This window comes from Poromitra crassiceps, assembly GCF_964638095.1.
Source record: "Poromitra crassiceps genome assembly, chromosome: 12".
Taxonomy (NCBI): Eukaryota; Metazoa; Chordata; class Actinopteri; order Beryciformes; family Melamphaidae; genus Poromitra; species Poromitra crassiceps.
The window spans coordinates 23,800,419-23,872,507 of NC_139632.1; the positions used below are offsets into that span (position 1 = coordinate 23,800,419).

A 72,089-nucleotide genomic window follows, 5' to 3' on the forward strand; every position below is an offset into this window, starting at 1 on the left:
ATACTTAGGCCTATAGATTCAAATGTTATTTTATAATGTGAGGAGGAGTGTGAATTGGTCAAGATTAGGAGGGGGGGACATTTATACTGCATGCAAAAAATTGCATGTTTTTTGCAAAACTGCATGGGATTAGCATAAAGTGGGCATGTCTTTAAAGGTGAGACTCGTGACCCCGAGACCCCTACAACTCATTCTCATTCAAATTTCTTCAGGTGAGAGGTCAAGGGACCCCTTTGAAATGGCCATGCCAGTTTTTCCCAGCCCAAAATCTAGCCTAAATTTAGAGCATTGTTTAGCCCCCTTCCTGACAAGGTACCATGACATGGTTGGCACCAATGGATGCCTTAGGTCTTCTAGTTTCATATGATATCAGGACTCTTCTTTAAAAATGAGCCCGCTACATACAGCCTTTGAAAGACTGTCGGCCATTTAGGAGCTTTTAAAGTCTCGTGATTGGATGGGCCCGCAGGCAAGAAGTGACCTAGGCCCAGCCAGGCCCACCCATAGCTACGCCCCTGCCTCAAGGACATCTCCAGACTGCAGTGCATCATCTGCTGTGTTGAAAAGGTGATCAGATGCAGAAGAAGAAATATATATAGGAAGAAATTATAAAGTTTGATGAGTGGTTAGCACGTTCGATCACAGGTTGCAGGATCACAATACTTCTTAATTTACTTATTTTCTACTACTTTCCTACTTACAAAATCAGCAGGTAAAGCATTCACCTGTATTATAGCCTATATGCCTATATAGTTTGTGGGTTAAAATCTGGACTTTTGTTTTATTTTTCTGTGGAGCTCCTTAGAGGACAAGAGGAATCTGGCAGTCCTTAACACTCAGGAGTCAATTTGCAATCGAATGAGCGCTGCGAAAGAGCAAGTACGGCCAGCAAATCCTCCAATAATATACATAACGTTTAAAGAATACAATTTGAATTCTTGACATCTCAAATAAATTAGTTTACAACCTGAAATCTCTTATCACAAAAATAACCTCAGTTTGTTCCCACCCTTCAACACATGCTTGTTCTGTTATGGTCTTAGAAAGGAAAAACGTATAAATTACCTTCTGCACCACTGCATATTGTCAGCCAAGCTAGATTTATTTTTTATTTTTTTATAGGACCCTACCAGCGGGAGTAGGATTTATACAATGCTAAAGCGTGAAGAAAAGAAAATCCACATACTGTGGCTGCACCGTGCACTCAAGGCCCAGGACTAAAGGATTCAATATAGAACAGGATTTTTTTCTATTGAAGACTGTCATTAGCTAAGGGTCTCGCATACAGCTGGCTTTAGCTTTGATGGCCTCCTTGCAGTCTCCAACACCTTGACCACAATGACCACAAAGCCAATGTCTGGTTTATGTGATCCATCCACTTTAAATCAACATCAGTGAAGGCATGCCATTGCCATAGTGCCTCACAAGTGCACAATGCTGCTTTCATTTTCATAACCTGCAAGGATGCAAGCATCCATGTTCATTATAGCCGTCAGCCGCATTCTTCATCTATTCCCTCAATTATGTTTCTGCTGTATTATATTTCAACAAACGTTAATCATTTTAATCAAATTTGTGTCACTATGCCTGTTTGTGCCCTATTCTCTTGCTCGTGTTAATGTTGTGATGATGTGTAGTGTGGGAAAGAATGGATTTAAAATTCAGCTGTGTGATGTTCCAGAGCTGGCATAATCCAATTCACAAATTACAGCTGATTTATAATACAGTTCAGATAAATGATTTTGTGCTTCATGCCGTACATCATCATCATGTGAGTAGGGCCGTCATCAGCTTTCGCGGGGCCTGGGACAAGATGATCTTCACAAGCCCCTTGGTATGAAGACTGAAGTTGTTTAAAAGATCTAGCAAAAAGATTTGGATGGGGGGGGGATATGTACACTTTATTATGGGAGAAAAATGTCCAAAAAGCTAAATGTGTATGATGAATTAAAAAGAAATCCCACCCTTTCTCCAACGTTAACTGAATCGATCATGAGCTGGCTATGAGCACGATACCTGCCGTTCACTCTTGGCCATATGCCAAACTCAATTAAACAATGTTAATGTTGTCTTGTTATCTGCAAGCGGTTCTCTTCGCAGTTGGGTTTGGGTTTGGTCATGGTTAGGTGTAGCGGTGCCTGGCGGACTCGAGATCTGCACTCTGAGTGCACCTCTCTAGTTTGACTTGTATGAGTAAATCTCTTTCTCTCTGTGATTGGCTTATGACTCTTGAAGTAGGTGTCCTGCCAAATTCAAACTGTGATGTGGACTCAGCTGTTTAACTCCTGCTTTGAAAAGCAATAGAACCAGTGATGGACTGGCAAATAGGCCTGCACAGCACTGCATGATGAAGAGGAAGAGGAACATAAGCAGACACAGATGCCCAGCCTAACCACAGGGAGCTGAAATAAACTAGCTGTTTCAGTCAGTAAACATGAGTGAATTGGAGGTCACATTTTTATTAATTATAGTTAATTTAGCTGAAAATCCCTCACATCAAATTGTAAACTGGATCAATTCTAACATGAAGCAGTTTTTTGTGCCTAATTTAGTCCTATATAGTTTTTTGCCTTTTATTTTATTTTATTAATTTCAGGTGAGTAAAAGATCTTTAATAGATAAGTAACAGACTATTATTTTAACAAAAATGCTGTGTTCACATGGCCTATTTAGACCACTTCACTCTTGATTTTGTTTCAAATACTGCACCAAAGAGTGTTGCATCACTCACTTTATTTGGTCAGCCAGAGATCGAAACTGATTCATCTCACTTCCTCACTGCAGTGAGGATGTACTTTTTTGTGATACATGGACTTCTACACAGGAACTGTTAACCTGCAACATGTATTTTTCTCTCCGTATCAGCATGTTGTGGGGGAAAAACAGCAAAAAATGTGTAAAGAAAAGAAAAGAAAAGAAAAGACTATTATCCTGAAAACCTAAAGTAAGTGAAATGGTGTGGAATAAAACGTTAATGTGCAATGCAGCAAAGTGTTTTTGCGGAGTTGGTGTTTGTGAGCACTCAGAGTACAAAAAATATCAGTGGTTTTCACGTTCCCATCAACTGCAACTTGCAGTGTGCAAACATGGAGTTGAGAAAGGCTGGGTAAGCAGTTAGCACGCTCCAGAAAGCTTACCATTAGTTCAAGGTCAATGACTAACATAGGAGTTGCACTATGTTGGTACTCATTTTATATTTTATGAATTAGGCATGCAATTAAGATGTAGCGATGATGAAACGGAAGATAATCATTCATGATATAATTTAAATTGCCTCACACTAGCTTAGAGGAAAGACCATTTCTGTTAACAGTTGCATGTATTTGTTACAGTGCACAGTGTAATACAGTACATGTAATCAGTTTCATGTCCTTGCACGTAGGACAGGACAGTGATCGTTTATACAAAACAATCCATCTGTGTTCATGTTGTCAAATGATCTCATTGTTTTCAAGGTGAACACATTTTTGTTCTTGTTGCAGAAGAAGAGTTCGTCATGCGAGTCCTGAGTGATAATTTCACAAGCAATCTCTATAGGAGACTTGACACCAGCCAACACTCCTCCACCCCTCTGCTAGTGTGATTGTGTTTCGCCCACTTTTCTTTATAATTGATTAGATCGCCTTTAGTAGAAGCTTTCGGGACTTTATTATGCATTTCTCAGCTTTTCACTGCATCCTTTACATCCCGGCCCAAACTCTCTCTCCCACTTTTAACGATACAATCATTATTGCAATCAGCAATAATGCCTTGGTCTCCCGGACTGAGGGACTTTTCTTGGCTATAGACACAGTGTGCATGTGTGTGTGTGTGTGTGTGTGTGTGTGTGTGTGTGTGTGTGTGTGTGTGTGTGTGTGTGTGTGTGTGTGTGGTGTGTGTGTGTGTGTGTGTGTGTGTGTGTGTGTGTGTGTGTGTGTGTGTGTGTGTGTGCATGCACACTTCGTGCACGCCTGTGGCAGGAGGTAAAGTGAATGTGATTAGTCAGGTGTTTCTAAATACCCAACTTTGCAGCAAGAAATGCACACCCACATATCACACTGAGTTCAATTAATCACAGTGTATCCATGTCCAGTCAGTATGAAGAAATGTCCAGTCAGTATGAAGAAATGAATAGCGGTGTTTTCTAACAGATGTGCAGGATATCCTGCAGCACATCATTTGTCGGCTCGGCTGATTGACATGAAGACACACAATGCTTGACAGACATATCTTATTTTACAGACTGAGGAGCTTTTCACTCCAAGCCTGCACTGTGGCTCCTGCATTACATCGCTGGCTTGCTTGGGGAAACTATAAGCAGAGCTGACTCTGGTTAGTCCTTGGATGGGAGACCATGGTGCTGGAAGTGGTGATGGAGGACCAGTAGAAGGTGCTCTTCCCTCTGGTCTCATGAATAATCTCCCCAATGCCCCAGGGCAGAGACAGGAGGGACTCTGCCTTGTGAGTGAGCACCGTCCTTCATCCTTCTGTGGTCATTAAAGAAGAGTATAGGGTTGTAACCCCGGTGCCCTGGCTAAATTACCAAACAGGCCTTCCTTCCTTCATGGCCACCTAATCATCCTTTGTTGGCACATTCAGGCCTTGTCCGCACATACACATACATCGCTTTTTCGATGTATTTTGGCCTTCCGTCCACACGCAAACGCAGTTTTTTTTTTACTGAAAACAGAGCTTTTGAAAAACTCTGCCCATGGTGGAGATTTCTCAAAACTCCTGTATTGGTGTGGACAGGTGAAAGAGCTTTCTGAAAACTCTGACATCAAAAACCTGGGTACGTGTGGACTAAAGGCCTCAGTCTGCAACTCTCCACTGTGATATCTGCTGTGTGGTGAGCACTCTGGCACAAATTGGCTCACCCCAGGTGGATGCTACACATCGGTGGTGGATGATTTGAGCCCCCCTCCCCCCGATAAGTGCTTTGAGTAATTAGAAAAGCGCTGTATAAATGCAACCAATCATAGGTGAGGATGCTGATGCAGGTGTGATGTTGCTCACCAAGGTGTGTTAGATGGTTTCACGTGGTTCAACATAAACATTCTAAATTTCCCCTTACTTCCCGTTACAACACAATTGCATGAAAATGTCTATACACTGTAAACGTCCATCTTGACAAGTCATTTAGTCTCATAGTCAACCTTCAAAACTTATTTTTCTCAAACCAAGTAAAAAAGTTATTCTCTCATGGGAATTAATCAAACGGCCAGTAAAATAAACCAATTGCTGTGGAAACAGCCACCCAACTAGGCAAAGTCATCCCTCTACAGCACTAACCCTTAACCCTGCATGTAATGAAGCATAGATCATTGTAATATCTCTAAATAATGTTAGCTCTATGATGCTCCAATACCTTGGCATACTCTCTGCTAGCTGGCACAATGCCCAGAAACCCTTTAAATTAATGAGGTAGGTGTGCACACCAGGTACTCACCTGCTCTCTCTGTGCCTACACTGATATAACACACTCTTCTCATGACTGGGCCACAGGGAGAGCTTTGCAGAAAAACATCTGCAGTTCTTCACTGTGGGATGAGAAAAGCTTGACACCGAGAACAATCCTACACTCCACAAATTCACAACTGTGAAACAGAGATTTTACAAATGTTGGTAATCACATAGAGGCTTGCCTGTATAGCCCGAGGGTTGAGAAAGTAGTGCTTCAGAAGCATCATGATTTCTTTTTTTTTTACCATTTATTCATAAATGTTTATTTAAATTCACTTTTGCCCAATTTAGGTAATCATATTGATGAAAAAATATTTTTCAAATGACCTTGGACTTGATAATAAGCAGTCCCTACAAAAGAGACACTATACTGTATGAACAACATGGAGCTAAACATAAATCAGAAAGATTATTAAAGTGATAATCTGTTATTTTTTCAGATGAATGAACCCGTTGTGCTACTCTCTCTCTATCTCCAAATTTGACCTGGCTTTCTTAATGAAGAATGGCTGGGCGTATCTCAGGCTGATCGTCGTCTCTGGAGCTGTGTTTCGCCCGACCCACCTCCCCAGTCCACCACCAACATCTTGACTCCCGAAGAATTCCCTACTGGGGAGGAGGAAGGGAGGGGGGGGGGGGGGATTCTCTATTCTAGTCTGAGCAGATGCCCTCCTCTGTCAGCACAAGAAGAGGGTCATCTTACGGAGTCATTACGCCAAAATTAGTAGCCATGCTATTTTGCGAATAAAGCTTGCTTGTCAAATTTTACCCACTGGTCTCTCATGATTGAAATACACTTAAATTTGATGAGAAAATTCAGTGTGGTGAATGAAATCTGCAAATGCACTTTAGATTAGCAATGAATAATGAATTACAGAGAGACCACACAGACAAAACTGATATGAACAGAGGTCAGTCCTGTAAAATCTGGTAGAATATAGCCTACAGCACCATGAACAAAGCTAATCCTCTTTACCTTAATAGTCCCTCGCTGTGACTCGTCTCCTACCAGGAAACAACTTGATGGAAATGAGGAGATGGAGGAATGGGGGAGAGGAGGGGAAATAGCGTGAGGGATATGAGGCCCTTTGGCTCATAGATGAGACCTCAATTAATGACTTTATGCCAATAAACGTCCCATAAAAGGAGCTTTATTACAAGCCGTGACAGCTTGTGGCTGGTATTGTTTTCACCTTGTGAGTCTGTGTGTGTGTGTGTGTGTGTGTGTGTGTGTGTGTGTGTGTGTGTGTGTGTGTGTGTGTGTGTGTGTGTGTGTGTGTGTGTGTGTGTGTGTGTGTGTGTGTGTGTGTGTGTGTGTGTGTGTGTGTGTGTGTGTGTGTGTGTGTGTGTGTATGTGTTGCGCGCACGTGTGCATGTCAAGGCAAAATGTGGTCCTGTGGACATTGGACATTGGACATTGTAGCAGGAAATACTACAGAAGCGGTTTTGAATAGCCTACTTATTTTGGTGTATAATGTCTGTTTGTCTGTGTATATCTGTCAACACAATGTGCAGGATGCAGTCACAAATCGACGAGATGGGCAGTAATGGATCCATGTTGGTCAGATCGTACTGTTAGGCGGGAAACTAGTGGATCCGCGCAGACACTTTGGCGGAAACCGGAATTCTCCTTTCACTCAATGTAGAGTACTAACACATGTTCATAGCATAGAGGCAGACGTGTGTTTTTTACAGAATGTAGGGAAACAGTGGATGGATAAATCCAGAAGGAGGCAGACAGTAATGCAACATAAAGGATGCCAACTGCCATAAAACACCCCAGAAGAAGAAGAAGAAGAAGACGACATGTCAATAGCATTCAATCCTAAAATCCAGTTCTGTAGAAACATAAAAGATATAGAAAATAAATTGAATGGGTTTTCTGTGTGGTCGAATACCTCCACTATCGCAAGGCCAAATGCATGTTGTCTATCAATTTATTGCAGTGTGATGAGATCAAATACCTAGGATGTGTTCATTCTTCACCTGTAAGTGAAAATATTTCCATCACACATTCCAATGCATTCTGACATGTGCCATTTATTTACCTTTATTTATACTCAGAAAACCCATTGAGGACGAATTCTCATTTACAATGGTGCAGAGAGAGTTTCAGTTCTGCTATTGACAATCACGACAGGTTGGGGGAAAAAACTCATTCACAATGAGATTCTTTAACTTGATACTTGGGAATTAATCAGCACTGTATAGGATCTCTTATGAATGTAGAAAATAAGGGCACGTGCTTGCAAAGTCAATAATGCATTACCTACAACATACAGCTAGAGGGTGAAATTCACAAACCTCATTAAGAGATCAATTGTGGAGTGATATATTTTACCGGACATTCCAGATCACAATTAGTCACTTAGGTGTTGGAGGGAGAACAGTGGCTCTCAAAGTTTTGTCCGGGAATCCCTTGAGGTCCTTGAAGGGGTTCCAGAGGGTCCCCAGCAAAAAGGCTAATATTTCCCCCCTCAACTAAGTAACACAATGCCAGAATGTATGACTATTTTGGGCATGGGTTTCATACACTTTCTATAATAAAGCATCTAAAAGTGTGATGATCCTCCCACTCTCCTGGCTCTGTCTTGCAGCAGCCTGGTGTTGGGCTCGTTAGGCTGATTGGGTGCCCCTGGGCCCCGGCCTGGTGCATTTATTGGGCTTAAGAAGAATTTCAGACCATTCAGTCTATCTCCCTCCTCACCATGCATCTTTTGTTGTTCTTTTGTTTATAGTTATTTTCCCTTAGTTTTAGTTAATAAATTATTGTTTTAAGTTTTACTTTTGTGTCCCTCAACCCGACTCAAGGAAGTAACAATTGAGGGGAGTCATACACCAAAGTAAAAGTTAAAACAATTAAAACCTAATGAAAAATATCTAGACAACACAAACTACAGTTAAACAATGAACAGAGCAAGGTGCATCGTGAGGAGGGAGTCTTCTTAAGCCCAATGAGTGCACCGGGCCCATGTGCACCCAATCAGCGACCCCAACACCAGGCTCCTGCAAGGCAGAGCCAGGCGAGTGGGAGGGTCATCACAAAAGCTAAAATCTTATCTGATGGGGAGGGACCCTGGGACAAAATCTTATCAAATGGGGCAGTCTGTGGTCATTTGGCAAAGTTCTCAGCGTATACCTCCAGGGTAACGTTGCTACTCTCACTGATGTGGATAAAATGTCTCCCTCACTGTCTTACCTCAGCCTGGGAAGAGAAACCCACTGCACCGTCTACTTCCCACTGGTGCCGCGGTTCAACAGAGTTTCATGTGAAAACAGAAATGAACATGAACCTTTCAATGCATCATAGCCTACCTGCTGGCGGAGTAGTTAATTCACTCTATGTAGCATTTGGTTCTCAATTATCAATTATTCTCTGTGTATTTTTTCCATTCTGTTGAAGCTCTTAGGTGATTGGTGGATTTTTCCCCCCTTTCTTTTTTAAGTAGGGTCATAATAATAATATGCAGAGAGAACAATTTGTGAACATGCAAAGGTCAGTAGCTGTATAGCTGTGATCGCTCCCTCCCTCCCCCTTTCTATCTCTCCTCTCTCTCTCTGTACCTAGCTCTCTCTATCTTTCTCTCTCATCTAAACTCCCCTTAGTTAGATTGCTGATAAATGTAGATTGTAGATCTGCAGTGGAAATAAGCAGAGATAATCTTTGAACAAATCAGTTTTGAGAATCATTATCTGCATGAAAAGAGGCATCTCCCTGTTTCTGTCTTGATTTTCACATCTGACTGGCATATATCCACTGAATCGTTGATTAAAGGGTCATATTTTGGCTCTAGATTCCTGTGTGGTGTAATTAAAAGTGACTTACCCTATGGCAGAATGTGCCAATTGTTTATGCAAAATCTTTCTACGCGTGATTTCCCCAAGCCCCTCCAGCTGTGCACTTCTGCAGATTTAGCAAAAATGTCTCCATTTTGTGGGAAAATTTATCAAATCAATTATTGAGTTAATTACTTTGATTTATTTGGGCTTCTGCACAGATAACTTACAAATGCCTTATACAACATTCAGGAGGCAGTCAACTAAATCTTTTGACCAGATCTCACAGACTGGTGTTTTTCAAATGCTATGGATCAACAGTAATACCAAAACAGAAGCACTGAATAATAATTAACAAGTATATAGATTTGATGGGGGAAAATATGCTCAAACCTTACCAAGTGATCACATTAGAATTTTTCTGAGTTCTGTATTTTCTCATTTTCTTAAACAAATGTCATTGATAATAATCATAATCATCTATATTCCTTGTAACTATAAACACTGAAACAGTCAGGTCTTGTTTATTTCCTCAGTCCAGACTTTCTGTCTCTTAAGCTGCAGGTATCAAAGTAATTTTTATCTGACAAAAATGTCTCTAAACAAATGGCTAGTGTTTAATACTGCGCAGTTCATCTCCGCTGTTTGTATCACATCACTCCTTGTTCTTTGAGGCGCAGAATTTTAAATGATTGGAAACAGAAGGTGCTCATTCATAGCTAAGGGAGATACTAATTTTAAACTCATCTACATCCAAATGGCAAGATGGTCCTTTAATTAAGCAAACCAGTATCCACTTCATAAACTCTCAGGAGAAATGTCCAGTCAATGTGCTTTCTCATTATGCCCAATCAGACTCCAAATCCTTTGTGCTGACTTCTGGCAGCGTAGTTTCCAAAAAGAATGACATCTTCATCTAAAGGGTGTCTATATTGGAACGGGAGCCATAGATTGTCTTTCAGGGTCAGTGTGATGAACATCAGCTATAAATCAGAAACGAATCAATCTATATTACTTTGACATCAGGTTGGATGTACTCAATGCCTATGGAAGATTCACATTTTGCATGCTTATCTCCTTATAATGAAGGTCACCATATTGTGATTTTATAATATGTTGTATCTTAGCGAGATCTGGGTAAAGGAAATTGTGTTGGGAGGTAATATAGTGTAAAAAAAGCCACTATCAGATCAGAGAGTTGGTACGCTGAATGTTTCACTTCCCGGTTTAAAATGAATTCAGCTGTATTGATTTTCTCCTTTTGGCCACTAGTATTTCTCTTCCATAGCCTTGATTTAATATGGCTTTTAATGGATGTGGCTGACACTGCCTCCGCCTTTTAGGCTTTGATCGGCTGACTGATCACAAGCTGTAAAATCATTCATACTTAAATTATTTACCATTTTTAGCTTTTATTTAATTAACTATATAGTGTTATTGCTCTGTGTGAAATGCATGATGGGCAGCAATCTGACTCGTTTAAAAAAAATCCTTTTCTAATTTTCTGATTATGTCTTGGGGTTTGTACTCTCATACACCAGTATTGTCAGAAAGTGATAAAAAGTCACTTTATATATATATATATATATATATATATATACAATTTTATTTTTCCAATATGCAAATTAGACATACAAGAAAACCAATAAAGGAAAAAGAAACAACAGCTACAACAAAGACCCTAAACCCAACCAGAGAAAGGCCAGAATACATGTAGTAGGCCTATATTTGTTCATAATGTTACTGTACCAGCATACCAAAAATAAAAAGTCATTCTTAACCGCAGATGATATATCTCCCCCATCATTCTCTTAGGCCCACACTGACACCATCAAGCAAAGCACAATAACAACAATCTAATTTAGTCGTGGTTTGGGGGAAGGACTCTATTGTGTTTGTGATACTGTCTCCGCTACTGGAGGGAGTTCAAAACAGCGTCCATGACCTAGATCTGCCTCTCAATTAACACCCACTGGTATTGCTCACACTGTCTTCTAATCAATGTCTCCCTCGTTTTAGAAACTGATGTGTGTGCTGTGCTTATAATTATAGGTACACCCCCAAAATGAGAGATAGAAGAACATCCTCATTTGTGCTTTTTACATGCACATGAACACATTTAAAATTGGCATTATACAATATGACCCTTCATTTATTCCATAACATTATGGCATAGTGTTGCCCTGAGGCAACAAACCACAACAAAATATATAAATAAATATCACCAGACATGTCTGTGACCAATACAATGTGGTGCTGAAGCTGGTGTGGCCTTCTGTCTGGGGTGAAGCATCCTTTTCAGGAGGCAAAGCCACATGAGAAATTATACTAGTAAGTTGTAACGCGACTCAGGTTTCAGTAATCATGATAAAATTGTTAGTAAAACAGATGTTTTTAATCAGATCCTGAAAGATAAACAGTTTGTTTGATATTGACCCTACATTCAAAAGGCCACACTTATTTAAGGTGACAGATTGAGGAACAGCAAAACAGATTATGAAGAACTAGGTTGTCAAGAGTTGGCCTGATTTTTACAGTCAAGGACCTAAACATAGGGGAGAGACTCTGCACACATCTTAAAGTAACATGAACATGAATTTTAAAAGGGCCAAGAAACAGAGGCTGACAGTCCGTGTCCATGGATAGATGGGAGGATCAGCAGTGACCAAGGTTAGGGCCATGGTAACTCCGGGATACTATTACTATATTTATGAATGAAGAGTAAAGCCTTTTGACTATAGGATTTCAGATTTATTGCTGAGAGGAAGAAATTCCCTTAATATAGTAAGGTCGTGGACTGTCCCAATCGTCCATATAATATGTGCCTGGTGATGTTGTGATGGCACCCCTTTTGTAGAAATATTTGTGGTTCCAGAGAGAGAGAGAGAGAGAGAGAGAGAGAGAGAGAGAGAGAGAGAGAGAGAGAGAGAGAGAGAGAGAGAGAGAGAGAGAGACAGAGCGAGAGAGAGAGAGAGAGAGAGAGAGAGAGAGAGAGAGAGAGAGAGAGAGAGAGGGGAATGTGAAGGAATTTAAAATTGATCTTGGTACATTTGGCATTCATCCAGCTGTGAATGTCAAGTTGGTTAATTTGTTAAAACAGCCACAGCCTCAGCCAAGTGTAGGATAATAGATAGGCTACTCACTTCAAAGTTGCATTCAACTCAGGTAGCAGTTGTGTGACATGACATCTGACTGGAGGACTTCTAACTGTTTGTCTCATTGGAGCCCATGTCAGATCATCTTGGAGGACTCTGGCTGTTGTCTTTCATAATCAATGTGCAGAGGACTGGGTGAGGGAGGAGGCAGTAGTGCAGCCTGTGGGGTCAGGTGGGTGGCCAGTCCAATCAGGCAGCAGTTGCTTTGTGTGGTGGTTACTGGGGTCCATCAGTTCTCCTAACAGCCAGTCAGTCAGTGGAGGGCAGCTGGCTGCAGTACTCTTTGTCTGATGGTTTTCTCTGAGCAATTGAATAGATTGCATTTTAAGGGGCAAATGGTTTGTCTCATGGGTCGGTGGTGGAGGTGTGACCTGACATGCTCCTCCTACAGCTAAATATCCTCTTTCCTCAAATACCTGTTCCCATGAGGAAGAGTGAATGCGTGTGGAGCTGGAGGCCTGAGCTGAGCACCAGCCGGTGTGAGTACCGGATCGGCTCGCCCTACCGGATGTGCTCGGCTCGGGGTCAGATGAAGTTAAACTCTCACAACATTTATTTTCAAAAAGTAAGGCTCATGTTTATGAGAAATGGTCCTGTACACTTGAATCATGATCATTGAATGTTTGTATGATTCATATTTTTAATGTCTATCATGTCTGATAACATCAGTAGCACTAGCTTAGCTTGCTGGCTAATGTAAAGCTGTCTGACATTTTGCCCACGTTAATCCCACGTGCCCGACGACGTACAGCCAATCACAATGCGTGCCCGAGCCAATCTGGTAAGCGAGCAGATCTTACACTCACACCTGCATGTATTCATTGGTATGGAAGGAGCAACTACTGTATCCCAGAGAGATGGTAGTAGTCCCTGTGTCTCTGCCAGACAGTCTTTTCTTCAGGCGCTGCTACTATAGCAGACAGACAGACAGTGAGCTGACCTACAGTTGGCAGTAGCCTACTATCCCAGATTAGTATGAGAACATAAAGTTTCCTCCCATTGAGCTTCTGGTAGTAGAAAGGAATCCATCTCGCATGTTTTAGCAGCATACAGAAACATACAAACATTCGCCAAAATCCAATAAGCAGAGGTTCAAAATTTCCAAATGGCATGTGACACTGTGACATGACTGTAGAATGGACACAGTGGTGATTGAAAAAACACAGAAGAGCAGCCTATAGAGAAGAGAAGAGAAGAAATGTGCAGGAAACGAAGACAGATTCAAAGTGTTCTGCAATATGACATGAACATGCACTTTATGGCATTTTGAGTCAAGACAGAGCCAAAACGGTCACAACTCAAGTCTTATTTGATAGTAATAGGAAAATATATGCAAAGATATGTGTTTCTCTCTCTCCAAATAATACGAGAAATAACAATTGAAAGAGTGTATCTCATGGTTTTCAAATAATTGTTATTGATTTTTTTATTTTTTATTTTACAAAGTACAAGATCTAATGTATACGATAAATATGTCCTATACAAAACAAAGAATGAGAACAACATAAATTAGGTGTGGGGCAGTCTGAGGCAGAGTCTCGAGACCAAGACCTGCCTGAGGCCAAGGCCACACTCAAACACTGCAGCATTGTAAATTACATAATTTATTGATACATGACATAGTGCCTCTCTGGTGGCAATTATTCAAGGTGCCTGAGAAGCAGGCACCTTGCTGCAAGCATGTGTTTCCACATACACTCTTGTTGTTGACATGAACCTGGTTCGAGCAGAATCACCACATAAGGCTGTACATGTATAAGGTTGTTAAATACGCAAGGGATCTTTATTATCGCTCTGCTGTTCCTGTTTCTGCAGCAGAAGAGTGTTTTGCCTGGCTTATGGATGCCATCTGCAGTAACTGATTACCTTTGTTACAATGGTCCAGAGCTGCTGTACATCATTCCAGCAGATTGATCTGCAACTTCAACAGAATCAGCAGGTTTACCCCTGGCTCGCCTGGAAATCTGTGGGCTAGGCAGTCATTGCTTATCCATGTGACAAAGATAATATCCATCCCATAGATACATTATGAGTAGTTGGGGCAGGCGGGGAGAAGGGGGGGTGGTGAGCTGCAGTCAGTGAGAAGGATGCTAATTCAGACCCTTCCACCTGTATTTCTGTCCTCAACAATCTAACTTGTTCTATTTTGTTTAGCTGGTAATTAAAATGGACTGTAATATTTTTAGATTCTTATGAATTAAAAACAAAAATGACAGATCCAAAATTATTTGTAACCACTGGGCACAAGTCTTGAGCAATTGTGAAGACTGTGTATTTCATATTCAATTTCTAAATAAGCTGTGTCATATTTCGAGGTCAAGGTCTAACAAGGATGTTAGACGTACTTTGTCCAACACCTTCAGTTAAGGAGGTCAAAATGTTTTACACCCCCTGATGCAGGATAAGAGATTAGCTATGACAGAAATTTATTTCACTCAAAGCACCCCAGCTGTAGGCATTTGGCTCCTCCTTCCTCCCAAATAAGTTGGCACATTTTGTCATCAGATGGGGGGGAGTGGCCTAAGATCTGTCTTGACGTTCACAGGTTTCTAAGCACTTGCAGATCACATCAGACTCACCGAGGTACACCAAGGTGCCAAACATCTCACTGTCTCTAGGCAACAGGAGCATGCTGCAGACGTCAGAACCAGAAGAATCAGAATTCTTTATTTCGCCAAGGTATGTTTTCACATACAAGGAAATAGTCTTGGTGTGATTGGTGCTAAACATGTGATAAATTAGAACAAATATATGAGATATAAACAAATAAGGTATAAATAATATAACAATTAGTGAAAAACTGAATTGTGCATGTTCAGATATAGCTTCTGTGATGAGGCTTTATGGTGGGGGGGGGGGGTGCCAATGCATTAATACTTTGTTGTGACCTGAATATTCGGCAAGTACTCTTCAGTTCATATTCACATTGTGACAGTGTGGTCCATCTGGAAGTCTTCTTGAGTCTATTGAGCTCCACATAATGCAATCTGGGACTGAAAAACAAAATGAAAGAAAGAGTGAAAAGACTGTGAAACACAAGCACTCACACAGTACACTTATTACATTCCCTTCTCTACACCCATTCAGAAATACACACACACACGCACAGACACACACACACACACACACACACACACGCACGCACGCACGCACGCACGCACGCACGCACGCACACACACACACACACACACACACACACACACACACACACACACACACACACACACACACACACACACACACACACACACACACACACACACACACACACACACACACACACGTACGCATGTGTGTCTGTCTGCACCGTGACACATAGCCTATAGGTTTGACAATGCAAGGGGAGAGGTGTAGCACCATGTACTGTATGCACTGATTGGAGTATCATGCCCTCTTCTGGCAGGTTGCTTTCTATCTGAACAGGGATGAGCTGCAGCTAGATCTATTAACCTCAGCTCTGCTCACTGTAGTTTGTCTACATGTCATGTCTTATACACGCCTCCTCATTGGGGCTTCAGTCCCACTGTGATATCTTAACTCCTGAGGGAGGTTCCTCTGCCAATATTTATCCAAATGGTGGATGGAAATGTAAACACCAAATCATACTTTTCCCTTTAATAGCAAACAGATTCTTTTTGGTGGGCTTTATCAGTGCCTGATTAGAGGTGCATCCATTGAGCAAGACTGCAATACCAGTATTCAAGCACACTGCTATACATTTATTTTATAGCCTAAATGTCTATATTATTATTATTAGGAAACATGATAGTAGGATGTAAAGTTTTACACATAAGAATTCTACACAAGACAGACATCATCTACAGTATGTGTGTGTCTTCTGCTTCAAAACTGATCAAAACTCTATGTTCAAAATTTGTTATGCAGAAATTACTTTACTCCATCTCAATAGAGAACAATAGTTTCCAATACTCTCGAGAATGGCAAGTTATTCAAATGTTGTTTGTAAAAAAAAAAAAAAGTCTCCTAAAAATGAGATAAACCTCAAACCATCAGTCAAATACCAGGGAAAAAATGACCACGTTAAATTAATGCTACTGTATAGGAGACATCGTTGCACACATTCCAGTACTGGATGTTGCATGTGTCATCTTTTCTCTGGTCACATTTCTCAGCTCAATTTGGTCTTAATGTTATGTGCATTTTTAATTAAGCTTTATTCTCTAACCTTATGGAAAGTGGAAGCAATTTATCAAATTAATCAAGAATCACATGGGTCATATAAGGACTGACACTGTACAGGACACAGATCTTGCAAGTAATGCGATGTGAGTATGTTTTCCCACTCAGTCCTGCCTCAGCATATCAACAGTATGGAGAGTTAAATCATATAAACACACATCCATGATGCAAATTCCCAGAGCAGGTGAAGATATAGTGATTGGGCTGTCCCATGATTTTGTCATCAACTGAGGGACTGGGGGCGAGGCTAGAATGGCCTGCTCATCTTCACAGAGGAGATGAAGATGGATAATGACATTAATGTTCACAAGAGGCCAAGAAGGAAGTTCTTCCTTTGATATCTGGGAAGATAGCCACCAGCTATTGACATTGATATGATTATATGCAATTACAGTCAAAAGGGGAATCAAAGGGGAACCAAGCCATTTTCACTGTATCAATTGCATTATGATGCAAAATGTGCCAATTTTCTATGATGCCATGCAATATTTATGTATTATATCTATAATGCATAATAATTTACCATGTTTGTTATCTTTCATCGTTAGGGAAAATATAACTATGACAAGAGGCTACAAATAACTTTTGACAAGATTTGCCATAATTCGTTGTTGCAATATTAAGAGAGATATGAGGTGCAGGCAGGAGTATTAACACAGGCAGGAGGTGGGGTCAGGTGAAGCAAATGCACATGAAAACATGACAGATATTTCCAAAGTGACCGGTAATCATCTGAATCAAAATCCACGAGGGTCAAAGGGCAATCATCAGTTTGAAGGGCAAGCCTTCTGTCATTTTGCCACAGTTAGGCTATAGCCTATATATGGCAACAACTTTATATTCAAAATGTAAACTTCAATCTGTTATCAGCAATAGAAAAGCATTATTTTCCCATTTAAATTAATGTTGTTGGGCAAAAATGACCAGCAATTACAAAAAGCACCATTTACCCATGAGCCCTGTGATATCTACAAAGGCATTTACACGTTCTGAAATATTAGCACTTTCAGAGACAGACTGGCCACTTAGCAAACAGTAGCCCCAGAGGAGATAAATCAAAGGCCTATCGCAGAGCCGTCCACAGCAATTTGTGCCAGGACCATCCAGCTGTTGGGCTAAAAAAACTAATGGTTGATTGTACTCTGTGGCATCTTGGCATGGAGAACAATTCAATTTCCCCATGATGAATGACCAGAGTGAGGTGGATCCAAGACAACAGGCTGAATCTGGCCTCAAAAAGCCACATACTGCATTGAGTAAACAATAAGGCAAAAACCTAAATCAGGTTGTGCCTCTGCTGAAAAAAGAAATTGCCATCCCTTACTTTTTAAGCACTGTTGTTTTCCTCCTTTAGAAACTAACAGGGCAAATTAGGCAATGTTGTTTTGTGAGTTCAATCAATCCGTGTTTTTTAAGGGTCAAAAGTCAAAATGAAGCAATGTGATTTGTATTTCTTCTCTCATATGGATCTATGCTGATAAGATTTGCAATAGTGGGCTAGACATGAGTGCAACATCTTTCTTTGTACTTTGCCCTGTCCACGTGTCCAAATTGGCTCTTATGTTTTCAGTGACAATTTCTGTAAAGTTTCAGTGTAGCCACTTTGCTGCAAGCATGAATTAAAGTCAAAAAGTATCAATCAGGGGAGCAGCAATTGATGGAATAAAAAAAACCATATGGGTCACAGAACAGATCAAATTAAAGATCTTTGAGTTTCAATATTTTAAATACTGTACCACTATTAATAATAATAATTGAACTGGTCTCCATATTCTCCTTCCAATCCCAACACAGATTTTTTTTAACTGATCTGAATGATTGGTTGATTGATTCATTTGAACAGGGACAATGATTAATTTGCTTGAAATGTAAATATGCCATATTTAGCCAAAGGGTCCTAGCAGGTTAACCAAAACATTATAAACACACTCACAAATGTATACAAAATATACACAACAGTAAAGTAAGCAGTACACAGTAATTAATTGAGATGATGTGGAAACATTGAATTTTGATATTTGACTTCCTGTAGAACAGTGTGAACTCAACTACCGCGTGGCACTTTGGAGACCACACAAAAAAGCCCAGGTTGGATGAGGAGGGGAGGGGCCTGCGTGTCAGATTTCGTGAAAAAGTGCGACCCATCACCCGCTCACGAACGTCCTGTTTGCGCTGTACCTGCGCGCCTCCGCCGCTCCACGTACACACAGGCCATAGAGACTACAACTAGGAAGTCCATCCACATGCTTTAGAAATCGTCCGCCAAGCTGTTGAAAGTCGAAGTTGTGCTGCTCACTATTTCAGCATCCTTTTCCCAGCAATAGGAAAAAAGGAGAAGCCCTCCAAACAAGCAAAAGTTTTCCTCTGACTAGTAGCGAAAAGAGGAGTCGACATGGATGAAAAGGACATGTTTGTTTGATTGGGGAGGAACAAGAAGAATGACGAACTCATTCTTCACATGGTAAAAGAATGATAACATAGCACTTTCTTGTTTCAGAAAAGGACACGGGGGGAAACGCCACAAAAACTCTGTGAAAGTTTGAGGCAGAACCGAACGGGCTATGGCGCGGGAGAGTGAAGAAGCCGGGATGGTCAAAGAGGGTTCAAAAGTGAAAAAACAAAGAAAGAAGAAAAACAAGGAGAACAAAACGAGGACCGTGCACGCCAACACACTGTATGACCACGCCAAGGGAGAGGACAGTCCAAACCGACACTATGCAAACAATAAGATTAAGACCACCAAATATACTCTTCTGTCTTTCCTGCCCAAGAACCTTTTCGAGCAGTTCCATAGGTTCGCCAATGTTTACTTTGTTTTCATCGCATTGCTGAATTTTGTTCCAGTTGTCAACGCATTTCAACCAGAACTTGCCCTGGCTCCAGTGGTTTTCATTTTGTCTGTCACTGCCATCAAAGACCTATGGGAGGACTACAGAAGACACAGATCGGATAAAGAAATCAATCATATGGACTGTCTGGTCTACAGCAGGTAGGCCCAAGTACACCCACCAGTAACATTTCAACAGGTTGCAGACATTGTTAGCGGTTGCTATTCTTTCTGGGGTATTCATACTAGTCATTCCTTACATCTTCTCACATCACAACTGCGTCTGGACACAGCTCATGTCATGAGGTCAGATTGCTTCAGATGAAAACATTTTACGACGTTCTTGCATGACTGTGCACTGTCCCATTAAGCAGGAACCCTAACCAGCCTCTCGTATTCATCCTTTGTGGGTCCAATGGTCCATCATGGCAAGAAAGGTACATGACAGGCCTCAAGAGTAAAGATGAGGAAGCCCTCAGATCAACAAGCACATTTTTATTCTACACCATGTCAAGCAAACCCTCTGGTTAAATTGACACCTATCACCCTATCCACACATTTCTCGGAATACTAGGGGAAAGGCTTTTTGTGCACAAACAATGCAGATTTTACCTGGAATTTAGATGCAGTCATACTGTACAGTACATGCAAGTCAACACTGCCTTGCAACCTGTTTGTCTTGAAAGGTTTCTCTACTCGTCGGCTCACTAAAATAGTGTGCCTAGCCTACCTATTTTCCCAGAGTCTGTGTCGTGTGTGTGTGGAGAGTGTATTTGGCTAATGAAAAGCAGCACTGTCGTCCACGTACAGAGCATAATTCATGGTAATCAAAAGGCTCAGTGTGTAGTGGCTCCACACTTTTAGCTAAGTCTTGACCCAAGTTGTTCTCAAGGTTGGACATAATTGAATTTTCTCCTGCTGATGTGGTCAATATTGTGCAAAACATTTCCTTTCTGAAGCATGTAACACCTCAGTGTAAACCAACATACAGTACAGCCTTAACCCCCCCCCAGGACCCCCACACCCCTTATTTCTTTCTCTTAGGTTAAACAAGTGGCCAGTGACTTTATGGATCATTAAGTCTTTTTCTAGAAGATATTTACCGTAGCTAGCTGTACTGTGTGTGGAAATTACCAGATGAACCCTTGTCTGATAAATTACATTCTTCACATGGGCAGTTTTCACATAGCAAAGTTGAAGGTACCTTATATTTATGATGGAGGTAATTCCAGTTTTATCAAAAATGCTAATATTTACAAAATATGTATTATAGGAATGCAGCCTCTTGTGCTGCTAGGTGCTTCTTCTGTCCCTTTTACGGTAATTTGTTATGACTGATTTACTTTACTGGATTCCTCCTTAGCCTACAGTAGATATTGCGGCCCCCTAGAAAGATGTAGCTAGACATAGTTGGGTGAATCGGTCCTCCTGGACTCATAAATCACACTGGCATGGCATGTGCTTAACATGCTAACATCTGTTGGCGCTGTCGAGAAACAGTCCTGGTCACTGAACAGCACAATAATTTATGCTGCTGGTGTTTATCTAAGCTGGTTGGTTTATACTTCCACAATTACAAAATCAATAGGTGACCGTGCACTGTAGTAGCCTTGCTGTGCTTTGTGTTCACGCACAAGGAGGTATTGCAGTTTTAATATGACACACAACTAATACTACAGGACCTACAGCAAGTGGTGAAAACAATAGATTTTCCTCAAACTTTGAAGTGTGCCCTCACTTGACTTTTCCTGTGTTTGTTTCAGTGGATGTTAATCTGTTCCCGTTCTACAGATCTGTTTGGCTTCTGTTTCCATTCAAATAAACAATTAGATAATGAAGCAATTTATGTTTTATACCTCGCCCAATTTTCCTTGGCAAGGGTTTAGAGATTCCACATAAAAAAGTATCAAGAAAGCTGGGATTTACTGGGTTAGAAGTAGGGATGCAACGGTATGAGTTTTTGACGGTATGATAACCTTGGACAAAAATACCACGGTTTCACGGTATCGCGGTATTGCGGACCATTTGTGTTTTTACAATAGCCGAAATATTCCCATACAGCCGACGTCGTCTTTTTAGATGGGGGAAAGTTCAGGGGGGTCCTTGCAGCGAGGGGGAGGGGCCACGTAAGCTGCACTCTGCAAGAAACCTGGGCACTTTGTTTTGGGGAAACAGCTGATACCGTGGGGAAGGTATGACGGCAAATTTTAGTGGTTTTGATACCGTGACGTTTTCAAACCGCGGTATACCTTCAAACGGTATACCGCTGCATCCCTAGTTAGAAGTCGAAACCTAGGCTGATATTTGCAGCAACCAGCTATAATATTCATAGATAGATTGGTATGTTTATCTTATGGTTTAAGTGGGCTGTGTGAATTCCAGGTGTGAAGCCAAAGATACCAAAACCACATAGACATCACATTAACAGTATAGTAGATTCATGCACATTAACATGTATATTCACCTGCCAGGATGTCTGCATATTTGCTAACAACAATAACTTCAACCATTTTATTGTGGTTTGGGTGTTTTTTTTGTTTTTGTTTTTTGATGTATTATATGTTTTACCGTAGTTCCCAATGATTGTTCTCAGTAACTAGATTTTTCTTTTTGCCACCCAATGTGCTCATGCTGTCCTCAAAGGTACCGTACATTCTTATACGGTACATAGAAATCAGTCAAGGCTAAGATTATGTTCTCTATTGCGTGATCATCTCAGATGCTGTCACTGAAAATCAGCATACTGTATGTTTGATTCGGCCTGAAAGTAGAAATTGAAGAAAATGTACAAGGGACGTTAATGCTGCTTATTTGTTTAAACTCGGCTACGCTAACATTGCTTGCCAGCTTCAAGCAAACCCAGGCCCAAAAATAACTGTCTTTTTAACATCGGCTCATTTATCTCATGGACCTCAACACTCCGGGGTCTTTGATGACAGATCAGTTAGTGTCCCTGACTAGAGATGTGTTTTTCTTGTCATAATATTTGGCCTCTTTCAGTTATGGGCTTGTGTATTGACAGTGACACCCTTAGGCACTGAAGCTGCCTCTCTGTGTCATTTTGTAGGTTATTATACAATAGAAAGCTGTGCACATATTTAAGATTTGTCTGCTCTAATCTTTGAGCGTTTCTTCCTTGTTCTCAGGGCCATGAATCTGATGTTTTGAAGCAGGGGAGATGGGAAATATTTTCGACAATTACGATGACCAATAGTTTGTATTGTTATTATTGCCCAGGCAGTGTTATCTGTCCTCAATTGATTTTCTTCCATTTCCCATCCCTGTCTGACTCTGTTTATCATAACCTGTTTGGGCTTAAATGGGACAAGAAAAAAAGTCTTCACCGACATATTTAATGTCTGCCTGTCTGTCTGAGTCTGTTTCAGAAAATATTTACTACTAGAATGAGTCATTAGCCCCTATCAGACACTAGGCATCTTGGGCGCTATGCACGCTCGATTCCTAGGCTCGCCCGCTGCGCAGGCTCACGGCCTCGCCCGCCCTGCAGCTCGCATATGCAGCTCGGCCGCTGCGCGGACTCGCCCGCAGCTCGGCTGTTGCGTGGCCTCGCCTGCCCCTAGTCTCCCTCTCTCTCTTCCTCGGTCTCTCTCCCCCTCTCTCTCTCCCTCAGTCTCTCTCTCCCTCTCCCTCAGTCGCTCTCCTTCTCCCTCAGTCTATGTCCCTCTCTCTCTCCCTCAGTCGCTCTCCTGTGTGTGTCACTGATGACATCAGTGATGTCACAATGCCTATGTATGACATCACTGATGACATCATCAGCGAAGTCATCAGTGACATCATCATTGAACTATAGTCTTGTGTGTGTGTGTGAGTGAATTTATGAAGAAGGTCCTTGTTGACCGAAACGTTAAAAATAAATCAACTGGGAGCAAGTCGAGCAGTGTGCGGACTCTATTTCTTTTTATATGTGAGTGAATTTATGACATCACTGATTATGTCATCAGTGGGACAGGAGAAACAGACAGAGCCCGAGCTCCCTTTTTATATACTGACTGATGATGCAGTGAAGATATCCAGACGTTACTCGGATGAGGTGTATCGTATGAACACAATTGTCCGTTGTTGTGAGACCTGATTCAACGGACATAGTCCAGAGTTCTAGGGTTTCCTATAAGCGCCAGCTGCCAGCTAAATGGCCATACATGAAAACATTTCCAGTCAGCTACATTTTTTTTTCTTTTTTTTTTTTCAATGATTTTTATTGAAGGACAGATGAACAATCAACATTAATTATCTCCTTCAGATTTTCTTTTTTTTGACAGCAGATGCCCCTTCCCCCCCCCCCCCCCCCATTCCCTCCCACCCCTACCTTGAAAGACCCTGATTCATACTGGTTCAGCGAGTGTATACTCAATTCTGATTCCGAACAACAAAGTAAAGCACATCAATAATTCACAACAGCAAAATGTATGCACACACACCATAGCAAAGGATAAAAATAAAAAATAAAAAATGAATAAAAATAAATACAGTTATACAAGTAATACAAATAATTTTCTCATTCCGGGGGGAGTGTTTGAAGGTCCATAAAGTAGTCTATCATGCCTTGCCATTTCTTATGGAAATGGTCTACAGAGCCCCTGAGAGTGAATTTAATTTTTTCAAGCTTAAGAAAAAAGACACGGTCTCTAAGCCAAACAGTGGATGATGGTGGCTTAGGGGACTTCCAGTCTAACAGTATTCTGCGACGAGCTAATAATGATGCGTAGGCCACAATATCAGCTTGTTTAGTCAGCTACATTCTTACTGTCACAAATAACGGCAATATTGCAGTAGACCTTATTCGATTGACGTCACTCACGTACTGGCATGCCCACCGCCGCCATATTGTCGACATAGCGCTGCAGCTCTCAAGTGACAGCCTATGTGGAGCAGCGTTTATAGGAAGCTAGCCGCTGTTAGCGTTACCTGTATCGTTCCAATTGTGTTCGGATGGTGACCTGCGTTATGCATGGCTGTAGTAATGACAGCAATAAAGTCCCCGTGGTTTGTTTCTATCTCTACCGTCCTCAGACGTGAAGGGAGCGAGACTGGGGATACGTCAGCAGCACAGGAGATGTGTGGATAGTTACTTAGGAGAGACAAGTGAAACTTTCTGACAGCTCCTCACAGCAAAGTCTGTTCACCCCGTTCTTTTGTTTATTTATTACAGGCATTAACGGCAGCATACAAACAACAACTGTGGGTTTTTTATTGCTGTCATCACTATCGCTATTTTGTAATAATTATAATAATAATACCTTTATTTATATAGCGCTTTTCAAAACAAGTTACAAAACACTTTACATACAGAATAAAAAAGGCAAAAGGCAGACAATACATAAAATTGCATACAATTAAAAGACACTAGGTAGACATAAAATATACATGTAAAAGTGTAATAATGAAAAACGGAGAATAAAACAATAAAATCACAATGAGATCAATAAAAAGCAAGTCTAAAATAGTGAGTTTTTAGACGTGACTTAAAAGAAGACAGTGTGGTCGCTTCCCTGATCTCCTCTGGGAGGTCATTGCATAACCAGGGAGCCTGAACAGAGAAGGCCCGGTCACCTTTAGTTATAAGTCTGGATGGAGGAATGGCCAGGAGTGACCTCCCAGAGGATCTCAGGTTGCGGTTTGGCTGGTAGGGGTTCAGGAGGTCAGCTATATATTCTGGAGCCACTCCTCTACAAGCCTTAAAAGTGATCATTAAAATTTTAAAATCAATTCTAAAACGAACTGGGAGCCAATGAAGTGATTTTAAGACCGGTGAGATATGTTCTCTCCTGTTGGACCTGGATATGAGTCTAGCTTTATTGATGTTTTGTTGTGTGAGACAGGAGAAAAGTGAATTGCAGTAATCTAACCGGGATGAGATAAATGCATGAATGACTGTTTCCAGATTTCTAGTGGATAAGAATGACCTAATTTTTCCATGTAATGGAACAGAAACGACAATAAGGCTGTTACTAGTTGTCAGCTGCAGCGCTGTGTGCGCGCAGGATGGTATGTCAACAATATGGTGCCGTCCAGGGTTGGCGAATAAGGTCTATACCGTGTTATAATAGACAAGCCAGGTGCGGTGGATGGCAAGGAACCGCCACAACCGTGCTGTGTTGTGTGTAATTCAGAGGTGTCACTTCGTGAGATGGCCTCGTGTTGAATCACATCACTTCTTCCCACACACAGCGCAGCCCCTCCTCCTTTGGCTGCGAGCGGAGACAGTAGTTATTGGTATGCAAATTGGCATTGTGACATCAGTTATCCCAACCCCTTGCTACGATTTTAACCCAGCTGGACATTGTATAATGCGCTAGCGGCAGTAGCAGGAAACCCTGGAGTTATGGAGGGGTTTGCTATAAATAAATAACTGAGTCAGTTCTAGACTGTTGTTTTAGCTGCAGAGATATGCATTATTTAGCAAATTTGCTAGCAGGTCAAATTTGTTCAGAAATATACCCTGGTTACCATAAGCAGAACATCAGAAGGTGTTTTTCCCACATCCCTGATGAAGAGTGCAGCAATGTTTTCTCTTAAAGCTCTGCTGAGAGTTTTGACATTATGTAGTGTTCAGTACAGTCTGTGACTGTAGCACCATCAATTCATCAGAAGAACCATCAGACACCCTAAATATAGAAAGCCCTGGTGAGACTTTCTACTACAATGTTGTGGTGAGAAAGACAATGCAGTGTCATCATCTCTGTTTAACCCCGTCTAAAGGTCTGAGTCTGTCTTCCCACTCGTCTGTATGTAATTATTTGTGGAGATTCAGTTCCTGACTGTCAGTGAGTTAGTATTATATTCCTGTTGAGATAAATATTTTGGAAGTTCCTCACTGTTAGAGCTGGGAGAGAGAAACGGGACAGAGGAGCTGGATTCAAAACACACGACATAAGTTATACATAAGGTATCAAGCTCATTACATGTACTCTCCTGATCTTCTTGGGTGGAAAGCAGAACAGACGTTGTCCCACAGCCCGCCATATTGTGCCTTAGATATTTCCCCAGGATGGATTCTTCTCTTCTCTAACCAAGACTAGATGTGTGCCTGCTCATCTCCTGGAGAATCTTGCGTTTGATGTATAATGCCAGGACTGTGTTTGTGTAGTCTTTCAACTTTTGGATAATACGAATCTCCTCTTTGATCTCATTCTGGGAGTGACTGAAGTTTACTATCAATTATTGAAAACAATGGCTCCGCATTTTGCAAACCGCAACCAGCAGCTGTGTGTCTGTTGTTCCTCTGGCAGAGCGGACCGGCGCTATGTGGAGAAGTTCTGGAAGGAGGTGCGGGTGGGCGACTTCATCCGGCTACGCTGTAACGAGATCCTCCCCGCCGACGTGCTCCTGCTGAGCACCAGTGACCCGGACCGCCTGTGTCACATCGAGACGGCCACGCTGGACGGAGAGACCAACCTCAAGCAGAGGCAGGTCGTCCGCAGCTTCTTTGACCTGGTGAGGAAACTGCTGCTCGCTGCCTTTCTTTCTTTCTGCCTTGTCTTCATTGGGCTGCATCACCTGACTTTTTGGTTTGGATAAGCTACTTAATATGTAAGGACTTCATTTTGCCTTGAACCTTTTGGCATGTTGTAGAATGACAAAACCTGCTACAATGTAGTGTACATAATCACTCTAAATTAATTGGGACAGTAAAGTCAGATTGAAATAGTTAGGCTGATATTTAACTAGTTGTACTCATCAAACTTGATTGACTCTTTAACAACAAATTAAGCTGATTGGGATGCAGCATTTGTCCTTGTGCTGGTGTGTTCAGCTGGCCTGCTCTTTGCTCATCTGAACAGACAGATTACTAACAAACACTAAAGTGTGAAAAAAGCCACAACCGTTTCAATTTAACTCTTCAGGATATGCTGTCTGTATTTTGAAACTTTATGGTTGAACGGTTGAAGTGTTGTGTGCAACCTATTTACACAGCAGATTTAACACTAAACCAAAGCCACATTTCTACTTCTGGTGACAAAAATGTGTTAGTATTTAAAATGCCGATGCAAAGAGTGAGATGTTCTTATATAATGCTGTGAAACAGTACTAACACTAATCTGCTTTGTGCTTCTTCTGAGTCTATCTGGGGAGTTCTCATGCTGTCTGTCCCATGCAAAGTAAATGAGTGTGTACAGTAACACAGCAAATGCTATGAGGGGTAATAATGAAACGATATGTTGATTAGAAATTCTGAACACTATTATATTGAGGCATTTGTCTATTTTTGTTTTGAATCAATTTAGTCAGTAATGTTCAATGCAAGTTATGTTCAGTGACTGATTAAACAATTGCCCATTCTGTTTGCAGGATTGTGATTTTGACCCCTCAAAGTACAACAGCGTAATTGAATGTGAAAAGCCCAACAATGATCTGAACAGATTCAGAGGCTACATGTGAGTATTTTTTTTATTTAGTGTGTTGTTTAGTAGTAGTGTTTTTAGTGCGTTTGCTTTAGCTTTCCAACTTATGATTAGGACTTGAACAATTCCTCAAACTTGTCAACTTGATTTTATTTTTATTTGTTTTATTACACAACCATAAAATACATAGACAATAGATACACAAGAACAACTAACATGGTAACCAAGCAAATTACAAAAGACAATACCTATACAGTACATACACCTATACAAACATACATACAAGTACATACATGTTAGATAACATTATATAAATAGTAAGACAGATTACCAACACAAAAAAGACAACCAACATCAAATGACCAATAGTTAATTTCATCCTATCAGTGTTTCCGTTATCTGGTAAATGCTGGACTTTTACCGTTAAAATTAATCAAAGTCTGACAAATTAAAATCTCCCGGACACCAAGTCCGGTGAAATTATCTCCCTCTAAACACAATTTGAATTGTAATAGGTTCAAATTAAATTTCCATACATCTTCTTTTAAATAGCCAAGTGAATATTTTTATGATGTGTGAACAAACAACATACATTACATTTAGGCTACATTAGGATGCACTTAACTTGCCCACACACCTCAACTGCCACCATGAAAAGCAAGTATATCAGAAGTCTGATATCTGATTTATACCGCTTTCCTTGAGTTTTTCATTGCTCACATTCAGTTGTGAAAGTCTTAAGTTATGTTTTAATTGTGTGTCTTTGTGTGCAGCGATGATTCCGCTGACCTTTCAGCCGTCATGATCATACTAAGACTTTGCGTACACTAATGCAGGCTATCAGCAGCAGAATTGTCGTTTAGACAAATCTTCATTTCAAGACGTACATACGTGATTGTTGTTGTGTGCAGCAGAAGTGTTGAAAGTATCCAGTGCGTTGGATCAGTTGCATCTCAATTGCTCCGTCTAAGGACAGTGATTAGACCACTGATGGGGATGGAGGTCAATTCTCAGCTGAGTGTTAAAATGACAGAGGAGCCACTCTTTGTGAGGATGGACTGACCGTCTCCTCTGGACTAGTTGCGTTTCCTTACTGTTGGAACTCTTACGGTATCGTGAGAAAGGAAGAAGGCTTGACTACCGGTAGTTGATCTCATGATTTGCCCCAGAGGAACCGTATCCTGATTCCTACTGAATTAATGTGTTTGTCTCTCGGAATATTCGCTCATGACTGTTTCACTAATCAGTGGCATGTGACCAGTGGCGTCCATTATCCTATCCACATGTAGTGTGTTGTATGGGTCCACCAGTGTTGTCAATGAAAAACTTGAGAAACCAAAGTGCCACGGAGTTTCTGCTCGCTAAAGCTGTGATTTTACTCTTGGATAAGCCCTGTCATTAGAGTAATGCAGTGGAAAATGGATTATTTGATTGTCTGTGAAATGTAAGTCATTACTTTTTGATATAATGAATGCATTGGAGAGTAGAGTTACTTTGCTGATAAACATACTATATTATTAAACTTGTCATGTTTATCAATGAGGTGCACCACCATGTTTGCATTCCCAAAGTTGAGGTAAACCTGGAATCGTGCTAACTGTGTCTACTCCGTGTCTCATTGTCCCGCCACACACTCAGAAGTGTTGGATACGTTTTTGTGAAGCCGAGGATGAGAAATGTCCTTTGAGCTTAGTGCAGGGGCCTGGCAGTCAGCTGACCTGAACCCACATGACCATGACTTAGCGGGTCTGAAGGAGAGCAGAGGCAGTGGGCGCTCAGTTGCCGGGCTGCAGTGGAGTACAGATCAGGGCCTTGTCTCAGCCGTGTTTTATTACATTACAGGTCTAATTACCCAGTCTAATCTGGCTACCTTGCCGGGAGAGAAAGCACTCTGTGTCTTAGAGTGTGATCAATTTGGTGAACAGTGTGAGCTATGAACTAGGACGACCTGTGAACCATGGCTAACGCCTCCAAAGAGCCCAGGGACACTCTTATTAATCTGGGTGGTTGGGATGTGTCAGTCTGCCTGCTGTCAGAGGCCAGAGACTTAACCTTCCGGTTAGTAAACATGCTGACAGGTGCATGGCTGCATGGCATTGGAGAAGCTACAATAGAGCTTTAGATGATGAAGCATTGCTCCCGGCTAAGGCTTGTGGGCTATTGAACTAACACACTTGTAATCCTTGATTTAGTAATGGGATTAAGGCTGATGTTAAAAGCTCAGCTCTCTCCCACAACAGGCACATAGCACGTGGCCTCCGTTTAGTACGGCTCAATAATATACATCTCGCTTTTTCTCAAAAAGCTTTCGCTAAGAGCCGCTTGAACGCTCTTGGTGGGCCGGCTAAGAGCTGCTTATGAATTCAAGCCTTCTATGATATCGCCTTTGATGAGTCTGACGAGCTTTTAAACTTGAGATTCTGAAGCCAGATCTGAGGGTCGGTGATAAAGCAGCGATTTGCCTGATCGACTCTTAAGTCCTAAGGGGTTTGCCAATAGAGTTGCAGTGGGGCAGTAGTAAGGTCAGTGGTTGCGTATCAGAGGGAATTTGTGCTGAGATAAGGCGTCCTGCTGAGGGAAGACCATCATGCTTTAGAGTGTGATCGATTGAAGTGCTCAGCGGAAATAAACGGATTTTGTCTTGACTGGACTTCCCTCTTGGAGGAATTCATTTCATTCTTTCTGAGAGCGTACTTCATCAGTAGATATATCCCTGGGCGTCCGGGTAGTGCAGCGGTAGATTCCCTGCCTACCAACACGAAGGTTGCAGGTTCGAGCCCCCGTGTTACCTCCGGCTTGGTAGGGCGATATAGGCACAATTGGACGTGTCTGCGGGTGGAAAACCGGATTAAGGGTATGTGTCCTGATCGCTGCGCTAGTGCCCCCTCTGGTCAGTCTGTTTGGGGGGAGGGGAACTGGGGTTAATACTAATAGCGTCATCCTCCCACGCACTACATCCTGCCGGTGAAACTCCTTGCTGTCAGGTGAAAGGAAGTGGATGGCAACTGCACATGTATCGGAGGAAGGAGGAGCTAGTCAACAGCTCCTCCCACCAGATTGGCAGAGGGGGTGTAGCAATGACCGGGACAGGGAATTGGCCAAGTACAATTGGGAGAAAACGTGGGGGAAAATCTGAAAAAGCAAACGATCAAAAGATGATAAAATCACTAGATATATCCATGGCTTGCACCCTGGTCTAAGGACAGTAATCATTTTACCTTTGTTTTGCTAACATTTTGGGCAGGCTCATCCAGTTATCTCTTTAACTTGACTTTGACAGAATCCATCGAAGTGGCAAAAGAGATGGTCTTTACAAAGCCAACCTCCTGCTGAGAGGCTGCACCATCCGCAACACAGAGGAGGCAGTGGGGATAGTGATCTATGCAGGTTGGCTCCAAAATAACCCCCGTCATCAGCTTCCATATTTGATCCCTACCAACTACTGCTAAAGAATCCAGTGTCTTTGCAGGTCACGAGACCAAAGCCATGCTGAACAACAACGGCCCTCGCTACAAGCGCAGCAAACTGGAGAGACAGATGAACGTGGATGTGTTCTGGTGTGTGATCATCCTGCTGGTCATGTGCCTGTTTGCTGCTGTCGGTGCGTAGCAGTTTAAGAGTCATGCAAAGCGTTGTGTTGGTAAGCTTTGTGCTGCAGCAGAGAAATAAGCTATTTAAGTCCCGTTTGGATGGGAGTGTACCATGCTTTTATTTATTTACAGTATATCTCCTCATTTCAATGTTTACATGAGATGACCTTGTGGTGGTGCTGTTCCAGGTCATGGGCTGTGGATGTTTCAGTATGGAGATAAGAGGCCCGTGTTTGACGTTCTTAGTCCAGAAGGGACAGACTTATCACCCATCTTGTCCGCTGTTTATCTCTTCCTCACTATGATCATCGTCTTTCAGGTAGGAACCAGAGAGAAGATTAATGAAACGAAGCCATCATGACGTAAAGATATACAACACAGCTTTTTCAATATGAGATATGTCTTGTCCCACTATATACAAACATATCTATAAATAGAATAATTTTGCAGTAGTTCATGCAATGAAGAAATCTATGCATGTGATCTCTAGATCATTTTGTCATGCAGGATAATTGGGACAATTGAGGGGAAATTGCTTAATGCTGTAAATCATCTTTGTATTACAGATCAAAATAAGTAAAAAACTAAAGTACTGGCTGGCTGACAGTTATTGATTGTGGTTAATTTTTTGTTTGCATGCTAAAATGTCACTTAAAATGTCATGCTGTCATTCTGAAAAATGTCAACTTGTTTGCCTGATATCAGGTCACCTTACAAACAGTAACCGAGCTTGGAGAGCCACCAATATGGCCAGACATTACTTTGATACTGTGTTTAATAAACAGATGACTTCATTACTGACTCAATGTATGTCCGACTCAGGGTTCACACTTACCACACTTTTTTCATCAACATAGCATGTAGGCACATGGACAATACATAAGCATATTACATACTATGAACATAATACACAAACTTGCATAAATAAGATTTAGAAAAAAGACGGGGGGAAAGACTTGTCTTTGCGTTTTGTTCGGTAGAGATTGCCAGATTCGATCTTTCACACTACAGTGTTTACACCGACTTGTAAATTACCTTCTTGTCTTCCCTAACAAATGCTCTGTCCTCTCTCATAGGTGTTGATACCCATCTCCCTTTTTGTGTCAATCGAGATTGTGAAGATCTGCCAAGTGTACTTCATCCACCAGGACATGGATCTGTACGACGAGGAGACGGACTCTCACCTGCAGTGCAGGGCTCTTAATATCACTGAGGATCTTGGCCAGATGCAATACATCTTCTCTGACAAGACAGGCACCCTGACCGAGAACAAGATGGTGTTCAGACGCTGCACTGTGGCTGGCGTGGAGTACTCGCATGATGCCAACGGTGAGGCGAGCCAGCACACACGACAAAAGCAACATTGTTTCCTTTGACTTTCCATTGAGTTAGTATTTGATTATGACTCGTGTTTGTGTGCTTCCCAGCCAGAAGACTTGCTATGTACCAAGAGGTGGATTCTGAGGAGGAAGAGTGTACGTCCCACGGTGGCACGCTGCCCAGGCGGGACAGCGTGACTAGCCACCAGAGCGCCCGGGTGGTGCTGCGCTCTCAGAGCACCAAGTCCCACCGCAGGACGGGCAGCAGGGCTGAGGCCAAGCGAGCCAGCATCCTGTCCAAGCACACAGCCTTCAGCAGCCCCATGGTCAGTCGGAGTCACTGTCCTCTCCTCACCTCACCTCATGCTATCGGCTGTCCGCTTTCCACACTAGGTCCCTTACTGACCAAAGCTTTTCTGTTCCGCAGGAGAAAGATATCACCCCCGACCCTCAGCTCTTAGACAAAGTCAACGAATGCAGCAGCCAGATGGACTTCATGCGTTTCCACCGCCAGCCCATGTCCCAGCTGCCCTCTGACCTCTCTGATGTCATCGACTTCTTCATCGCTCTCACCATCTGCAACACCGTGGTGGTTTCCTCCCCAAACCAGCCCAGGCAGAAGGTAAACCTTGCCCCAGTCTAACCTCCTTCAGGTCAATAAGACCCCGTCCCAGTAGGAACTCCTATGTGAATTTCTCAGGGTTTGCACAAGAGGAGTGATTTTTTTCTTTTCTTTTTCTTTTTCTTTTTAAATCCCCCCCTGCTGTCCCGTTCGTTGCTAGCACATGCTTCCTCAGATACATGTACAGTCACCAGCCACTTCTTTTTGCCTGACGTCACCGACAGGATCACGCTATTGCCCCCAGTTCCCCTCCCCCTGAACAGGTGCCCCGACCGACGCAGGCGCAGACACTGTTGCTAATTCACAGCGCTGTCGCTCTAAGGTGTATCTAAATAAATTTGGCAAATTTTCTGTATGAAAAGGCAATCTTGCAAGCTGACACAGTCGTAAAGGAGGTTGGAGTAACAAAACAAACAAACAAAAATGCACATGGGTGTGGCTTGGTTTCATTATGGCCAATTAGAGGAGCTGATTTCTATCCCTTTACATACCAGTGCGCCAGCGTTAGAGCGAAGTCACAATTTCCCAATGTCAGACATTTGAACGGCTGTACAAGGCGCGCTTTTCACAGGAGGAAATGGACCTGCTCGTCCGTTATTTTCAAAGCTGTGCAATAAAAAACATGAACAATTTCAACTGTGTTTCAGTTATGTTTGTCATGCACCTTAATATACTCACTAGAGAACCAGCTCCATGGCCAAACGGTCCCTCATCTCTCATGTGGCCGGGCCTCTCCCCCGGCCTCTCCAGCCTTCCTAATCGGCACATGCAGCTCTGCCTCTCTGCGTCTTACATCCGATTTAACAGGCATGTCTTACTGAACATGAGTGACCCTGATTTATCTCTCTCTTGTTTTTGTCTCTTCTGTTTGTCTCTTATCTTTCATGTGGTGCACTGCATAGTGCATAGTGCATAGTGCATAGCCACAAGTGTTGTGTTTAGATAGTTTGTTAAATGGGAGTGTTTAATTGACATTACACGTTACATGAAATTGCCAATTCACTTGCGCTCTTGGGCACAGCTTAGTCGCTTAGCGCCAGCACACAATTAGAGACCCTAGTTTTGAACTTGGTGGATCCCCTACAGATCTGGACACATCATCCCTCAATAGTAGTCTCCCAAACAACTCCAGTAATAGGTGGTTGGTAGCACATTCAGAAAGCACTTCCAACATGCGGGCATGCTCCCAAGTGTGGCTATAAAACAAGATGAATGCCAGGGCATGCTAGGATCCAGCAGAGAAAAATATTATAACTTCCAGATACGGAGAAAAACATTGTGACTAATCCTACTGACATCCTTCCAAATCATGAGGAACTTCGTCACATGGACTTTTTAAATGTCGCCCCCCCCCCCCTTCCCCAGCCTGGGAGTAATTTCCATCTCCAGGCAAATAATTCCATGTAGTGAATGTTATTTTCTTTGACTGTTCTTCCTATAATTGCACAATCTGGAAAACATAGACTCCAAAATACTCCTTAAGGCTTCTTTTCCTTCACTGTTTTCGAGCCTGTACCTTTAGTGGGCTCCAGTCCGAGTTGGGCATCCGTGTTTTGTTTTGTTTTGTGTGAACCTTGGTGTGGTTGTCCTGTTGGGACTCGGAGGTGAACCCGGGTGTGGTTGTCCTGTTGGGACTCAGAGGTGATATCCTTTCCTGGCCACACTGTGTGCAACAGCTCGCTGTCCTGCCAGTCAGTGGCACAGCATCCCTGCACATTAAACGTGATAAAGTGACACAATATTTATGTCTTCTGTGTTTCTGTTTGAAGGTTATCTGATAGTGTGGGAGGAAATGTTAATGTGTGCAAAAATACTGGCTTTGATACAGTATCCTTTCTCTTTTCATTTTTCTCTCTTTTTTTTTTTTATTGTTTGTGCTTTTTTGTGTCCTTTGTGCCACTGTAATTGTTCACGTTTGATGATGATGCCCTTGTGGCTGAGCCTGGCCCTGCACCCAAATGATTTATATGTGAGAACTGTGGCTCCTGCGGGCAGGAGAGCAGAAAGTGAGTCACGCTCTCTGTTGTTGTACTGTACCACCTTGGAATAAAGGATTGGCTACAGGATGATACCCAGGAGGTCTGAACGCATGTAGTCAACTCTACTACTGTATCATAACTGTATACATTCTGTGTACATACCATAGCTTTGTTGTTGTTCTTGTTTTTTTTAGATTATTTTTCATTAGGCAGTTTAAAGTTAAGGGAGACAGGCAAGACTGGGACAGAGAGAGAGGGTATGACATGCGACAAAGGTCCTGGGCTGGATTTGAACCCGTGATACACACTTGATATATGCAGTTTCCTGCGTCGGTCATGCACGTCCTATCTAATTTAAAGCTACACGTCTGCTCCAAACGGACGGCGGATACATGAGGCAGCCATCATGCACACGCGAGCGAGCACGTAGGTAAAAGCAAGTACATCTCTGGCTTTAGCCTTAGACCAGCGAGCCACCGGGACGCCCCTGAAGTATACGTTTGAAAATAAGTTCTACTACTTGGTGCTGAGGGGCGTTATTGTTTTGTGTCCTCCAGGTGCGGATGAGGTTTGAGCTCAAGTCCCCGGTGAAGACCATCGAGGACTTCATCAAACGCTTCACCCCCAGCCGGCTGACCTCGGGCTCCAACAGCAGCAGCTCCTCCAGCCTCATCACCAACCGCTCCTCCAACAGGGGGTGCTCCAGCGTGCTGTCCTCCCCCTCGGCAGAGAGCACCCTCACCAAGCTGGACGAGGAGCAGCCGGGTGGGGACCTGGACCATGCCTTCAGCCCCGTCCCACCCTGCTACGAGGGCAAGGCCTGTGCGCTGGAGGAGGGAGAGCTGCGCTACGAGGCCGAGTCGCCCGACGAGGCCGCGCTGGTCTACGCCGCCAGGGCCTACAAGTGCTCGCTGGTGGGCCGCCTGCCCGACCAGGTGACGGTGGAGCTGCCCCACGTGGGGAAGCTGAGCTTTGAGCTGCTGCACACGCTGGGCTTCGACTCCACCAGGAAACGCATGTCTGTGGTGGTCAGACACCCCCTCACAGACCAGATCACTGTCTACACCAAAGGAGCAGACTCTGTCATCATGGACCTCATCAAACCCCCTGCCACAGGTAGGCAATTTACAGGGAAATGCTCTTTTATACATTGGCTACAGTTTAGCCATTCTCAAATTGTAGTCTGTTTTATTTTTTATTTCTCAGTTTTTCTCCCATTTTCTCCACAATAGAGGGTATGCACCACCAGAACACGCCCCCTCAGTCGGGACCGAGTGGCAAAACCTATGGGCAAAAGATTCGGCAGGTTCCTCTCTGTTGTTTGGAGCAGCAGGTGTCATTTATCTAGGGTGATTACTGCATTCAAACTGAATGTTGCTGCCACTCATTGGGCGTGGCCACGCAGTGACTTCTGCCTCTGTGACATCACGTGCATACCCTCTATAGAGAGGCAAAGTGGAATGTCACTTCCTGCTTCAGCACTGTACCAGAGATTTTCATCTGCCATTTATTTTCCCATAGACATTTCGTAAAATGCTTATAAAATAGTTGTACTTCGTCGAACCAAATGGTTCAGCTAACGCTATAATCTGGAGAGACCATAGAACATGTCACTCGGATCAAAACTATAAAAACATCGAAAAAATATTTTCTTTAAACCTTTTTAAACCTTTTTAACGTTTTGGTCCCAGTGAAATGTTATACAATCTCTCCTGTTTCTAAATATATCTGTACCGTTTGGTTTGAACCAGTAAAACTATTTTTATACGCATTTTACAAAATGTGTAGGGTTAAAATAAATGGTGGATGAAAATCTCTGGTACAGTGCATGAAGTAGGCGGTCACTTTGCCTCTCTATTGTACTTGGCCAATTCCCCTGCTGTCCCCGGTCATTGCTCCACCCCTTGTACCGATCCGATCTGGGGAGAGCCCTAGACCAGCACATGCTTCCTCCGATACATGTGCAGTCGCCAGCCACTTCCTTTCACCTGACAGCGAGGCGTTTCACCAGCAGGACGTAGTGTGTGGGAGGATCACGCTATCTCCTCCCCCTGCCAATTGAGCCCGAGTCTCCGCGGTGGTAGGCGAGTGCTTTTACCTCTACACTACCCTCCAAATGGTAGTGCTTTTTTCATTTGATAGGAATTGCTGATAACATGGTGCACCTATCAGGAATCTCATCGACACCGCTGTGTTAACTCAATCTTACGATGCGGTTGGGAGTGCTGTATGTCCAGTGCTGTATCACGTACCGGCTCACCTGCTGTCCAGACTTAATTCTCCACTAGAATTGATGAATCGTGGCTGTGAACCTGAGATTGGCTACAAATCACTGGATGTAATCTTCACATGGCACAGAGGCTTACTGGACATGTTAACAAATAGAGGACATTTTCACTTAGCGCCGCTCAATCTCAAATGATTAATTACTTTCATTTCTGGCTGCTACAGTTTTTTTGTGTGAAAAAGCGCATGGTCATGCTGCGATAACCCCTGTTCAAAAAGGTTCTGCAGCGTCTGTGGACAGCACTTTGCCTGAGCGCTGGACAGCACTTTGCCTGAGCGCTGCCATTGGCCGTGGACTAACACGCCCGCACAGGGACGTGTGCTTTGTCTTTACGGAGCACCTCACGGTTTCACCTTTTCCCCCCCTCATGTTTTCCACTGATGTAAAGGTGTAAACTCGTCTTATATAATAGCTTGTATTTTTAGAGCGGAGAGACTCAATGCCTACCTTCATTGGTCCCTTAAAAAGGCATCCTGCTCCCTTGAGCGTTTTCTGTTAACCACTACAATCTAAAAAACCTTGTTCCTTACTCTTAAAGATCTTTAAGCGTCCTAATGGCAAAGGTGTACCAGGCCGTTAGTATTCCAGTCACACAAAGCGCTACAGAAGCGCTTTTCACTAATGCTTTGTACACAGTCACCAGACATCTGTCCAGGAGTGCTTAGCTTAGCGAGGCCTGTTCTGGCCTCCAGATTGAAAGCTTGCCCCAACAATAAGAAAGTGTTGAAAATCCATCCTGGTTGAGGTTCTCACCACACGCTGCAACAGAGAGATGGTTAAAATGGACTAAACTGATGTTGTGGCCACACATTAAAATCTCTGATGTTGTCTTTCTTACACAAACTCACCATGATTTAGTCATATTTATGTGTTTAGTTTCTGCCAGTTATTTGGTGTCTGTAAAAGCCGAATTCATTGAATTACCTTGTTTTGTTTATATTCATATTTTATCCAGCTTATTTTTGAATGCCCCGCTGTAAAATAATTATGGGTACAAGGTCCGGTATAACGTGACTTGATTGTTGCAGCTTGCACATTTCCTCGTTAAAACCCCGACGCTGGGGGGGGGGGGGGGGGGGGGAGATGCTTGTCACAATAAATAAGACTCGTTTGATGACTTATTATCACATCCGCTATTTCTGTTGCTCTTTGAAATACTCCGGATATTTATCGACGAGACTTTTGCCAAGCTGGACCTGCTTTGCTATGTTCGCCTGCAGCTTTGAAACATTGTTTACAGACTGGTGTCAGCAACGTAACGGTGTGGGGGGGGGGGATTACACCGGAAGAAGCACACACCTAAGGCATCATGGCATAAGGTGGATAGGTTTATGTTTTGATTGGCTGAATCGGTGTTTATTCAATTATTAAAATGTGAGGCTATTTTGGGAGTAATGCCATTTTAAATGTCCTCTATAGATTCATGTCTTAGCTGTCACTGTATGCCATTTTCAGTCTTTTTTTTTGTTTGATTAAAATTGACACTACAGCACTCACTGGAACAGAGAGCGGGATGGCTCCTTCGGGACAGTTCACACCCCCAGTCTTACACCCCCCTCCCCAGAGACAGACACACACACACACACACACACACACACACACACACACACACACACACACACACACACACACCTACCTACCATGTGTCTCATTTGACTGGCTAGCAGCAGCTCTAAGGCTGGCTACTTTGTTTTACCATTGGCTAAAAGCAGCCAATTGGAGTGCAGTATGAGTTGGGGCTCCTCATAATAACCTGGGCCTCTATAATGGCTCCATTCAGGCCATGAGGAAGCCATGGCTGTAATAACAGCACACAGGTAGACATGAGGAAGCCATGGCTGTAATAACAGCACACAGGTAGACATGGGCGGCTTTAGCTCAGGAGGTAGAGCGGGTCGTCCAATGACGCAAGGGTTGGCGGTTCGATCCCCGCTCCCTCCCAGCTGTTAATCGTTGTGTCCCTGGGCAAGACACTTAACCCTCCTTGCCTCGTATGATTGGTATGATTGGTATGAATGTAGACATGAATGGTATGATTGGTATGATTGGTATGAATGTAGACATGAATGATGGTGGTTCGGAGGGGCCGTTGAGCGCCAATGTGTGGCTGCCACGCTTCTAAACCACCGGTACGAATGGTGTGAACGAATAATCATCCTGTGTCAGCGCTTTGAGCCTTGGAAAGGCGCTATATAAATCCAATGATTATTATTATTATTATTATGAGGAAGTCATGGCTGTAATAACAGCACACAGGTAGACATGAGGAAGCCATGGCTGTAATAACAACACACAGGTAGACGACAGGCATTCAGGGCTTTGAAGTTTGTGTGACTGAAGCTATTTGTCATGACGTAATGCCAGGCTCGCTCCAGCCCCAGGGCCAGGGCCAGGACCATGACATAACCGGCCCCTGCTTTAAAGGAAAGTCCACCCTGAAGCAGAACTCATATGTGTTATGTTAATGATCTTTGTATTTCTGTACACAAACAAGTCGACAAAGCTAGAGCCTTTCCCTACCAACAGTACATTTGAGGATATTTGTCTCTTGATGATACCACAGATCCCTGGATTCAGATCTTGGCTCTAGCTTTGGGATGATGATGATGATGATGATGATGATGATGATGATGATTGTTGTTGTTTGTTTATTTAGATTTATTTTTATTATAATGTTTACAAATATTTATTGGGCTTTCCAAAATCACATTATTAACAATACCGTATGTGATTGCTGTTTTAGGGTGGACTTACAAAAACAAACACAGCGTCTGTAAGTCTGTCTGGCCCTAGCAGCTGTTGCTTAGGAATACCTTGTTTTTTTTACAACCAAAGAGCCAAAAGGGTTTCACACACACACACACACACACACACACACACACACCAAGGATGCACAGCAAACGTATAGTCTGCCGAAGTTGTATAGTAGTATACATATAGTCAGAGCTGTTAAATTACCTCAGTATAAGGCAAATGTAAGGCTACCTTACTGTAGTTATAAATACAAATATATATTATGATTTTATCTTTTATCCTCGGGAAGAAGAGAAGAAATGGAGAGAAGAATAACATCTTCACTCATTTGTTTTGTGTTTAAATTTGTACGATTATTTGACAGTTTTGCGTTAATTTCTTCATTCCAGTAAACTAATTCTGCATGGCTGTGTGTGTAGCAGACAGGACACATCAAGCTGCTGTGTTATTAGTGAGAATAGAATGCTGGCAGTCTGAGTGTTGGCTGCTTCATCTGTGTCAGGAGAGTGATAAAGCCAATCTGTTTGTGGACTCTCCCCCTGCCAGGAAGATGTGCCCAACATGCTCGGCCAGAGAGGCACTTCCTCAAGTAGACTGTAAATTATCACAAAGACACGTGCTACTTCAAAATATTTAGGATGTGTATTTATTAATTTATTGAAAAAAAACCCAATATGATTTATGAAAAATCTGGTCTAAATGGCAGATTTAGATGAATTAGGAATATATGATCACATTTTGCTGGATATAGTTGAGACACAGCTATGAGTAACACAAAGACTTCATCAAATACACAGCATGTGGGTTCATTTAGGTGTGAAAGACAGATGGCTTCCATGTGCTTCTTGGAAGAAGCCTTTGGCAATCTGGGGAAATTTGCTAAATCATTTATGCCAGTTCCCTGAAAACATGTCTACTTATCTTGATTATTCTGTCCCTTTTCTCTCTTTTCTTTCTCCTTTTTACCGATAAGATAACTCTAAAGGGAAACGCCAGAAAAAGATTGTCTACAGGACCCAAAATTACCTGAACCTGTATGCTGCAGATGGTCTCCGAACACTGTGCATTGCGAAAAAGGTAATGGAGACCAACAGACCCTACAGAAGTGCTCAACAGATCCCCTCTCTCATTTGACTTGTAATTCAGCAGAAGTAGCAAGGTTGAGAGGATTGATCTCAGTGGCTATTTGGCATGTTGTTTTTGTAGCCCAGCACAGCACAGATGATCACATGGACCTGCCTTCCAAAGTGACATTCTTCGTGACTCAGCTGCAATCTGTGCCACTTTCCCAGGCTGTTAATTTATGCTCTCATAAGCCAGGCTCATTATATCCCTGCTTTAGCTTCCCCTGTGCAAAGCCCGTCAGCACACCGATGTGATAAAACACCTTCTCAAGGTCTCACATACTCCCAAGGACCGCTGTCGCTGAGTCCCCTGCCATGACATGTCTGCAAAGTGGGAGAAGTTTCTCCACCCAAGTTTTTAGTTTTGTTTCTCATACTTTAACAGACGTCTGTGTGTGTTGTGTGTTTGTGTGTGTGTGTGTGTGCGTGCATGTTTGTGCGTGTATCAGATTCTAAGCGAGGAGGAATATGCATGCTGGCTGCAGCGCCATCTGGAGGCTGAGACGGCCATCCAGGGAAGAGAAGACTTGCTCTTCGAGTCGGCCCTGCGGCTGGAGACTAACCTCCAGCTTTTGGGTAATCCTGTTAGGCCTCACATGATGCTGGCATGTTACAGCACACACTACACAGATAGCTGGGATCATACCAACACTCATCTTAGTTTCAATAGAAGCTCCTAGGGCTGGAGATTAGATCTAGTCTGGGATTGGTTATCGACCGTAATATTTTGAAATTCTTCCTGGTCTTAAAGGCTGCATTAGAGTAAAGTGATAAGATTTCTGAACTGATTAAGCTGTTATGGCTGGAATAAAATGAACTATCATTGACTTTTTACCCTCTCATAGCCATATCACTACTGTATTACCAATTACACATTGCTGATTACTACCGGTAATCATCATTACAAAATTTTGAAGTTTTCTTGTGTGTAAATAAATGCCTTATGCATGAATACTCACCCCAAAAATATCGTCACATTGATATTGAGGTATTCAGTCTAAAATATTGTCCAGCCAAGCCCTACTGGCTGGTTCTGTTGGAGGCTCGGTCACAGTGGTGTGTCTTGGCCTGCAGGAGCCACAGGCGTTGAGGACCGGCTGCAGGACGGGGTGCCTGAGACCATCGCCTCGCTGCGGAAGGCGGGGCTGCAGATCTGGGTGCTGACGGGCGACAAGCAGGAGACGGCCGTCAACATCGCTTATGCCTGCAAGCTGCTGGACCCAGAGGAGGAGATCCTGACCCTCAATGCTGATTCTCAGGTGACCCTCACTAGCCACAATGTCGCAAAGTCAGTCAGTATGTATAACCATGGATTGAGATTTACTTTCCACATTTGATAAAGCGATAATTTGATAGACAGGGTTCCCACGGACATGGACAACCTGGAAAATTCATGAAATTTAAAAATGTCATCCAGGCCTGGAAAAGACATGGAATTAGTCAAATCCTTGAAAGTTTTGGAAAAGTAATGGAATTTTCTTGTGTGTAAGGAAATTAATTGTTACAGTAATCTTCCGTGGATAACCTTCCACATAATGTAACATAACGGCACATTACACATAATATTCATATTTCTATGGAAAATGTGTTTTATTTCAATAGCTTCCATGTAATGTGATGCAGTGACTCTCAAGCACTCAATCCAATTAAGAGGTGTGTCCTATTTGTCCAGTGTAGTAATATTTTCTGGTATTGATTCAGAGTCACCGCCTTACATTACATGGAAATTATATTATGGATCCTTTAAAAATCATGGAAAAGTTTGAAATTTCACCCATGAAAATGTGTGGGAATGCTGGATAGAATATTGGCAAATATTCAGTTATTTATTGGCATATATAAAATATTGAAACTAAGTAGTGTGTGCAAATTGTTCCTTATTGCCTATTCAAATGATAGTGGCCCTTCTTTTCCAGCTTTCAGGAAGAAGAAAAAATTCCCCCTTTTCTTTGGAAGGGGGGGGGTGTTTCAGCATAACATACAGTAATCAAATATATCCGTGTTTCCTTTTTATAGTTGGAAAACATTGCTCTCTGTGAAAATAAGGCCAGACATACCGAGCAGTTTTGAGGTCTTTTGAGGACTGAGCATGTTTGAAACTGGGCTGCTGGTTCATCTGGTTGCCAGATGTTGAGTGGGTCAGGTAGTTCAGTATTAAGCAACTGTCCTAACCCTCAGCCCACTCCGTGCCTGTCTCTGAACCAGGAGGCGTGTGCCTTGCTGCTGGAGGAGAGTTTACACTACATCCAGGCCAAATTCCTATGCAGCTCTGCAGACCAAGCTGCCAAGGCCTTCCACAGTGACTTTGCGGCCTTTGAGATCTACCCCTCCTCCTCCTCGTCCCAGCACAGCCCCCTCACAGTGCACCGGCTGGGCCTGGTGATTGACGGCCGCACCCTGGCCTACGCCCTGGATAAGAGCCTGGAGGAGAAGTTTCTGGCTGTTGCGCGGAGCTGCCGCTCGGTGCTCTGCTGCCGCTCCACGCCGCTGCAGAAGAGCATGGTGGTCAAACTGGTGCGAAACAAGCTGAAGGTCATGACCCTGGCCATAGGTATGTACCAGGTCTAGGGATGTCACAATACTAGAATTTCTAACTTCGATACAGTACCCAGGATAATATCGATACTCGATACCATTTTCAATACCATGGGGGGGGGGGGGGGGGGGGGGGTGTTGACAACACATTGAGACATCAAAATAAATGATGAAGACAGATGGATGGACAGACGCACGCTTCTCCATAATATTGGCCCGATGAAACTCATTAAAATCTCTGCACTTCTACAGCAGATTAGCCCTGCTCTACTAGTCATCAGCCATCAGAACACTTTAAGCAATGGTAGGGAGAGAGAAATCAGTAGTATGTTTGATCTTTCATGAAGAGAAAGCACTGCTGGTGGTATCAATACTGTTGCAAATGAGTATTGTATTGATGTTATTTTAGTGTTGGACCGCCTATACACTGTGAAACAATTGTGAAAATGCATGCATCATTCTTAACATCCTTAATGGGATTGCTTTAAGTGTTTAGCCCACTGTCCACCAGATGCGGTACGGCTCTGTCCGGCTCCGGTACCGCCCGTGTTAATAGATTGGCAATACATGACAAATACGCACCTGTTCTAAACTTCCTCAGCAGTCTACAAAGGTCATGAAAAGTTATAGAGTGCTGAGTCTCTTGAGGCGTTTAGAGCGTTGCCTCCTGCAGACCTCAGCATGACCATAATGAACACACTTAAAAAAAAAAGTAAAGAACCATAAACCATAAAGAACCACTTGTCAGGTTTTCACATCACAACCCGGACTAATGCACAGCCTCACCTTCAGCAACTACACACGTATTGGATGTCAGCGTTTTTATGAAGCACCATAGCAAATTGGTGAGGCGCATGCTGCATCCAGCCCCTGCACCTTCTTTCCCATCTATAGATGGTTTTCACAGAATTGTCAGTTCTGTCCTAGGAGTCCTGACAGTCCTGTCCTATTGTACTAGCAAACACTGCAACAGGAAGTGAGCTGGGGTTGCAGGAAGTGAGCTGGGGTTGCAGGAAGTGAGCTGGGGTTGCAATAACAGCAAATAGCATCTGAACTGATTTTAATCAATTTCCCCAAACCTTAGGAGACGGCTGTCTGGACTTGAAGTCTACGTAAACTATTTCAACAATTTTCTTTTTCACAGTCTTCAAGATGCAGCTGTCTCAAATTATAGTTTATAGACTTGTACGGATTTGCTGTGTATTCTGTAAATCTAATTATTATTATATATTACACTTCAAGGTTACCGTAATTTAAAAAAATACGAGGACCTCATATATTTTGGGCTGTTTTGCAAGCTAAATATCCATAATTGAATGAGCAACTACACTATTATCAAATAATAGCTGTTACTGCTCCTACATAGGCAAGCTGAAACCAATTCCCTACAGGCTTGTCTACAAGAATCCTGAATATATTTTTTTGAAAATGCTGTTCAATAATTAATGAACTTGCTCTTATATCCAATCGCCTTTATCATGAAAATTAGCATGGGAAAACTCACTGTAATAGCAGTGAAACTCCCAGGTGTTTTGGTACTAAACGTGGCCATATTTCTCCTGCTGTGGTATCTACAGGATATGAGCTGACTTTCACATTCAGGCTGCAGAGAAGTGCACACTCAGTCTCATACACACACCCTCTGCCCCCTCGCTGTGACTACTGAGTGTAAACAAATTAATTGTATAGTAAGGCACCTTAGTTATTGTACATTTTGGCTTAATGAAGCTGTAGCACAATAGAGGTGACATCAGTATGGCAATGTGACTTATGACTGTCTTTTCCCTATTTACCATTTATTTGTTACTGCTGCACTCAGGAGGATCCCATTTTTGCCCGCCAAGCGCTTTTCTGTCATTGCTGTGTTAGCAGTAATGTAGAGTGGCTTAGTGGGGAAAGATGGGGCCGAACACTGCTTCTCCTAACACTCCTGGGATGATCTTTGTGGACTTGCCTTTTAAGACTCTATAGGGACACCAGGTGATCGAGGAGCTCTACCACCTCCAGCACTTCTTATCTGTTGGCCTCATGGCTTCCTCAGCATCTCAACACCAAGCTTTCAGAGCAGAGAATACTGTATATACGCTCATCCACCAAACACCGCTAACAAGAGTGGAGCGTCCTTCACATACTCTTGTATAGACGGTTTTCACAGAATTGTCAGTCCTGCTCGGCTCCTTCTTCTTCTTCTTCTTTTCTGTCCATAGCAAACACTGCAACAGGAAGTGAGCTGGGGTTCAATTTAGAATGTTTTTGTTGTCAAGTTAAAACTGTCTATACAGAGTTGCCTCTACGATTGGGTTTCTGTATGGCTACATTACAATTTGCCACACTAATTGAGAAAGTTCTGTCCATATCTATTAAAATACACGTCAACGTAAAGATAATAGAGACATGAAATTATTTTTTGTGAGCACATTATGATTACAGTTGCAAAGTGTCCCGTTTAATACATTTCCTTTGTCAAGAATATAGAGTTGAGGAATGATTTCTAAATCAATTACTTAAAACATAATTACTATTATCTTGTATTAGTGAATAATAATGTTATTATAGGGTCTCTGAGTCCTGAAGATTATCCTGCTGAACCCAAATTTGCGCTCCCATAACTTTGTTATAATCAAACAAAGTTATAATGTTATAACATTTTGTTAACCACAGACCTTACTTGATGCATTTAAGTGAAATAAAGAACCAACATGGTGGCGTTTTCTGGTTAAGCCTACAAAAATACGTCACCCCATCAGTACTCTATTGGCAATTTCAAATATATTCATATAGTATAATAGACTGCTGCAGTAACAGTGTGTCTGGTATTACTAGGCCTACTGGTCTTAAAACATTTTTCACTGGCCAAAAAACCAGCCAGCTAATAAAAAAGTGTTAACGTCTGTCTCATCACACCTACCTCAAATACTCAGCCAACACTAACGCACTGCTGTCACAACAAAACCCTCACTGCCCACCAACACTAACGCACTGCTGTCACAACAAAACCCTCACTGCCCACCAACACTTCATCTCCCACTTCACAAAAACTATCTCCGGCTCTCAAAATGTAGCAAAAACAAAAACACCCAATCACCATCAGAAGGACATCTGAACTGGTCTCGTACCTCGTAACCTCGGCTGCACCCACTTGGCTGCTAACATCCACATTGCCAACAGAGGCTGTTTGTCATTAAAAAAATAAATGTGTAAAAAGGGTAGTGCGTGTTACCTGCGGTTTGGTCAGGCATCCACAGGCACAATTGGCTGTGTCTGCCGGTGGGAAGCCAGATTAAGAGTGTGTGTCCTGGTCGCTGCACTATGACATCAGGTCTGTGGTTAACAAAAGTTTATGAAACAGTGAAGTTTGTGTTCAGCAAGATAATCTTCACAAATGAGGACCACTTTTATGACTTTTGAAGCGTTTTCTGAAAATCTTGTTAAAACACATTTACGCTTCGAAAATCATAAAAGTGGTCCTCAGATGATCCTGCTGAACACAAATTTGGCACTCTCAAAACAAGCTTGTGTTTAACCACAGACCTTATTTCAAGCATTTAACCAAAATCCCCATACAAAAATCCTATTGAATTTCCCGCTTAAGAGCCGGAAGTGCTAACGTCCTCTGGTCTTCCGGACTCATTCCTGCGGTCCTCTATAGCGTGATCCTCCCACGCGCTACATCCTGCCAGTGAAACTCATGGCTGTCAGGTGAAAAGAAGCGGCTGACGACTGCATAATCAGAGGAAGCATGTGCTAGTCTACAACTCTCCCCAGATCTCCCGTGATATAACAACCCTCTTTAGAGTCTTTACCTTTTGGTTCATAACTTTTGGACTGTAATCAAAATTATTTCCCCCCTGGATTCCTTGGGTCTTTACACATCTACTGATATAGGCCACGCCCATTTCTGTCTAACTAGCTTGTCTGCCATTTTGAATTTTGTCAAACACTTTTTCCGCTACCCTTACGAATCTTCACCAAACCATGACACACAGCATGTCTGGACTCTACCAAGTGCACTTTTCTAGTTTTAATTGAAAAACATTACAATTATTATGTTGTGATTTCTGCAGGTATCATTCTGTACCGACAAACAAATGTGTTTTCTTAAGTCTGTAGAATATGATGTGTAGCCCAGCACGACAATATTTGAATTAAAATGGTATTTTGACAAATTTCTCCTTGCCATTTAAAAATTGCAGTAGGCCATATTGCGATTTTTCGATAAAATGTTGAGTAATTGTGCAGCCCTACACACATAAAGTAACTGACAACACTGTGAATACCTGACATTCCTCCCACATATAAAACAGGATCGCACAGAGGCACACTTGGGTAACACGTGGCTCTTTTCAGTCTTGCCATCACCACACGTAATAAATCCCCCCCCCCCCCCGCAAAATGTATCTCCACTGACTTCTATGCTGCTGGTATATTGATACCCTGCCGATCTGCTGTGGCACTCGTTAGGGTTTATGTATTAATGTACTATGTGTGAGGTTTACAAGTGCTCTGTGTGATGTGTCCTTTAAGTGACATGCACGGATTATCATTCTTTGTGAATTATGCTCTGCAACTGGCTGTGTACGCAGTTTTCCGCTCTGATAACCTAATGCCCCCTCCTCTCTCTCTCTCTCTCTCTCTCTCTCTCTCTCTCTCTCTCTCTCTCTCTCTCTCTCTCTCTCTCACACCACATTAATCTCAGGTGATGGGGCTAATGATGTCAGCATGATCCAGGTGGCTGACGTGGGCGTGGGCATCTCGGGACAGGAGGGCATGCAGGTAAGGAGAAATGTGGGCGGGACCAATGCGGGAATGGGCGGCAACATGAGCGAGTGCCGTGTACAGCGCAAGTGGATGAGAGTTTGGGGGTGATTTATAGAGGAGTTAAACAGATATGTAAATAGGCTGTGGGGGGGCGAGAGACTTCAGGAGGTTAAGGAGAGTGTGAGAGGCGCTATGGGAGAGAAGATGAGGGAATATGCCGCCAAAGGCACGGGGAGAGAAGGCTGCATCTTGCGCTAACTATGCTGGCAGGCTTGTGCATATTTAATGGGTTTTGATTACTCTTAAGTGTGTTTCAGCCTGATGTAGCCTGCAGCCATGCACATAAGCATGCGTCCTCTAAATAGGATTGGCTGTATGTTGCTGAGTTTGCTGGATTGGGGCCCCCTAGCTTGTCCTGTGTCCTGCCATCCAGCCGTGCCGCGCCTGTCCGTCTGCAACATCTCCACTCCCGCATCGCAGCTCTAAGGTCACGGCCAATGCCACCGCTACCTTGGCAATGGCAGTGGGAAAGGGGGGCTGTGTTGACCCTCCCCCCATGCACATTTCTCTGTTCCAGAAAGGTGATCTTGCATAGCAATGATGGAGCCTTCCAATTAACTTCCAGGGGAGGCTTTCCAGGCGTGCTGCAGCGTAGCACATCTGTTAAAGTCTCAATATCCTGTCCTTAACTGGGCCACTAGATTAATCATTGTTAATAGAATGTGGTCTTAATGAGACAGCAGTCACTCCTCAGGATTCCATAGCGCGTGCTGAGATGCTGATGCACATTTCTCTGCTCAGGCCAGCACACACTGTGTTATGATGAACAGACCTTTCTTCTCTTAGGAGCCGAGCGCACTCCCCGTGTCGTCGTTTAAGGCCCGTTATTAGAGCGCAGCAAAAACCCAATCGCCGTACAACGAGGCACCCGCTGTTATTTTGTTGTTGTTGACACTTAATGTTGACAGTTGAGACATTTTATCAAGGGTTATCAGAACATTTTAAGTTACAAATATTTATATTTATTTAAAGAAAATTATGAGACTGACCATTTTCTGCTGCCATAACTATGAATCCCAAAAGGTGGATAACCCATTTATGGGTTATTGCTTTGGAAAGATTATACCCACTAAAGATTCATTAAAAAGGGGCATGCAAATGCAGCAGGGCCAGCCATTTTGAACGGTTATGTCCCTAATAAGTGTGTGTGAGAGAGAAGAGAGAAGAAGATTGATTATTGGGTCTTTCTGCTATTCTGCAGGCAGTGATGGCGAGTGACTTTGCTCTCCCACGGTTCCAGTATCTCCAGAAGCTCCTGCTGGTCCACGGTCACTGGTGCTACTCCCGACTGGCAAACATGATTCTGTATTTCTTCTACAAAAATGCTGTAAGATTATTTGACCATGTAGTGATCTGAGTGTCTATGTGGGTCCAAAGGTATCACTTGATTTTGTCCACGAATTAAAACAGTAAATCATATTGATAGCATAATGATCACATTTTTACCTGATCAGAATTACATAGCTATCCACCTTATTTTTGAATGCCCCACTGTAAAAAATAATTGTGGGTACAAGGTCCGGTTTAACGTGACTTATTGTTGCAGCTTGCCATTTCCTTTGTTATACTCGGCTGCAGAACCGAATTATAAACCGGAAACTGGAGTACGTTATAAAAGTTATAAATATAGTCACGTTATAAACAACTAACCAATGCTGGGAATAGTGTATGGAAACAGTATGGAAACAGTGTCACTCGAAATGGTTAAAAGTTAAATCAATTTGGTCATTCAGTGGTGTTTTACTGCCATGTAAAGTAACTATTACGCTAGCCGCTAGCATTAGCCACAGTAGCCGACTATCCACAATGCATTACGTTATCCCAGCACCCGAACGACACGGCTGTAGAGCAGAATGGCTCTGCTGTAAAATCCTCATAGATGTTTTTTTTGTCAAGTTAAAACCATAGACTGTAAAACAGTCTATTACACCGGAAGCGGAAGAAGCACCCATCAGGCATCATGGCAGCTAGAAATAAGGTGGATAGCCTTCATATTTTTAGATAAGGTTTTTAAGCACATTTTCCATCTTAAGCCAATGGACATTTTTCTCAACCCACTGTCTTAGTTTGAATTTATCTGTGTGGTTATGAAATTGTCCAGTAGATTCTATTTATTGATTGATTTCTATTTATATTGGATACTGCCATTGATACCTGTGGGTGATCTAGGTACTGCCTGCTACTGTAGCTATACAAAGAATAGTGCATTTAAATTGGGGGCAGACAAATCCGTTAAATCAACATAGCTAACATGAGAGGCCATGTTAGCTAGAACCGATTTGGTTCGCTCACAGTCTGGAAATATGTGATGGGATTTAGATGGATTATACAAGCGGGAAAGAGCATCAACCATCGTGTTTCTCCTGTTTAGTTTTTTTTCATGTTTTCTGCCCTGCCTCTTCCTGTGTATTCATCTCCAGCACTCTTATCTTTTGTTCCCACAGATGTTTGTAGCCCTCGTCTTCTGGTATCAGTTCTACTGTGGATTCTCAGGTTCGGCCATGATTGACCAGTGGTACCTTATCTTCTTCAACCTGATGTTCTCTGCCTTCCCACAACTCATCACTGGCACGCTGGACAAAGATGTGTCAGCAGAGACTCTCCAACAACTACCTCAACTTTACATGAATGGGCAGAACTCAGAGGTCCAGACTACTCATCAAAATGTATACATTGTATCTGTGTGTGTGTGTGTGTGTGTGTGTGTGTGTGTGTGTGTGTGTGTGTGTGTGTGTGTGTGTGTGTGTGTGTGTGTGCGTGTGCGTGCGTGCGTGCACTGTATATATACAGAAGGAATATAGATAGCCCTTGGGAAATTGATTGGGCTGAGGAGTTGATCTGTGCTTATGGAATCCAGCTGTCTAGAGGAATAATTCGAGTTTTACTTGATTGATTTGACACATTTCTTCTTCTTAAAAAAAAGTTGTGCTCTCAAAACAGCAAACACAGCCATCATAACAAACTCATCATCAGTATATAAATGGGAGCTGGGGCTCTGTTTGTCTGTCTGTCCCACTGATGACATCATCAGTGATGTCATAAATCCCACTGATGACATCATCAGTGATGCCATAAATACACACACACACACTTATGGCCCATTTCCACCGCAGGTAGTAGCGCGATCCCGCTCCTCTCGACTCGATATTTGGTCTCATTCCACCACTAAAAACTATCCCAGCCCTGGTTGTATTGGGGTCGAGTCGTGCTACTTTTAGTACCTGCCTCGTCGTGGTTCTATTCTGTGAACCCGGGTTCATACGGTGACGTGAAAACATTGTTGACGACTGATTGGTCAGGCAGAATCGTGTTTACTCTGTCTACTGACTGTCATATGCAATGCTGGCGGCTGCATACCAGTTTAGTGGGCTTACCTTCTCTTCTGTTATGTATATTTCCATCAGTCTTTTGTGTTGCTGCCTTCGCCTCCGGTGAAATAAAATCGGGGGAGCTCAGGGAGCTCTGTAGCTGCAGCGCTCCACTAGGCCGCAGCGGGTGTTTGGTGAAGCCGCGGTCTTGCCTGGTGAGAGGCCGCGGGGTAGAGGCTTCACTCTGTTGCGCCTCTCCCGTCCCCGCACAGCGCAGCGCATGCCTGTGAGTTTGACTAACTACAAAGTGATATCCATTATCCTGGCCGATTGTCACATTTGCCCATGTACACTGTAGGTCATTTAGAGGCACCAGTATTTCATAAACAGTTTAAAAGTTCTGTGGATGGATTTAATTGTAACGTTATGTTATAGCCTACTTCGGCTATAAGCGAAGGACAGATATGCGGTCGCTATGACGACCAGCTGTGGGCGGGGGTGGGTGGGGGCAGATGATCCGCGGTGGAAGCAAAACGTCCATTGAGCCGAAACGATTAGAGCCGAGTGGTGACGAGCTGTGCAGGGCAGTAAAATGTGGTGGAAATGAGCCAAAAGTTACGAGAGAGACTGAGGGAGAGGGAGGGAGAGAGGGCGGAGAGACTGAGGGAGAGAGATCGAGACATTGTGCACCGCCATTTGGGCAGGCAAGGCCACACAGCAGCCGAGCTGCTGGCAAGGCTGCATGGCACTCGAGCTGCGGGCAAGGCCGTGCAGCGGCCGAGCTGCGAATGCAAGCTGCAGGGCCAGCTCGGCGAGCTGCAGGACAGGTGAGCCCAGTTTTGCAAAACAGCCTAACTCCACTGCAAAATGAAGTGCTGCTTTCCGTTCAGATCACATATTTTATAATGATAAACAAACTAGCATCAAAACTACACATAGTGTATACATACACATAATGTATTCAGCTGTATTCAGAAGAATACTAATGATAAAACATGTTTTTTCTTCTTTTTTTTCTCCCATTTTCTCCCCAATTGAACTTTGCCAATTCCCCCTGCTGTCCCGGTCGTTGCTCCACCCCCTCTGCCGATCTAGGGAGAGTTGTAGACTAGCACAATGCGTCCGCCGATACATGTGCAGTCGCCAGCTGCTTCTTTTCACCTGAGAGCGAGGAGTTCCACCGGCAGGATGTAGCGTGTGGGAGGATCTATTCCCCCAAGTTCCCCTCCCCCCGAACAGGCACCTCAAATGAACAGAGGAGGCACTAGTGCAGCGACCAGTCAAGATCCTGAGGAAGGACAGAAACGCACGACAGGATGCATCCCCCCCCCCCCCCCCCCCGAATTAGACAGGAGTGTCATTTACTATAGTTTCTTCTGTTTTGTGTTCTGCATCATCCGTTGGCCGGGCTCCTGTTTGTGGGCAGGATATCTCAAGAAGTTATGAACGGATATGCACAAAACTTGGCAGAAAAGCAGGTCATGGGGCAACTTAAAAGTGATTAACCTTCCACACCCACTGGCCAAAAGGGGGAGTGTCAATGGCCATGTTCAATCACAAAACAGGCGCCTAAATTCCAAATGCATTCACATAACGGCACAAAACTTAGTAGAAAGGTTGGTTGTAGGCCAAGGAGGAACTGATGAACTTTCCACGCCCACTGGCCAAAAGGAGCTGTGACAATTGGGGGGTAGCCAATCACAAAAAGGCACCTAAGTTCCTAACTGATTCACGCACCACCACACCGTGGCGGAGGTATGAACTCTACTGAGTGCCCTCTAGTTTTATATTTGAGTTGACTAAATAGCACGATGATCTTTTAAAACTGGCTACTGTACATACAATATGTAAGTGGCAGGTGTAACACAGAAATTGAACAAGGCTTAGGCCTACCGATAAGTAACGGTTTTCATTGTGTCAGTGTGCAGTTGGTTCTTAATAATGTAAGCATATGTCTTGGATGCAAAATTCAATTTTAAGAAGAACACAAGGTTTTGAATGTAATTGTTTGTTTTTGTTGTTTTTTTTGTCTGTTTTGTTTGATCTCATATCTGACATTTTTACACGTCATACAGTAAGGAAGGAGAAGAGAACAGTTAACCGTTTTGAGAGCATGGACGTTTATATTGAAGAAATGTGTCAAATCACTTGAGAAAAAATAGAAGATGGCATAGTTACTCTGTGTGCCTCTGCCTCACACATGATGGTGTTATTGATCATGAGTGATTACTGTATAGACCTTTATTGGACAGTTGAGTGAGAGGTGTGAAATGAGCCAATTCTGACTTCTACCTACGGCTCTTAAGTTCAGGTGAGCGGGGAAAGGTACGCGTCTGTGAAACACTCACTCTGGCTCTGTCTTGCAGGAATACAAGCCATATATGTTCTGGATGAACATGATTGATGCCTTCTACCAAAGTCTGGTCTGCTTCTTCATTCCTTACTTTGTGAGTTTGGGTTTCTTTTCTTTTCTTTCACATAGTCTTTATTCTGTACTTTACTGTGACAGAATGCCTTGTTGCTCTTACATGAGTAATTTCGTCATTTCCCTGTTTGTTTTTTCACTGTTTCCCAGGCCTACGCTGACTCTGACGTGGATCTGTTTACATGGGGAACTCCCATTACCACCATAGCTTTATTCACCATCCTGCTGCACTTGGGCATCGAGACCAAAACCTGGGTAAGAAGCTTGATTCCATCCGTGCATGACTCAAATTGTTGTTGTTGTTTTTTTTATGCGCTAGTGAGAAACGCGTTATCCCCCTAAGATTAGAAGGATCCTTTTCCTCATTTCAGCCTGATGGAGAGAAGCCGTGCTGCTTCTTCCCACTCAAATCAGCATGTTGGCTTTGTGAGTGCAGTGGTGTGAAGGCTGTCAGGCACATGGATACTTCTGCATGAACTCTGGCTGATTAGATTGAAGCAGAAGGCACTGCAGCATGAGGGACTATATATCAGCTTGACAGTTAGTCTGCCTCTGTCCAGGCCACGGCTGCGCGCACACGCGCTACACATTACAGCACAGCAGCGTTTGACACGGCCATAGGGACCAAAACTCCTGTTTGTTTCTTCCCCCACTTTAATAGCACAGCCAGTTTGACTCTCGGGTATCCATGTTTGGTTCTCGTAAATGGCACGGCCGTCTTGGTCGTGAGCCATTTTAAATTTATGACCCTGCTTTGAATCAGTCTTTCCCATTATGCTGTGGCTGTAAATTTAGCCTGACAAGTTTTGTACATGAAAAATGTCCTTTTCACTAACTACCTTCCTGGACATATGGCCCCGCGTGCAGAGGGGCCTGTATTCACAGTGAACAGCATCGACTAAAAGTAAACATTTGCAAACACTCAGCTGGCAGGTGCTTCATCCCCCTAGCTGCTCAGGAGAAGAATGCAGGCCTTATTGGTAAATGGCTGTGTGAAAGTCAATTAAGGGTCTTTGAGGTGATGCCAGGCAGCACTCTCCCTCATCCCCATACAGTAGCTGTGAGGCCATAATTAATTATGTGCTTTGGTGTCCAAATGTCACGGTGTGCGTGTGACAGGAGGGACAATGCTCCAGTGAGCCATTGTGTGGTTTTCACTGAGTCAGATGTCTGTCACCCGCTCACCCATTCTACTGAAGAAGGCTCCCAGCCGAAACGTTGGTGCATGTGGCGGCTGTGCCTAAACTCATTAAGGAGCACAAGACGTCTTTGATTATGCATAGTCTTGTTTCTGTCTTTTCGCCTTTTTGTGATCTTCATTGGATTCACGCACCTATGTGGTCGCTTTCACATATAAGCTGGTGGACTCTGTGCGATTCGGGGGGGTGAAGTTGCAACATTGTTGCAATTTTCATTTGGTCCGGTTCGCTTTCACAAAGCAATTTGTCAAGCGCACCAAACTTTCTGAACAATGCCACGTGGTGGAAACAGTCACTCGTCTATTGGACAGAATAGAGAAGAGAAATCTCTCCTCTTCAGCAGGCTTCTTGTCTGGCTGAGGGCTGACTGAACAACAGAGTGAATCCGCAAAACACAAACCATGGAGCAGCACCACCTGCGATATTGGGATTTCTGGTTTTACTTTGGTGTTACTATCAAATAATATTTTACAAGAATGTGCCCAATATGAGCAGCAGATGAGGCATGTGTTGTTATGACGACGTACGTCACGCGGCGCGCAGGTACTGTACACATGTGCGGGCCGCAGTTTCTTTTGTTCCCTTCTACCATCTTCTACTCATGATGAGTGCATCATGAGTGCATCAGATGCACTGGCGCTTCCTATTTTCTCTTGTGTTTAGTCCGGTTTGCTTTCACACAACAAACGAACCGCGCCAGGGTTCACTTGGAAGGGAACCGAGACCTACCTTTTCAAGCGGACCAGAGTTTGTTTGTTCTGCCCGAGAGTTCGTTTGCGCTTTCACACCACCCCAAACGAAGCGGACTATCCGAAGAAATGAACTCTGGAGCGTTAAAAGCGGACCAAACAGCTTATATGTGAAAGCGCTCTTAGTGAGTTGGTGTTCTTCAGTTTGTCACCTAGTCACTCCCATGTACCCCCCCCCCCCCCCCCCCTTGTCTCACTCTGCTGCAGACCTGGTGGAACTGGTTGTCTATCGGCTTCAGCGTCGCCTTGTTCTTCACAGTGGCTCTGTGCTACAACGCCTCCTGTCCAACCTGCTACTCCCCTTCCAACCCCTACTGGACCATGCAGAGGCTGCTACAGGATCCCCTCTTCTACATGCTCTGTATCATCACCCCTCTCGCCGCGCTGCTGCCCAGGTACACTGAGCTTGTTTTGTGCAAGACTGAACACACAAACTATGAAGAGTTATGATGTTCTGTGCCATGAGTTCTATCTGCTATTGATACCAGATGCCTTTCATGTTTATCCCAAGGGCCTGGTATGTATAATCGGAAAATAGTGCTGAAGTGTGTCTTGATGTCTGGCTCTTGCTTTATTTTCCAGATATTTCTACAGGGCATGTCAAGGCACGCTGCTTCCCAGCCCCGTCCAAGTTGGAAGGCAGTTGGATAAACTCCCCGGCGAAACCCGCAGGAACATCCTGAGCCTGAGCGGGGTCAAGGTGGGGTCACCACTCGGCCCCCAGCCTCCCTTCCTGTCCCTCGTCAAGCCTTTCCCTAAAGATTGCAATCACAAAGGCCCCAAGACACCGCAGCGGCGCCAGGGGCCGGCCTTACGAATAGACAGCGTCGGGAAGACTCATCGAAGGGGCCACAGCTGCCCAGTAGGGTTCACGGACGGTCACAAGGGCCTCTCGGACCCCTACACGTTGGCTCCTACAGAAATAGACACTCTGCCCTACACCAAAGAAGCCCCTCGACTCGCGGGGGAGCTGCAGCTTCCTCCCGCCAAAGACTCCGACAGTCTCGATAAGACTTTAGAGCCGTCGGATTTCAGTCTGTCCAGCTGGATCACCTCCATGCCTCTGCTCACACAGAGGGACAGTGTTCAGCTGACCCTGCCCCCTACTGGAGGCAGCGAGTGTGTCACCTACAAGAGGAACTCGGAGGACAAACCCACCATTTATCCCACACAGAGGACAGAAAAACAGGTGGCAAATTGTTCCGAAGAACACTCGCTCCAAACTACCTTGTGATGTCTCATAGTCTTAAGTATGTTATTCAAACTCAAATTTGCACGATAGTTTTTATTGAATTTTATTGTATTTTTCAAGAGGATTGTTTTATAATAAAAAAAAAACAGGTACTTACCGTTTTATATTTTAGATGTATAAAGTAAAAAGTAAAGTAAAGCTATTTTTGAGATTTGGGAGATGGAAGAACTGCAATATCTCCCCCCTTTTGAACTCTGGAAAGTGTTTATTTTGCAAAGATGCATCTCAGTAGTACTTGATCAGGATTTGTGATGTAAGACCAGACATTCCATCAGCAGTGTGTATTCTCTCTGATATGGGACCCTGTTCATTCTTTCAGCTATGCCTGTAAATCCACTCTGACCTGCATCACATGTCACTGTGGCCTTGAATCGGTGTCAGTGTGCCTAAGAAGAGAGATTGCTCTTCTTAGCCCCCCCCCCCCATAAATGTATTTCATTCTATAAGTCAGGATTTCCATGCAGATTCGCCAGGAGCTTTACCTTTACTTGAATCTTTCTCATCATAGATCAGTGTCTCAGAGTGCGTTTCAGCCTCATTGCTGGATTTGTTTTTGGTTTTTATTTATTCTGAATGTTGCTTATTTGGAAATTGTTGAAAAGCGTGTTTATAGCTGTTCTGCCATTCAGTGCATTCCATTGAATAATCCTAAGAAATGTAGCCTTAAAATATATGGTTATGTATATATCGAGAGCATACATGAAAGTTGCATTTCACAGTCTTTTTAAGAATCTACCGTGTGTGTGTGTGTGTGTGTGTGTGTGTGTGTGTGTGTGTGTGTGTGTGTGTGTGTGTGTGTGTGTGTGTGTGTGTGTGTGTGTGTGTGTGTGTGTGTGTGTGTGTGTCTGTCGACCACCTTGGTGTAGACTCTTTGATTTGTTTTTTTAGTTGTAGCTGGCCAAGTTCACATTCCGTACTGTACAGTGTGTTGATAAGAAGCTACCACCAACATAGGTTTACATGAAGATTTTTTTTTCTTCATGCTAGTTTTGCCTGCCCCCCCCTTCAATTTACTGAGCTTCTCATGATTCAGTCCAGCTGTAAAACCATGTTCAGCTGTAACAGCAAGCTCAGCGGTGAATGAAAATGACCAAGGTCTTTTCCAATACAAAAGATGAGGCTTTAAGATTTGCACTATGAAACATTGTTTCAGAACTACCAACGAGTATTAGCAGTGCCGGTCACGTGTTCTGAAGGAGGCGTTCAGTGCTCAGATGCAGCAGGAAAAGAATGAAAAGCGTAGCATAGAGACACTGCAGAGCGCGGCGTCATTCAGAAACCACGCCCAAAACGGGGGAAAACACAAACTCCCCCCCAATCCTGGCGTTCTCCTATGTCGCGTGCATGGTCGGGTGTTGCACACAAAGATCATGTATACAGAAGATGAACACTCCAACTTACTTCATTGACAGCAACATCCACATTTTTCTTCTCACCAATTCTCAATGGCTTCCTTGTTTTCCTCGGGAGTACAAAAAACTTGAACTGCCGATTTTTTTACATTTGTTCTCTGCGCAGGCCACCACACAACAGCTTTTAGCTATGTTTAATTCAAGGAATAGGACGCTGGTGTGTGGAAGTGAACGGAGAGCTTTCCCCCGTGATGGGCGTGGCCTATTTCATGCAGTGTCAATAGACACTTTTTCATACGTGATCATGATGTCTTTCATCATGCACAAACTAACAAGTCAAATGCCATTTGGAAAATTGGAGAGACGCTATGCTTTGTTTTATTTTCCAAAGGATCTAAAGCAGCACCTTGAATATGTTGTGATTGTCATTTGCACCAGTGTTGTATCTCTATTCTCATTGCAGTACATTTTTATAAAGTATACCATTTACCAAAGATCATTTTATATTCCTCTGTATTTTCTAAACAATAGCATGTGCCTTAACACTGGATAACAAATTACAAAAGCAAAAGATTTTGCCTTTAATGCTAAAGTTATATTGTTCATTTAAAGATGACTGTGTGTCCTTGTTGAGTTAAGAGCATTTTGTGTTTGTCGATATTTATGATACTGTATGATTATTTCCCCCGTTCTCTTATTTTTGCACAGTGTGCTTCGCTGCGGTGTGTTGTTCAGGTTGTACTTCACAGTATGTATTTCGGTAGATTCTGTTTGTTTCCTGCTTTAGCGATGCATTTTATGTGCCAGAACGAAGCTCAAGCTTATTCACCACTGCATTCCATCATACCCAATTTCACATGGACATGGATTCCTCACCGGAACATCCACTCTTACTGCACAACGCCTTGAGCTCTTTACTAGTTTGTTTTTCATCTTTTTTGTTTTGGTCTCAAGATGGACCTAGAGCTGACATGTTCTATTTTGTAATGATTGTGTCAGTGTTAAAGGGCATTTTATATATTGTCCCATCAAGTCAATTAGATTTGTAATTTGAGCATTCCATTCACTTTCATGCTGCTTGTCTCACTTTGGGTTCTGGGAGATACATTCTCATTGTCTGATTTTAAGGTTCTTGTACATATGTCTTAATAAAAACCCCACTTCAGCTTCACTCACAGTAGTGAAATATTGCCTGTGCTCTGTAAAGAAGACTCATCGCTGCTTTTACTCAGATTTATGAACGGACATGTTTTTGAACATTCTTTCATATTATTTATTTGACATAAAACAGTTTAAAGATGACAGCTTGATCTTCACTGAGCTCTGAGTAATGTGTCATAATTGGAACGATAACTCCCTGCACACTACATCTTGCTGTATTCTAGTCAAATTTCACAGCATAGTTTGGATCCTGAGGTCGACTTGATCAATGAGCCTCTCCAGCCGAGCCCGGGGTCTATGCTGAGCTGCAGTAGGGGGTGTGAAGGATTAACACTTCAATAAAATTCTTCATCAAAACTGGCTTATTTATTTGCCCCTATCTTTAAAATGCAACTGATGTATCGACTTCAATAGCGAGATGTCATGTGACCCACACCGCCATCCTAAAACATTGTTTAATATGTTTAATATTTCTAATGGTACTGGACATTTTGCCATATATTGAGACAGATTTTGTTCTGCCATTTCTGTCTAGTTTTCCCTGGATATTGGTGTTTTCTGGTACAGAACTCAGCTATGAGAATATGACTCCCACCTAAGGTCAGTAGAGCAGTTCCAGAGAGAGTCAGTCGATTTACCAGAGTCTGAGAGGTTCTGCACTTTTTAATGAAACAAATGAGCGTATTTATTCCTTTGTGTTGTCTGTAGCGGATTCCTCCTACAGCGAGAATTACAAAATTAGCTCCAAAGTCAAGTTAAGAGCAAAGCAGCACTGGTGCTGTGTAGCCCAGTGGGCAGAGCGTGGCACCAACACTGCTGGGGTTAGCGGTTGGATTCCCATGGTCACCCCCCCTGCTAAAAACATCCACTAAATTAAATCTGTCAACTGGCATAACCATCAGCAGAGCTAAAGCAGGTGGAGGCTGGAAAGGCTTATGCCAAACAGGGAACAAATAATATTGAAGAACAGCAGCCATAGATGGAATTCAATCATGAGAGACTGAGAATGAAAGTTCACAATTAACCTTAATGATACAAAAAAGCAAGATGAAGGTTTGGCGTATGGCTCCATGATGACACTCATCCAGCAATGATGAAAGGAGGGCGTCAGAATAGAAATCCCCTCATGGGGAAACGCTCTGGAGCCATGACGTTGGTGGTGGCAGGGGAGGAGGTGGGGCAAAATGACCGGAACACGGGAACGACAGTGACTGCAGAGGAGAACATATCGGTAAGAAACCAACCCACATAATAAAACACAGCACTTCAAATACTCTCAACCGCTTTAGATTATTGGTTCAGTGGCAAAGCTAAGGAAGGAGATGGCTCGATCCCATTGGCTATTGATAGCGTGGGAGAGCGTGGATAACTGTGATTGGATAGGAAGGGGTGGGTGTGGAGAGCTGAATGAATAGGCAGGAATGTGAATGGACGGGGTGTGGCTAAATAGTCTACATGATTGAAATTAGTCTGAGACTACACTTAAAGCAGTGTGTTATAGTGTTATAGCAACAGCAGAAATATGAAGGTGCAAGGCCATGGTACATTATGAGAAGTGCAGTTACCTTGGTATTCAATTTGGGTTTTTTTCTTTTCTTTTCCCCTTTTTAGGTTTAATTTGACAAACAAAACAAAAATACCAAAACATAAACATTACAGCACAATCAGATGTTCAAGTACAGAAGTATAGCCATAAAAGAGGATCGTCAATATTGACCCTTGACAGAGATCCTTGCAAAATAAGAAAAAACAGATGTACAAAACATGTAAACATAGACAGTTCTCCTCACTAAGTCATTTCGGTTCAATTTTGGGTTTCTTAGAAGCTCCTGGCTCCAGCATCTAAAGGACTATGCCTCTCGGTGATGCATATCTGCATCCAGCTCTCCATCCTCACAGATCTCCTCAAAGGGCTGAGGTGGGAGGCCTTCAGAAGACGGATGATCTCTGGCCTGGTGTTGCAGTGGTGTGTCTGCTCTGCCTTGCCAGGAGGAGAAGTTATTAATGTTTCTTGTAAGACGCGATGAGGGAAAAGGGACAGAGACGGCTCTGCTGATGCTGCCTTTAGTCGGCCGCTGTGATGGGATAGCCAAATTACTGACCATCGCTGCACTTTTCAAAGGCATGGTTCCTCATCTGAACACAGAGATAATGATGACTCCTCCAGCCTTGCAGTGGTGCTCTCTCCATCTTTCAAAGCCCGGGTGTAAACCCACCAGATTGATCAGCTGTTTTTTTCCTGCATACTCTGTGTGGAACTTTTGTGCCATTGTGGCAAAGCTTTTTAGCCTTTCAGTTCATCTGCTCTCTGTGGTATTAGATAAGCAGTAACTAGAATGAAATGAATCTCTGTCTACATGTGTCAGATATTCTATTATGAGGATGTGTAAACATGAATAACCTGATTAAACAGCCCCCTCCCTGGGAATGAACTTGAGCAACTCCTTACCAATTTTTACTTGTCTTCTTTCATTTATCTGATTACCTTCTTTTATTTTGATGACCTGCCTTCTGCAGACAGACATGATACTGATTCCACAGTAGTTAATGGAGGTTCATTTGCATTTTGTCATATAAGGGCCATATTGACTCTGGTCATTTAAACAGCCTTGACCCCCTTCATGGCACATCATTTTAACACGCTTAAATCAGGACATTTTCAATTTCCTAAGCTGCCTCATAAATAGTCTGGTTCGATGCAGCCCGTCAGAGGGCTGGATTATAGGAATTGTTTATGTGTTTTTAACCCCTTGCAGCCTCTCCTCTCTACCAGAGAGCCAGCTGTAGGAGAGAGAGTTGGAGGAACCAAGCGCTTCAGGACTAGTAGAGATCTGCACTGCATCACTTTTGATTCCAAATAACAAATGAAGCCTTTTGCGAGCCAGTGCCATCTGTCTTCCAGTTGGTGCAGGGATTGCATGGCTCCATTCCCCCCCTATCCTGCAGGAGCGGGATGGCCAAACCCTTATTGCACTTGTTCAGTCTAATTTCCCTCTGAGACAGAAATCCAGATGTAGGCACATTCCTTGTTTAGTCTCATAAACATTTCACTTGACCATTTGCCCGCTTGTTGTGAACATGTCCACATTCAGAGGAATGCTGACGCGATGAAAATGTGGCAGGATAATGAGCTAGGTTGTGAGCCAGAAGCGGAGAGGATGGGACAATTACAGTCAGCCAATCAGAGATGGGGCCATCGTGTCTCTGGTACTTTATTGTGGAAGTACACATATTCCGATCACAGAAGACTCCAATTCTCTTTTAATTGCCTCAGTGACCCCTGTCTTGCCTCCTCTCTCTCCTCGTCTCTCCACTCGCTGTATGGCACATTGGCACATCTCCAGGAATCACTTAACAACGATGAGGGAATAACCATATTATCCACTACACCGGTGTCCTACAAGCCACCTTCAATATCCGTCGTTTATACCACCCTGCAGCCATATACAGTAAACTGCCAACAGTACAATCAGGGTTAATAGAGAGGCCTATGTTCCAGGAAAAGAGACATGGTATTATCCGGTATATTTTTGTCACTGTAATCCATATCAAATTGCTAAAGAAGCAGACAATCTACTATCATATATATTATGAACGTTAAAGCAATATCTGCCAGTATTACCACATCCTTGGTACAGTAGGCTGATGTTAATTTGACCGGGGCTTACAACTGTGAGATCTTCACCTGAACCAGAGGCTGTTAAATCCCTACTTTCTCTCCAGTTGAAAAATGGAACCATCACACGACCTGAGCAGAAAGGTTACATGGGAACAGAAGAAATGATGAAACAAGTTCCTGTGTGCTCTGGGGTGTAAAGCTCCAGCTGACTAGCCTATATTGATGGGGCAGCCTCCCTTTCCTCTGCACCCCCTGCCCGCTGCTGCAGCCATGATGGAATGGCTTCATGGTGTTAGAATGGAATTGGTGCCAGCTTCATGTTGACTTGCTTACTGCTTACTGCTTACTGTAAGCAGTAAGGTATACAGACATTTTTATGACACATTCACGTCACGTCACTTCACCTTTTCTTTTACGTTTCTTCAAACTAATGCAAAACATAGGAAAGGTGCAAAGTGGAGAGAAGCTGTGAGGATTTACAGTAGGAGTAGGTAGTGCTACAATACATTTGTAATATTTGTAATAGTAGGCATCATGTATGGTGTACTGTGTTGCTGCTGAACACAAGACCTATTATCTTTCACATTGTAACTCAATTCATCTTTGATACAAATGTTTTGTTTTCTCAAAAATAGTTGTGACGATTAGATTTGTGGATAGCCAGCTACATTGCAATTTAAATTGGCAAAATTACTAAAAAAAACACATATGACTATTTAGGGTTAGAGTTAGTCCCTACATCCCAAAAAGTTCTATTTGGCATCTTTAAAGGGATAGTTCACATTTTTTAAAGTCTAGCCCTATTTGCTAGTACTTACCAATGATGATGTTGATTGGTGGAGTTCTTTCTCAGTACAATCCATGCTGTTCCTCATAGTAACAAGTTGTACAAAAACTAATGCAAGGTCAATGGGGTCACACTCCTGTATGTACAAGCTGACTGAAGGTCAATGAAATTTACTTTCTGTGTAATGTCGATGACATTTCAGTGAGCTTCAGTCAGCTTGTACATACAGGAGCATGACCCCATCGACCTCGCATTCGTTTTTCCCAACTTTTCAGAGCTATCATGAGGAACAGCATGGATTGTGCTGAGAAAGAGCTCTACCAATCAACATCATCCTTGGTAAGTAGCAAGGGCTCGACTTCAAAAACCGTGAACTATCTCTTTAAGCACCTGCATCGTTCCTCATTGAGTTGAAAAGTAATTTTGCACATATAAGTTATAGGGAAAATCGTTTACATTCCCTCAGTCCCAGTTTCCCTTTAAGGAATCAAAATTAATCAGCTCAAATCAGCACCATCACATTTCAGTGATTCATAGACATTACTTTTGTAATTATCCTGTAGTGTAGGCTATTACATTTAGTAATTCAGCTGGAGCCGGTGGTTACTGTAGTAGTCCTGAGCCCCCTGACATTAGAGCCCAGTTAACTGTCTCTCTAAATGTATCAGAAATAATAGTAATTTAGTGTTAAGTGCTTTCCAAGTCAATATCTGTGATGGCTACACAATAAAAACTAAACAGCCAAACTAAGAATTCCTCAAACAATTTCAAACTGATTTGCAGAATAACATTCTTTCCTTTCATCACAATGAGCAAAAATTAGCTCCAATGTATCCAAGACTATCACTTGTCACAAAGAAAGAAAGAAAGAAAGAAAGAAAGAAAGAAAGAAAGATTAACTTCACATGTTAGAAACGTGCTTAGTTGCTTGGCCTGTGGTTCAGGTGCTTTGTGTGATTACAGAGACTCCCAGTGTTCATGTGGAGTACTGCATACAGTTTGCATGTGCCACATGCTCATCAGACAAAGGTATGGGGATTAATGCTGCATAATCTATCCTTTCATTCAGCATGTTTTGAATGTGGTCCGCCGCATATATTATATATATATCATATATTTTTGATTTAATTTCAAGATATATTCATTGACGAATAAATATCCAAACTATCCAACTATAACTATCCAAATATAATGGCAGTGGTTCTCAAAGTTTTTCATGTCAAGGACCCCTAAACTGACACATATTAGACCCCCATTTAAGAAGATTTTGTCCCACGGTCCCTCCCCATCTGTTAAGATTTTAGCTTTTGCAATGCCCCTCCCTCTCTCCTGGCCCAGTCTTGCAGGAGCCTGGTGTTGGGGTCCTTAGGCTGATTGGGTGCACCTGGGCGCGGCGCACTCATTGGGCTTATAGAAGAGCTTCTATAACAATAACAAAAGCTCAGAGAAAAGGGCTATGACTACTGCTGAGAGAAAGCAAGTTCCATGGGCCAGAAAAGCTGCTGAGGCCGCTCCAGCTAAGAAACCCAAGACTGATGCTGAGCAAAAGCAGCAGCGACTTGCCCAAGATTGTCGGTGACATGCTGGATCTCGGGCTGCGCGCGCTCCACATGTTGAGACTGAGGAACAAGAGTGCGCTGAGTGATGTCACTCCAGCACTCCATGATGTGATCAGGGATGAGCAATTGTGATGTCAGCTCATCAGTGATGCAAAGTTGAGCAATTGTGTGCTGCGGATGCCAATAGAGCAGGCGAGGCCACGCAGCGGGCGAGCTGCAGGGCAGGCGAGGCTGATGTTGTTTGTTCGTTTGTCTGTTTCAAGTTCTGTGTTCGGCCACAGCTATGCCGTTTTACGTGCAATTGGGCTGAAACCTTCAGGGTGTGTGGGTGCCCTGACTGAGCCCGATTTTTTAATTAGGCTAATTAGCTAATGATGTGATGTCATCAGTGATGTCATCAGTGATGATATCATCACACAGAAAGGCCCTTTTTGACGACCCCACCCGGGCGGTGGGCACTCGAGGACATGCGGACGGGCACACACTCCTTCAGAGCTCACAGCGTCCCAGGTGGGAATCGAACCCAGGGCCTTCTAGATGTGAGGCGACAGCGCTACCACTGCGCCACCATGCCCCCCAACATAAACATTCTAATTTGGCCCTCGCCTTACTTCCTGTTGCAGTATTTGCCAATACAATAACTGACATTGACACGAAATAAACTTGAGTCCAAACTGTTCCCTAGCAACAGAATTCCGGTGAAACTGTCTATTAAAAACACCGGCCTGATCCTTTAAGATGAAGTGACTGCACCTTCTCACTGTGCAGCATGACACAAAGGACTGAAACAAAATGTAAAACTCTATCTCAGGCTTGTAGCTATGCCAACAGAATAATAAACATTCCCCAGCACCATGGGAGCAATGCATACGGATTAGATAATGCATAATTTACAATGCCCTATTGCAGAATGAGATGCCAAGGTTTTGACTACCTGCTATATTATGCCAGTTTTGATTTATGGTTTATGAATATGATTTAGGGGTTATAAATGAGATTGCACTGTCTCTTGGCCTCCATCAACACAGCTAGCAACAATGATTATTCGTTTTCAAATCGCTTTCACTACCACTATGCATCCCTACATAGTTAGACTTTTTCTAAACCGAATAGCACAGCATGTTTCACGTTGCCCGTTTCACATACAAATTTCTAGGGTGGAGACTCTGTAGAGGATGTGCCAGGGGCGCACTTTTTTGATGTGTCACCAAATTGATCTGTTTAGCGTCGCAGGCTCAAGTTTCTCTGGATCAAGCTGATTTCTTGTGATCAGTGACGTCACTATGTCTGTGTGAGCAATTGTGATGTGGGAAAAAGTGAACAGTGAGCACACTCCAAAAAATATATACAGTATATAACTTCGGTGCAGTCTGGGAGTAGGAGCTTACCGTACAGATGAGTGTCTGCCATGGGTGCTGCCGGTGGTGAAGAAGGTGGAGCATCTGATCGTGGAGGATGGCAGCCTGAACCACGAGTACCTGCCCATCCTCGGCCTGCCAGAGTTCAGATCCGCCTCCTCCAAGGTTGCCCTGGGAGACGACAGCGCCGCCATCAAGGAGAACAGGGTGGGAGGAGTCCAATGTCTGGGTGGGACAGGTGCATTGAGGATTGGGGCAGAGTTCCTGCGGCGCTGGTACAACGGTGTCAACAACACGGCCACGCCCGTCCATGTCTCAGCACCCACCTGGGAGAACCACAATGCTGTGTTTGCCGACGCTGGCTTCAAAGACATCCGGCCCTACCACTACTGGGATGCTGACAAGAGGGGCCTGGACCTCAGCGGCCTCCTGGATGACCTGGAGAAAGCTCCAGAACATTCCATCTTCTTCCTCCATGCCTGTGCTCACAATCCCACCGGCACCGACCCCACCCAGGAGGAGTGGAAGCAGATAGCGGAGATCATGAAGAGGAGGAACTTGTTTGTGTTCTTTGACACAGCCTACCAAGGCTTCGCCTCTGGCAGTCTGGATAAAGATGCCTGGGCCATCCGCTACTTTGTCTCTGAGGACTTTGAGCTCTTCGTAGCCCAGTCCTTCTCCAAGAACTTTGGCCTTTACAATGAGAGAGTGGGTAACCTGGCAGTGGTTGCCCAGGACAACAAAAACCTGAGCTGCATTCTGTCCCAGATGGAGAAGATTGTGAGAGCGACCTGGTCCAACCCGCCGTCCCAGGGCGCACGCATCGTCAGCAAGACCCTCAACTGCCCCGAGCTCTTCGCTGAATGGAAGGATAATGTTAAGACCATGGCTGACCGCGTTCTGTTGATGAGGGACCAGCTGAAGGCGAAGCTGCAGGCTCTTGGCACCCCGGGGACCTGGGAACACATCACCCAGCAGATCGGCATGTTCAGCTTCACTGGCCTCAACCCCAAGCAGGTGGAGTACATGATCAAAGAGAAGCACGTGTACTTGATGGCCAGCGGTCGCATCAACATGTGCGGCCTGACCTCCAAGAACATCGACTACGTGGCCCAGTCCATTCACGACGCCGTCACCAAGGTCCAGTAGAGGCCTGCTTCCTGTCTGCAACAGGAAGTCTCATGTCATGTGTGTGACCCCCCACCCCCCGCTCTTGTCTGTGTGTTGATAATGCACTGCATCCTCTCCTCTGATTGGTTAAACTGCAGTAGTGATTACAGTTGTTTCTCGGTTCGTTTGGCTGCTTTACTAAAGCACTACCTAACTTAGATGCTAGGTGGCAGCTACAGAAGTGGCTTTCTGTTGTATGAATGGTTTATTCCTTTTTTGGGGAGGTGCAATGATTTTAGAAGACAGATACATTTTACACACACAGCCGGTTCTCTCTGTAAGCAGTGCTCAAAGTACATAAGATATAGAAGATCGATTCTGTAAAAATATCATATCCAGGTTCTCTTTAATTTCTAGATCTTTGTCCCATCTGTCATAATATGAAAGCTTCTTGTCAAATCATTTCTGGTCACAAAATTTCTCCACCTTTTTTGCTTTTTCCAACTTGGACATCAACAGTTTTAAATTGTTTGTTTTACCCACTAATTTATAGCACTTGGAAGGTTTTAAATTTAGTTAATGCTCTACTGAACAAATGTCATTGCAGCTGGTTTAGTGTAAAATAGATTAAATCATTGTTGAGGTCACATTTTTTACCACAACTATTGCTTGTCTTTAGCTTCACGATGGAGAGGATTCGTTCTCAAGGAACGGCACGCACAGCCGAGGCTAGATTGAGCACTCAAGGCTCGCGGTTTCACTTTGTTTACCAAAATGCTGCTCGGCTGATCCCTCATATACATCTAATTGTGATGTTGAGATCTTTTGTTGCCCGAGTTGCACCGGTCCTACCTCTGCATGGAAGGATTTATGACATCACTGATGATTTGACAATTTCTGTGACATCATCACTGTCTGTCATAAATCACTGATGACCAGTGATCACTCGAGCACTCGATGATGATCTCATTAGTGATGTCACTCGAGCAATTGTGATGTCATCGATGATGTGTTATAAATCATCCAAGCAGAGGTAAGCCACTTCCAGACCACAAGAGGACGGAAGACCTGGACCAGGTTATCGTTTGGTCCTGCCGCACATGCGGAAGACCGCAGAAGGGGCACAGGCACGCAAAGCGTGCAGCACACTAAGTGCATGAGTTGACATGAGTTTGGACACAAAATGTGTGCCCATGGCTCCAGTCTCCACCACAGAAATGAGCGTGTGAAGCGCGCAGAACTTCTAGTTTCAACAACAAAAGCGCCAACACAAGGTACTGCAGCAGTACATTGGAAACCCAGCAGTAAAATGGTCGAATTAAATCAGTAACAACTGTAAGAAGGACTGGTAGTTTGTCCGCACTCAGTGAGTGACAGTCCAGCACATTGAGTGAGCAACTCGAGCAACAATCTGTGTGACTTTATCAGTGATGTCACTCGAGCCAATTGTGATGTCATCGGTGATGTCATATATCCTTCCTGCTGGAATGCTATAAATAGGAGCTGTATGAAGCAGAAAAGACTAGAAAAAAACAATGCCACCAGTACGTAAAGCTAAAGTGATCAGACGCGCCAAGAAGGCCGTGAAGCCGAAGAAGGCCGGCCCCAGCATCATCGGTAAGCTGATTCTTAAACTTGTGCATACCTCTGAGCTGATTCTTAAAGTTGTGCGTGCCTCCAGGGAGCGGAGCGGCATGACCCTGGCCGCCATGAAGAAGAGCATGGCTGCCAGAGGCTATGACGTTGTGAAGAATAATGCCTCCATCAAGATTGCCATCAAGAAGCTGGTGGAAAAGGGCACTCTGCTCCAGGTTAAGGGGACCGGGTTCTCCGGCTCCTTCAAAGTCGCAAAGGTCAAGAAGCCGGCTGCCAAGAAAGCCGCTTCGAAAGCTAGGAAGCCCGCTGCCAAGAAACCTGCCAAGAGGCCAAAGAAGAAGGCTGCAGCTAAAAGGCGGGTAGCCGCCAAGAAATCCATCAAGAAAGTCAAGAAGCCCACGCAGAGGCCAATAAATCAAAAAAGAGCCCTAAGAAGGCGACGAAGAGTCCCAAGAAGGCGATGAAGAAGCCCGCTTGCTCTACTGATGATGATTAAAACGCACATTGCAATCTAAGTAGTTTGTATCCTACTGCTATATTTGGAGAGCTATGTACACTCCATGAGTGCGTGTGGAGTTCCAAGGCACACCGTTGCCCTGATCACCTCCACTTCAGGGATCTGGAATGAATCTGGTGCGGGGGGAAGGAAACACTATGCCCATGGGGGGGAGGTGGGGGCAATGTCTTTGACATCATCAGTGTCTGTCATAAATCACTGATGATATCACAATTGCACGAGTGAGATCACGGATGACAGTCTTTGGAGAGTTGTGTGTCCGCTCCAAAATTTGCTGAAACTTCAGGGGTCGAATGAATCTGATGACAGAAAAAACAAGAGAAAAAAAACACCCAGGGGGGGCCGCTACAGCGATATTTTACATTGACCAATCATAGCTCACGCTGCTATCAAAGTTGTGCATACCTCAGCTGATTCTTAAAGTTGTGCGTGCCTCCAAGGAGCGGAGCGGCATGTCTCTGGCCGCCAGAGGCTATGATGTTGGGAAGAATAATGCCTCATGTCTGCATCAAGCTTGCCATCAAGAAGCTGGTGGAAAAGGGCACTCTGCTCCAGGTTAAGGGGACTGGGATCTCCGGCTCCTTCAAAGTCACAAAGGTTGAAAAGGTCAAGAAGCCGGCTGCCAAGAAAGCCGCTCCGAATGCCAGGAAACCTCCTGCCAAGAAACCTGCCAAGAGGCAGAAGAAGAAGGCTGCAGCTAAAAAGGGGGCAGCCACCAAGAAAGTCAAGAAGCCCACGAACCGGCCAAAAAAATAAAAAAAGAGCACTAAGATGGTGACCAAGAGTCCCAAGAAGGCATTGAAGAAGCCCACTGCTGCCAAGAAAGCATGAGCAAATAAGCCTCTGGCTCTACTGATGATGGTTAAAATGCACATTGCAATGTAAGAACGCTGTAGTAGTTTCATATACCCTACTTGCTAATTGGATAGCTGTGTACACCATGTGTGCGTCCGGAGTTCCTAGGCACATCATTGCCCCGATCGCCTCCACTTCAGGGATCTGGATTGGAATGAATCTGGTGCGGGGGGGAAAGAACAGAAAAAATAGGCCCATGGGGGGGAGCTACAGCATTGTGCCACAATGTCTATGACATCATCACTGTCTATCATAAATCACCGTTTACATCCTAATTGCTCGAGTGACATCATTGATGACAGCCTTTGGCTCACGTGTCCTATGCTCACGTGTCCTATGCGAGGCATGCTAGAAATGAACGTGCAAAGCATGCAATATTTCTAGTCATAATATTATTATTTATATAGCACTTTTCTAAAAGTCGCTTAACACTATAACATTGAGACAATA

The 72,089-nt window shown here is 43.4% G+C and overlaps 2 protein-coding genes and 1 pseudogene across 3 annotated transcripts; all 3 read left to right on the plus strand.

Annotated features, from left to right (window-relative positions):
- Positions 1-19,135: 19,135 nt before the first annotated feature.
- atp10a (ATPase phospholipid transporting 10A) lies at positions 19,136-57,707 on the plus strand (the record flags this gene model as incomplete). Its single annotated transcript, XM_083647280.1, has 21 exons — positions 19,136-19,563; positions 26,652-26,856; positions 27,712-27,797; positions 31,045-31,151; positions 31,234-31,365; positions 31,543-31,673; positions 32,431-32,683; positions 32,782-32,999; positions 33,101-33,295; positions 35,832-36,390; positions 41,289-41,392; positions 41,889-42,015; positions 42,514-42,698; positions 43,645-43,990; positions 48,671-48,747; positions 49,994-50,119; positions 51,237-51,437; positions 54,467-54,547; positions 54,676-54,780; positions 56,681-56,868; positions 57,056-57,707. 21 exons carry the CDS (start codon positions 19,136-19,138, stop codon positions 57,705-57,707), a joined length of 4,506 nt encoding a protein of 1,501 aa, XP_083503406.1.
- Positions 57,708-61,331: 3,624 nt separating this feature from the next.
- On the plus strand, positions 61,332-68,710 carry LOC310786100 (aspartate aminotransferase, cytoplasmic pseudogene; annotated as a pseudogene). The gene is made up of 3 exons: positions 61,332-61,469; positions 62,062-62,204; positions 67,573-68,710. The product of its transcript is annotated as an aspartate aminotransferase, cytoplasmic pseudogene (transcript).
- Positions 68,711-70,206: 1,496 nt separating this feature from the next.
- On the plus strand, positions 70,207-71,540 carry LOC310786101 (histone H1.3-like; the record flags this gene model as incomplete). The annotated part of the gene is given in 3 exon segments (XM_083647282.1): positions 70,207-70,663; positions 70,666-70,724; positions 71,391-71,540. Coding segments are annotated over 3 exon segments (666 nt in total).
- Between the last annotated feature and the right edge of the window lie 549 nt (positions 71,541-72,089).